Source organism: Piliocolobus tephrosceles, chromosome 14 (assembly GCF_002776525.5).
Source record: "Piliocolobus tephrosceles isolate RC106 chromosome 14, ASM277652v3, whole genome shotgun sequence".
Lineage (NCBI taxonomy): Eukaryota > Metazoa > Chordata > Mammalia > Primates > Cercopithecidae > Piliocolobus > Piliocolobus tephrosceles.
Genome location: NC_045447.1, coordinates 27,341,896 through 27,413,984, shown reverse-complemented (window position 1 = coordinate 27,413,984; position 72,089 = coordinate 27,341,896). Strand labels below are relative to the sequence as shown.

The following is a 72,089-nucleotide window of genomic DNA, read 5'->3' as shown; positions in this document are numbered from 1 at the left end:
CCATTTAATTCCTTTTTAAGGGTGAATAATATTCCATTGTACGTGTATACCACATTTTGTTTATCCTTTTATCTGCCAGTGGACATTTAAGTTGTTTCCACCATTTTGGCTATCAAGAATAACATTGCTATAATCAGTGGTGCTTTCTGTTCTTTTAAGTATACACCTAGAAATGGAGTTGCTTTATCTTATGATGACTCTATGTTTAACTTCCTGAGGAAATGAAACTACACTATTCTAAATTCCCACCAGCTATGTGCAAGGGTTTTTTCAATATCCCCGGCCTTGCTAACACTTATTTTCTATTTCTTTTTTATAACAAACATCCTAATGGGTTTGAAGTGGTATCTTATTCTAGTTTTGTTTTGCGATTCCCTAGTGATTAGTGATGTTGACTGTCTTTTTATGTGCTTATTGACCATTTGTATCTCTTTGGAGAAATGTTGATTGAAGTCCTTTGCCCATTTTTTTAATTGGTTTTGTTGCCGTTATTGTTTAGATGTAGAAGTGCTTTGTATATCCAGAATATATAAAGAACTTTTCAGGTAAATGATTTGCAAATACTTTCTTCCACTCTGTGTGAGTTGCCTTTTCATTCTATTCCTAATGCTCTTTGAAAAAAGGTTTTAATTTTGGTGAAGTTCGATTTTTCTATTTTTTCTTTCGTTCCCTATGCTTTTGTTGTCATGCCCGAGAAACCATTGCCAAATCCAATGTCATGAAGCTTTTCTCCTGTTCTAAGAGTTTTGTAGTTTCAGGTCTTATGTTTAAGTCTTTTAACCATTTTGATTTTTATGTATAGCGAAGGGCCCATCTTCCTTCTTTTGCATGCGAATATCCAGTTTTCCCAGCCCCATCTGTTGAAGAGACTATCCTTTCTGTATCATGCATTCTTTGCACTCTCGTCAAAGATCATTTGACCATACACATGCGTGTTTATTTCTGACTGTCTACTCTGTTCCTTTGGTCTGTATGTTTGTCTTTATGCCAGTACCATGCTATTTTGATTACTCCAGTAATGTTTTGTAATCAGGATTACACTATGTTTTCCTGTAGTATGTTTTTGAAATGAGGAAGTGTGAGGCCTCCAGCTTTGTTCTTTCCCAAATTGTTTTGGCTATTTGGGGGTCCTTAAGATTTCAAATGAATTTTAGGATGGTTGGTTGGTTTTTGTGGAAATTGGCATGGAGATTGGGCTTGCATTGAATTTGTAGATCGCTTTGGGTAATGTGGACATATTAATAATATCAAACATTACAGTCTGTAAACCCAAGGTGTCTTTCCGTGTATTTGTGCCATCTTTAATTTTTTCAGCAATGTGTTATAGTTGTCATTGTACAAGCCTTTTGCCTCCTTGGTCAAGTTTATTCTTGAGTATTTTATTGTTTTTGATGCTGTCGTAAATGGGTCTTTGTTAGTAAAGCATAACTGAGTTTTGAGTGTTGATTTTGTATCTTGCAACTTTGCTGAATTTATTAGTCATAACAGTTTCTTGTGAAATTTTTGGGATTTTTAAATGTAAGATTATGGCATCTGCAAATAGATAATTTTTCCTTCTTCCCAATTTGGATGGCTTTAACTTGCCAATTGCTCTGGCTAGGACTTCCATTACTGTGTTGAATAGAAGCAGCACTAGCAGGCATCTGTGCCATTTCCTGAGATGCTTTCAATTTTGTATCATTCCATATGATGTTAGCTGTGGTTTTTTTCATATTTGACCTTTATTATGTTAAGGTAATTTCCTTTTATTGATAAATTCTTGTTTGAAGGACAGTTTTGCTGGATATAGAATTCTCAGTTGACGGTTTTGTTTTGTTTTGTTTTTTCCTTTCTGCGCTATGAGTATAACAACACCACAGGCTTCTCTAGCTTCTAAGGTTTCTGATGAGCAATCAACAGTCTCACTGAGGATCCCTTTTATGTGATGATTTGCTTATCTTTTGCCACTTTTGAGAGTCTCCTTTTCTCTTTGGATTTCAACAGCTTGATTATAACTTGTCTTCGTGTCTCTGTGGGGTGAGGGTAGGAGTCAGTTGCAGTGCTTGTTACCATAGTTCAGAACCTGCACCACAAAGACCTTTCCAGTTCTGTAGAGTGGTTTATTGCTTTATTAGTGCAATAGAGAGTCTCTGGAGGTTCTCTGTGTGTGTGAGTATATGAATAAATATTTAATTTTGTTTTGCTCTTGTTTTGTTTTCACCTCAGAATAGTTTTATCAGATGTGGAATTTCTTGATCATTGGGGAGAAATATCTTATGATTCTGAAAAGCACACCGTCAAAATGCTTTTCATAAAATGTAGCACATTTTAGGGTTTCTCCCTGGTGTGGAAATGTTAGTGCCTATAGAGGTCTGAACTGAAAAAACTTCTCTCAAGCCAGAACACATGTGAGGTTCCTCTGCTGAGTGAATCCTTTGGTGCTCAGTAAGTTGCAACTTCCAATCAAAGTGTTTTTCACCCTGAGAAATTGGTGAGATACCTCTCTGGGAGTCTTTTTTATGAAGTCTGTTGTAGAGAGGTTCTTCCAGGTTGGAGTTCTTAGGTCTCTCTCCCTTGTAGATGATCAGAGCAGGTCTGATCATCTACAAGCTTTGCTAAACCTACCTGTAGCTCTTCTGGGGTGGTGGTGGTGGTGGTGGCGGCAGTGTTCCCCATTGATTTTCTAAATGTTTGTGGTTCTTTTGTAAAGTGGACCCTTGCCTTCTAAGTTAATGGTGAATGATACATATTCCCTTCATTTTTCTGCTTTGAAGCTTCAGTCTTCTTCATTTTCTCTTCTGATCTGTCAACACAGTCAGAACTTTCACTTAGCTCTTTGAGCATCTTTAAGGCAGTTGGTTTAAAGTCTGTCTAGCAAGTCAATGTTTGGTCTTCCTCGTGTCCATTTTTTGTTGGTTTATTTTGTGCCTTTGAATGGTCCATACTTTCTTGTTTCTTTGTATGCATTGTGATTGTTTTTGTTGACAGCTAGACATTTGAATCTTATAATATGGCAGCTCTGGAAATCAGATTATTCCTTTTCCCCCAGGGTTTTGTGTGTGTGTGTGTGTGTGTGTGTGTGTATGTGTGTGTGTGTATTGTGTGTTTTTTTGTTTTCATTTTTGTTTTATTGTCATAGACTGTCTCTGTGCTAGGGATCAGCCTGTGTTGAATGCCTAAAGTTTTCTCAGTTCTTTTCAGAGCCTGTGTTTTTCCCTGGGCAGGGGCAATGGCTTTCTAAATTCTCCTAGATACACAGTTTTTTGAATGTCCAGAAAAACAGGGGTCATCCCTTTTTTCTCCTGGAAGCCACTTTAGCCAGTTGGGGGTTGGGAGAATGGTAGCTTGCTTCTGTGTCTGCTCTTCCTCTGTGATCAGAAGTAGATATCTACAATCAGAACCCTGATATTTGGAGGAAGTGGCATTTATTGTCCACCCTGGCAGCAGCAAGCTGAACCAGAAATGCGGGATTGTGTCTCCACAGCTGCCTTCCATGGAGTGGGTGGGGGATGGGTAGCTGCTACTTCAGTGAAGGCTGAAATCCACCAATGTTAACTGCAATTTACCAGTCAGGATTTCCCCTAGAAGCTACAAGTGTTCAGATGGACTCAATGTGCTCCCAAAATAATCACTTTAGGAACTTTCTGCCGATGTAATTATCTAGGTGGAGAGGTGGATTCCTGGGCCACTCTCTCCATGTCTTTGATTTTTCCTACTTTCTTGAAGATTTCTTCAACTTTATCTTCCAGCTCTACTATTAAATGTTGTGAATGTTTTATCTCTGCTGTCATATTTTTATTTCCAAGTGCATTATGTGATTCTCTGTTCCTTTTTTCTAATTGGTTTTGTTTCATAGGTGAAGTATTTTTTCTCTGAGCATGTTAATTATAGTGTGTTTCTGTGTTATTCTGCTCCCTGCATTATCACTGTTTTCTTTGAGTTGTTTTTACCTGTTTTCTGTCTCTCACGTTGGAGGCTTTCCTGAAGCCTCTGGTGATCTTTGACTATTTATATTTAAGAGCAGGGCTCTACAAGCTGATTGGAAGGTGTTTTAGGTACTTCAGCACCATCCAGCAGTAATATAATGTGAGCCGCATATGTAATTTCAAATTTTGTAGTAGCCACTTTTAGAAAATAAAACAGGTAAAATTAAAAATGTATTTTACTTCACCCAGTATATCCATAATATTATTCCATCATGTAATCAATGTAAAAAATTATTGAGACGTTTTATATTATTTTTTGCACTATTTTTGAAATCTGGTATGTAATGTGTCACAGCACGTCTTAATCTACACACAAAATTTTCATTTGTAATACTTAACTCACATTTAGATTTATAAAACATAGAGTTGATAAGTAGATTCACATAGTTCTTCTAAACATATTTTGTTGTTCTAAATATGCTTGCTTCCAATAACTGAATCAAGTATCCAATTTTTTTTTTTTTTTTCTGAGATGGAGTCTCACTTTGTCGCCCAGGCTGGAGTGCAGTGGCGCGATCTCGGCTCACTGCAACCTCTGCCTCCTGGGTTCCAGCGATTCTCCTGCCTCAGCCTCCCCAGTAGCTGAGATTACAGGTGCATGCTGCCACGCCTGGCTAATTTTTTTATTTTAGTAGAGACGAGGTTTCACCGTGTTGCCCAGGCTGTTTTCCAACTCCTAAGTTCAGGCAGTCTGCCTGTCTCGGCCTCCCAAAGTGCCGGGATTACAGGTCTGAGCCACTGCACATAGCCCCAATTTTTTTTTATATTTGCATCCACATTAATAAAACTTATCTTTTATTAGAAAAATTCATTTAATATCTAGGCAAACGTATATCACTTTCAAAACTGTTTTTAAGCAAATTCAGTATCAATTCAGTTTATTAGCATCAAATTTGATGAGGCATTGTATAAATGGAAACAAAACAGTTTATCAGTACAACATACTGTTCTTCAGATTTTGCTTATTGCAGCCATTTATTACATTTAAAATTTTCTGCATATTGACTCATTTGAAAAATATGTGAGTTATTCTGTTTTATTTGTATTATGAAATGTTTCTATTGTAAATAAATTCTTTTACCTGTCTAGCCAGGTCACAAGTTTTTCCAATTTTAGGAGCTTCAAATTTAGCTTGTTCATATGCAGCGTGATATTAGGGAGAAAATGTGAATCACAGTGCTTTTTGTCTTTGATTGAATATTTGGTAAGCATTTCTTTTGTTTCAAGGAAATCTTGAATTGGATTTTCTAGTACAGGAAATCCTTATAAAATTCTTTTGTAAGTCATCCAAGTAACATTGGTAAGTAAATAAGATCATTGGTTACATTATCTTTTTTTTCCAGAAGTTTCATAAACTGTCAACATTCTATAGCTTTTGTGTGTATGTGCTGAAGAATTATAACACCTGTATCCATGACTCGTTTCTTGGAGTCTGCTTCAGGAAACTGAACACAAATATTTTCAATGTGTATCATGCAATAGAATAAAGCAATGAGGGAAAACTTACCCTCTTGCTTTAAAATTCCAACACGGATGGTCTTTTGACTTAACATAGCTGGAGTCCCATCCTTGTGATAGAAACTAACTTTTCTGTCTCTAACTGAAATTCTTTGACAGATGGAAGATTGTCAAAAATATCTGCCATGAGTTTGAGCCTTTAGGCAATGAATTCACTTTTCATTGCCTTTACATGAATCGACATTGTGAATTTGGAGGTTCTTTGAGACAGAATGTACCCAGAGTTTTCTTTGGACAGTGTCTTACATCAAACAGTTCATCTAAGGCTAAAGAAAAATACTTGAAATTTTTCCAATTTTGAATTAATTGGTCTTTATTAAAAATATATATATTCTATAAGCAAAAATATATTTTGTTCATGTATATCCAAGAGCAAAATTGTTTAATGGTTTCACTGAGATTTTCAATTTTTGTGAATGTCTTTAAGGTATTTTCCTCATAATTTTCTAAATATGATAAAGTGATAATTTCTTCATCTCTCCATCTAAGGTTCTTCTTTGTATATGCATGTGTCAGAAGCTATTTTACAGCTTGCCAGGTTTACAAACTCAGATCCTTTTAAAAGCTGTTTAAATTGTTTCGTTAGAAATTTAACTCAGTTCATATGACTAATTTTGTGTATTCTTTTTTGACCTAAACTCACTAAATGGTTGCTAAAAATTACATGTCTTAAATATTGTGTTAAGTATTATCTACTATATATCTTTAACACTTTTGAATACAACAGACAGCTTTTCCATTTTGCTCTGCTGCAGTAAATTGCAATTGCCATTCATCATTAAATGTGCACTATACTGTCTTCTAGTCATCTTTCTTGACTATGCCAGTTGTAGTACCAGCTTCTGTATCTGCACTGAATTCTGCCTCAGTAATATGCCTTTGTTTAAAATTTAAATATTTTTTCATATTTTTTAACCTAGAAAATAATTATAATGAAAATATTAAGTATCTCATTTTAGGATTCCGATTTACATAGGTATCACTGTAACTTCTGCTGTTTGCATAGGTATACTCTATCTTGTGCTATCTGCATAAAATATCCAAGTAAACACATTGTGATATTACATCTGTGCATAGAAAAAAGAATCTGAACTCAATCTATTAATACTGTCTAGATTGGTGACGTGTTTACATGTAACACTAGTGATAATGCACGTTCCTGTACAAGCATTATAGTACAACAGTGTCCTATGCGATGCAGTGGTTAAAGTGAATTGTAGTTCTATCAAAATAAAGATACATTTAGTGGAAACGTATTTGACTCTGCATCTGTTTTTAAAATTGTGAAATATGGCACTGTGTGCATTTCCATTTCTCACTCGCCTCAAGTGACTACCATATTGAGTTGCAGTAAGCAGTCCTAGCCTCAGAGAACCCAACAAATCGGAGTAGCTTAACTGAATCAAAGTTTATTCCCCAGGGGTCTTTCCAGTGTTTTGTTGCTTTCCCATAGTTTGTAGCCATGCTGTGTGGAGCACGTGATTTCCAACGTCCTGGAGGCAGGGAAAGGAAAAACTGGAGTATTGTGAATTGTTTTTAAGCACTAGCCTAGAAACAGCTGAGAACCACGGGTTTCAAACTAGGTGCCAAGGTTTCCCATGCCACTGTAGAGATCTCACACGGGCTTCCCAAGATATTTTAAAATCGTGAGATTATCACAACTACAACTATTGACATCACAAACTACTACCATTATGTTATTTGGAACTAACTACTTAGCAAATGGAATTGGTAGTTAACAGGTTTTTTGTTTGTTTGCCTGGGAGCATTGTGGAAAGATGGCCCTGGTACTACGGACACTGTAACTAAGAAAGTTTGTGAACCTCTGTCTTAGAAGTCACTTCTACTCTTCTGTTGCCCAGAGATCAGTCATATAACCCTAACCTAACTTAAAGAGAGACATGAAATACGACTTTCCCCTCGTTGTGGTGAGCACATAGATTATTTCTACCACAGTCTTTTCTTTTGGTCACCAATCTCTTCCCGCACGTAATGCATACAGTATCCCCCTTATCTATGGGGGATATGGTCCAAGACCCCGAGTGGATGTCTGCAACCTCAGATAGTACCAAACCCTGTATGTTGTATGTTTTGTCAGTCTGATAACCGAGAAGGCTACTAAGTGACTAACAGGCAGGTAGTGTAGATGACATGGATATGCTGGACAAAGGGATAATTTGTGCCCTAGGAGGCACGGAGCAGGATGGCAAGAGGTTTCATCAAGCTACTCAGAACACACAATTTAAAACTTATGAATTGTTTATATCTGGAATTTTCTATTTAATATTTTGGGGCCAAGATTGATTGAGGGTAACTGAAACCACGGAAAGTGAAACTTTAATTTTACCCAAGGGAGACAATCTGAAGTCTAATCTGCTCAGGGTTTACAACTAACGTCCAGGGTCTTTGAGTTAGAAACTTTGAGTGTCACCTACTTTTTGCCTTTGGGACCCTAAATATCAGTGCCTGTTAATTTTTCTTTGAGAGGTATAATTTCTCTAGAGGCTGCTCTTATAATTTCCCCAGAGAAGGATGTCCCAGTCAGCATGGGGGATATAAGCCTGGCTACCATTACTGTGGAGCAGGCAGAGGCATGCTGCATGGTGGGATAGGAGTTGGAGTTCATCCGCTTTTATTCAGACTTCCACTTAGTATCCTGTTTTTAGTCTTCTATCTTATTTCTATCCTCCTCCAGGCCCAGGGTACCCAAGTTAATAGCCTATCAAGTTCTATTTGGTAAAAGATAATGTCTCTCATTTCCTGTGGAATTGTGATGAATTGATAATCACCTGGCAAAATAAGCTCAAACTGGCAACTTGACTGGCAACTTGAGCTCAAACTGTTCTATGCACATTTTCAAACTCTTTTTAGCCTCTGATTTCCTCCCTACTTCCAGAAAACCTGATGCCTCCACCTCCTAAATCTTTCCAGATGCCATTAGTACCCCATCAGAAGGCAGTTGTGCTATATTCTACTGTGCTCTGTTAATGAAATTTTTCCTCTAAACAATATGTGTGTTCTGTTCTCACACTGCTATAAAGAACTACCTGAGACTGGGTAATTTATGAAGAAAAGAGGCTTAATTGACTCTCAGTTCTGAAGGCTATATAGGAAACATGGCTGGGAGGCCTCAGGAAATTATGGCAGAAGGGCAAAGGGGAAGCAAGCACATCTTCACATGGCGGCAGGGGAGAGCAAAAAGGGGGAAGTACTACACACTTTTAAACAGCCAGATCTCATGAGAACTCACTATCATGAGAACAACAGGAGGGAAATCTGCCACCATAATCCCATCACCTCCCACCAGGTCCCTCTCCCAACATTGTGGATTATAGTTCAACAGCAGATTTGGGTGGGGACACAGAGCCAAACTATATCATTCTACCCTGGCCCCTCCCAAATCTCATATACTTTCTCACATTTCAAAGCCAATCATGCCTTCCCAACAGTCCCTTAAAGTCTTAACTCATTCTAGCATTAACTCAAAAGTCCAAGTCCAAAGTCTCTTCTGATACAAGGCAAGTCCCTTCTGCCTATGAGCCTGTAAAATCACAAGTCAAAAACAAGTTCGTTACTTCCAAGATAGAACAGGGGTACAGACATTAGGTAAATTCTTCCATTCCAAGGGGGAGAGATTGACCAAGACAAGGGGGCTACAGGCCCCATGCAAGTCCAAAACCCAGCCGGGGCAGTCATTAAATCTTATAGTTCCATAATAATGTTTGACTCCATGTCTCACATCCAGGGCATGCTGATGCAAGGGGTAGGCTTCCAAGGTCTTGGGCACCTCCACCCCTGTTACTCTGCAGGGTACAGCTCTCGTGGCTGCTCTCAAGGGCTGTCGTTGAGTGCCTGTGACTTTTCCAGGTGCATGGTGCAAGTTGTTGGTGAATCTACCATTCTGGGGTATGTAGGATGGTGGCCATCTTCTCATGGCTCCACTTTGTCGGGGCTTCATCCCCTCATTATCTCTCTGCACTGCCCTAGTAGAGGTTTTCCACAAAGGCTGTGCTCCTGCAGCAGACTTCTGCCTGGACATCCAGGCATTTCCATACATTCTCTGAAATCTAGGCAGAGGCTCCCAGACCTCAACTCTTGTCTTCTGTGTACCTACAGGCCCAGCACCACATGGAAGTTGCCAAGGTTTAGGGCTTCTATCCTCTGAAGCAATGGTCCAAGCTATACCTTCGCCTGTGTTAGCCATGCCTGGAGCTGGAGCGGCCACAATGCATGGTTCCATGTCCTGATGCTGCACAGAGCAGTGCGGCCCTGGGCCTGGCCTGTGAAACCGTTTTTGTCTCCTAGGCCTCCAGGCTTTTGAAAGGGCTGCCGCAAAGATCTCTGAAATGCCCTGGAAGCATTTTCCCCATTGTCTTGGCTATTAACATTTGGCTCCTCATGCAAATTTCTGCAGTCTTCTTGAATTCCTCCCCAGAAAATGGGTTTTTCTTTTCTACCACATGGCCAGGCTGTAAATTTTCCAAACTTCTATGCTCTGCTTTCTTTTAAATATAAGTTCCAATTTCAGACCATCTCTTTCGAATGCATATGAGCATATGTGGTTAGAAGCAGCCAGGCCATGTCCCGAATACTTTGCTGCTTAGAAATTTCTTCTGCCATGTACCCTAAATCATCTCTCTCAAGTTCAAAGTTCTACAGACCCCTAAAGCAGAGCACAATGCCACCAGTCTCTGCTAAAACATAGTAAGTGAACTTTACTCCAGTTCCCAATAAGTTTCTCATCTCTATCTGAGACTTCCTTAGCATGGACTTTATATTACTATCAGCATTTTGTTAACCACCATTCAACAAGTCTTGAGGACATTCCAAACTTTCCCTCATCTTCTTGTCTCCTTCTGAACCCTCCAAATTGTTCCAACCTATGCCTATTACCCAGTTCCAAAGTTGCTTCTACATTTCCAGGTATCTTTATAGCAATGCCTCACCAATCTTCTATATTAGTCTGTTCCCACACCATTTTAAGGAACCACCTGACACTTGGTAATTTATAACTGAAAGAGGTTTAACTGACTTACAGTTCCACAGGCTGTACAGGAGGCATGGCTGGGGAGGCCTCAGGAAGCTTACAATCATGGCAGAAGAGTGAAGGGGAAGCAAGCACATCTTCACGTGGTAGAAGGAGACAGCACAAAAGGAGAAGTGCTACACACTTTTAAACAACCAGATCTCATGAGAAATCACTATCATGAGAACAGCAGGAGGGAAATCCACCACCATGATCCAATCACCTCCCACCAGGTCCCTCCCCAACGCTGGGGATTACAATTTAACATCAGATTTGGGTGGTGACACAGAGCCAAACCTTATCAGTGTCTTTATATATTATTGTTTAGGGTTAGATATGTCCCCCTTTTTTTTTTTTAACAGCTTTACTGAGATATAATTCAGATACCATACAATTCACCTCTTCAAAGTATACAATTCAATAGTTTTTAGTATAGTTGCAAAGCTGTACAATCATCACCACTAAGTAATTCAAGAACAATTTTTCACCACCCCAAAATAGAAACTTCATACCTATTAGCCATCACTAGCCTCCCTCCAGTCCCGGATAAGCACTAATCTACTTTCTATCTCTATAAATTTGCCTGTTCTGGACATTTCATGTAAATACAATATGTGGCCTTTTATGTCTGGCTTCTTTCACTTAGCTAACTGAACTTTTAATGAAGTAACTCATTGCCAGAAGAAAAATGTTTCATCCAGCATGTGGTAGTCTACAGTTCAGGGAATATTCTGACAATATTTTCAAGGTCTATTAACATCGTAGCAGGTATCAGTACTTAAGTCTTCTTGGCTTAGACTAGGATGGAATAATATTCTATTGTATGAGTAGATCACATTTTGTTCATTTGATGGACATATGCGTTGTTCCTTCTTTTGGCTGTTATGGATAATGGTGCTATGAACATTTACATAAACGTTTTTGTGTGGATGTATATTGTTGGTTCTCTTGGGTGTATACCTATGAGTGAAATTGCTGGTCCATATGGTAACTTTAGCTTAACATTTTGAGGAACTGCCAAACTGCTTTGCAAAGTGAGTGTACTATTTTACATTCCCATCAGTAATGTGTGAGTAAATCAGGTAAAAAAAAAGAAAAAAAAAACAATTTTTCACTTCTGCCATTAATCATTATTGTCTATCTTTTTTATGACAGCCACCTTGCTGGTGCCTATAGATTTGCCTTAAAATGGAGTTTGTATTCCAGTTTCTTATGCTCTTTGTCATTCTGGGTGATTTTCCAGAGAACAGGACAGAGTTTTTACCAGAAGTTGGTAATCCTATAGATCTTGTTTAACGTTTTAAATTTGGCTAATAATATGTTGTCAGTGGTGATATCCTTCCTGGTTCTTCATCTTGGAGCATTTATGGGATGTTGACTGTCACCTTACTATCAAGATTTCACTGAAAAAAAAGTTAAATACCTGGGACATGCACAAGTTAACAAAACATAGACTCAAAATGCCTGAAGCAATAGTCTATGACATGCTGGCAGAAATAATTTTTTTTTTTTTTTTCTGGCAGTGAATTGTATAATAAAAAGTTCAATTAGCTACCTGGCAGCAGTTCTAAAGTATGCTGTAAGCATCAGGCTAAAACATTGTGTGAAGTGTTTTAAATGACTTCATCTAGAATACTGTATTAAAAAGAGCACTGTTTTCTGGCTGGGCGCAGTGGCTCATGCCTATAATCCCAGCACTTTGGGAGGCAAAGGTGGGCGAATCATTTGCGGTCAGGAGTTCGAGACCAGCTTGGCCAACATGGTGAGACCTCGTCTCTACTAAAAATACAAAAACTAGCCAGACGTGGTGGTATACGCCTGTAATCCCAGCTACTCAGGAGGCTGAGGTAGGAGAATCACTTGAACCCAGGAGGCAGATGTTGCATTGACTCAAGATCATACCACTGCACTCTAGCCTGGGTGACAGAGTAAGACTTTGTCTCAAAAAAAAAAGCACTGTTTTCTTTAGTATTTTATTCCAAAAATTCATAAATTAATTGTGCATAGATTGAGAGTCAGGTGTACTTAAAAGCTTTCTAAAACTCCAACAGTAACTAATTAAAAAATGTAATATGAACAATCCTGTTAACATTAGTGGCAAAAGAAGAAAACAGAAAGATCAGTTTAACAAGTGAGTCTAGCTATGGAACTAAGTATCTATATATAGAAAACGTATTAGTCAATTCTCAGGCTGCTGATAAAGGCATACCTGAGATTGGGTAATTTATAAAGAAAAAGAGGTTGGCTGGGTGTGGTGGCTCATGCCTGTAATCCCAGCACTTTGGGAGGCTGAGGTGGGCAGATCACCTGAGGTCAGGAGTTAGAGATCAGCCTGACTAACCTGGTGAAACCCTGTCTCTACTAAAAATATAGTTAGCTGGGCATGGTGGTGCATGCCTGTAATCCGAGCTACTTGGGAGGCTGAGGCAGGAGAATCGCTTGAACCCAAGGGGCGGAGGTTGCAGTGAGCCGAGATCATGCCATTGCGATCCAGCCTGAGCAACAGGAGTGGAACTCGGCCTTAAGAAAAAAGAAAAACAGGTTTAATGGACTCACAGTTTCACAACACTGGAGAAGTCTCACAATCCTGGTGGAAGATGAAGGAGGAGCAAAGGCATGTCTTACATGGCAGCAAGCAAGAGAGAGTGTGCAGGGGAACTGCCCTTTATAAAACTATTGGATCTCATGAGAATTATTCACTATCACTAGAACAGCATGGGAAAACCCCACCCCCATGATTCAATTACCTTTCACCGGGTCCCTCTCATGACATGTGGGGATTATGGGAGCTACAATTCAAGATGAGATTTGGGTGGGGACACAAGCCAAACCATATCAATACATATTAAAGATGTATTTCACATCAATGAAGAAAAGATTGGTCATTGTTGGGAGTAAGTAAAGATGGGTACCTATCTTATTATTGGGACCAAAATAAATTCCAGAAAGAGATGTAGAAGGGAGTAGGAGGGCCATGAAGATCTGTGTATGTCTTGCCTCCTTTCAAGTTGGAAAAGCATATTACTGCCTGCTCGGAAGCCTTTCTCACAAAGTACCTAGTACCTTGTGGCTGTGGGTCCTCCAGACATTGACCTTACTTTGGCTGTTTATTGTACTTCTTTCTCCCTTGGACTAAGCCAGGAGTCCACAGCAGTTTGGTGGCAAGCAAGTGCCTGTCTTTTACAGGACACACACACACACACACACACACACACACACACACACATATGTAAATCATATATATATGTAAATCAACTTTATTGATTTACCTCAGAAGATACACACATTTTAAAAGTACCATGTTATGAGTTTTGACAAATATCTACCCTTACATAATTCCCATTCCAACAGAACACTGGGATCACCTCAGAAAATTCTCTCTTGCTCATTTGCAGTCAATTGCAATCCCACTCCCTGCTTCATCACAGATCTAACATAACAACTAAAGCTGTACCTGAGGCTGAGGCAGGAGAACTGCTTGAACCTGGGAGGCAGAGGAAAGATGTAGTAAGAAATCAACTAAATGAAGGCCCAGCACGACAGCTCACACCTGTAATCCCAGCACTTTGGGAGGCTGAGGCAGGCGAATCACCTGAGGTCAAGAGTTTGGGACCAGCTTGGCCAACATGGCAAAACCTGTCTCTACAAAAATACAAAACTTAGCACGTATAGTGGCAAGTGCCTGTAATCTTGGGAGGCTGAGGCAGGAGAATCACTTGAGTCCAGGAGGTGGAGGTTGCAGTTAGCCAAGATCGTGCCACCGCACTCCAGCCTGGACAATAGAGTGAGACTCCATCTCAAAAAGAAAAAAAAAAGAAAAAGAAAAGAAAACAAACAAACAAGAACTAAACCTGTAAAACGTATAGAATAAAATTTGTGAGAAAAATTTCATTACCTTGAGATAGGCAAGGATTCTTTTGTTGAGAAACAGAAAGCACTATCCATCAAATAAAGACAAATATTACCAAAACTAAAAATATATGCTATCGCCAGTCTCAGTGGCTCATGACTGTGGATCCCAATGCTTTGGAAGGCTGAGGCAGGAGGATGGCTTGAGCCTAGGAGTTCAAAACGAGCCTGGGCAACAGAGTGAGACCTTGTCTCAACTAGAAATAATAAAATTGACTGAGCATGGTGGTGTGCGCCTGTACTCCCAGCTACTTGGGAGGCTGACGTGGGAGGATCGCTTGACCCCAGGAGTTCAAGGTTGCAGTGAGTTGTGATGGCACCACTGCACTCCAGCCTTGGTGACAGAGTGAGACCTGTCTCAAATACATATGTATGTAAATGCATATGTATGTATATGTATATATGTGTGTGTGTGTGTATATATGTATGTAAGTACGCTCAACTTCCAGTTTCTGTTCAGCATGAAAGGTGCTTGGTCATTGTCACCCCACTCTAACAACAAGAAAAATGTCAAATTAACTGAAACATCAACAACTTTTTTTAGATCCAGCAGAGAACTGAGGGCACAAAGTGGGGAGACAGACAGGCAGATACAGAGAATTACAACTTACTGGAATAAAAACCCAAGAGCAAAATTCCACAGGAACCAGGCGGGCATGGTAGCTCACGCCTGTAATCCCAGCACTTTGGGAGGACGAGGCAGGCGGATCACCTGAGGTCAGGAGTTCAAGACCAGCCTAGCCAACATAATGAAACTCTGTCTCTACTAAAAATACAAAAATTAGCCAGGCATGGTGGCATATGCCTGTAATCCCAGCTACTCAGGAGGCTGAGGCAGGAGAATCGCTTGAACCCAGGAGGTGGAGGTTGCAGTGAGCTGAGATCGCACCATTGTACTCCAGCCTGGCGACCACGTCTCTACTAAAGAGATTGTCTCGATCTCTTGACCTTATGATCTGCTCGCCACAGCCTCCCAAAGTGCTGGAATTACAGGCGTGAGCCACTGCACCCGGCCTATTTATTTATTATTTTACATGGCATCTCACACTGTCATCCAGGCTGGAATGCAATGGCTCAATCTCGGCTCACTGCATCTCCCCCTCCCAGGTTCAAGTGATTCTCCTGCCTCAGCCTCCCAAGTAGCTGGGATTACAAGCACCTGACATCATGCCCAGTTAAATTTTGTATTTTTGTAGAGATGGGGTTTCACCATGTTGGCCAGGCTGGTCTTGAACTCCTGACCTCGGATGACCTTCCCACCTCAGATGACCTTCCCGCCTCGGCCTCCCAAAGTGCTGGAATTACAGTCGTGAGCCACTGCGGCCGGCCTGCACTTTTTATTAAGGCTTTCCCTCAAGAGAAACTATTTTACTAGAGCCTAACCAAGCTAGGAGAAGGGAAATACCCAATGGCAGCCTTCTTGGGTCTTCCTGTACCACATAAAGGTGGGGAGTGACAGAGAAGCCTTTGTAAAGGTCATCACACAGGGACATGGCCCACTGAAAGGCTGAGACCTTATCATAGAGAACACCTCCTCTGCCAACACTGCATCTATAGGGCTCCTGTACAACAGGGGAAACCACATCTACAGGGCTACTGAACAACAGAGGAAACACGACCAAACCCTCCAGAGGAAATTTTTACCCCTGACAACTACAGCTAGAACAAACCAGGAGCATTAGCCTTCTATCAGGTGCCATGCAAATTTGATTTGTCTCATTATTATTATTATTCTTTGGAGACAGAGTCTTGCTCTGTCTTTTGCAGATACAAGCAAGAACCCGCAGATATGGGCAAGAAGCCGTATCTGCAAAAAAATTAAAAATTAGCTAGGGGTGGTATGTGCCTGTAGTTTCATCTACTTGGGAGGCTGAGGCAGGAGGATCACTTGAGATCAGGAGTCCGAGGTTGCAGTGAGCTGTGATTGATACCTTGTCTCTAAAAAAAAAAAAGAAAAACAAAACAACAACAAAAACAATATTACTGATGAACACAAAAGAAGCCTTGAGGCCGGGTGCAGTGGCTCATGCCTGTAATTCTAGCACTTTGGGAAGCCTGGGCGGGCAGATCACAAGGTCAATAGATCGAGACCAGCCTGGCCAACATGGTGAAACCCCATCTCTACTTTAAAAATACAAAAATTAGCTGGGCCTGATGGTGCACGCCTTTAGTTCCAGCAACTTGGGAGGCTGTGGCAAGAGAATTGCTTGAACCCGGGAGGCAGAGGTTATAGCGAGCCGAGATTGCGCCACTGCACTCCAACCTGGGAGACAGCGCGAGACTCCATCTCAAAAAAAGGAAAAAAAGAAAAAAGAGGCCGGGCACTGTGGCTCGCACCTGTAATCCAAGCACTTTGGGAAGCTGAGGTGGGTGGATCATGAGGTCAGGAAATCAAGACCATCCTGGCTAATGGGGTGAAACCACATCTCTACTAAAAATCAAAAAATTAGCCGGGCATGGTGGCACACACCTGTAATCCCAGCTGCCTGGGAGGCTGAGGCGGGAGAATTGCTTGAACCCAGGAGGCAGAAGTTGTAGTGAGCTGAGATGGCACCACTGCACTGCAGCCTGGGTGACAGAGCAAGACTCTGTCTCCAATAAAAAAAAGACGAACATATGGAAAGGTACCGTGCTCTTGGACAGGAAGATTCAATATCTTTTTATTGTATGAGTGTATTTTCTTGGAGACAGAGGCTCCTCTGTCTCTCAGGCTGGAGTGCAATGGCATGATCTCAGCTCTCTGCAACCTCTGCCTCCCGGGTTCAAGTGATTCTCATGCCGAGTGGCTGGGATTACAGGCTTGTGCCACCATGCCCTGCTAATTTTTGTATTTTAGTAGAGATGGGGTTTCACTGTGTTGGACAGGCTGGTCTTGAACTCCTGGCCTCAAGTGATCTGCCCGCCTTGGCCTCCCAAAGTGCTGGAATTACAGGTGTGAGACACCACACCCAGCTGATTTGTCTCATTATTGATGACGTTAACCTTGACCACTTGATTAAGTGATGGTAGGCTTCTTCACTTTAAACTTCTCCTTTACTCTTGGTAATTAAAAAGTATTCTCTGGAGAAGTAATTTAAAACTATGAAAGTAGGGCTGGGAGTGGTGGCTTGTAATCACAGTGCTTTGGGAGGCCGAGGCAGGCGGATCACTAGGTCAGGAGTTCAAGGCCAACCTGGCCAACATAGTGAAACTCTGTCTCTACTAAAAATACCAAAATTAGCCAGGTGTGGTGATGCACCTCTGTAGTCCCAGCTATTCAGAAGGCTGAGGCAGGAGAATTGCTTGAAACCGGGAGGCAAAGTTTGCAGTGAGCCAAGATCGTACCATGGCACACCAGCCTGAGTGACAGAGAAAGACTCCATCTTGGAAAAAACAAAAACAAACTGTGGAAGCACTCCATTCCTCATCAAGCTTTCAGCGTATTCAGGTACAGTACAGACTGTATCTCAGTACAGACTCATGGTTTCCCTTTTTAATTCAATGGTATATAATCTGTAATTATCATTGTCTACATGGAGCTCAAATTTTCCATGATTTGTCTAGTGGGAGCCCTTTCAAACTGGTTGTGTTCTTTTGACATGACCTCATTATTCTTTGAGCACTTCTTTGATTTATGGTATAAGATGCTCCAGGCTGGGCATGGTGGCACATGCCTGTTGTCTCAGCCAACTGGGAGGTTGAGGCAGGAGGATCACTGTACCCTGGGAGTTTGAAGCCAGCCTGGACAACATAGCAAGACTCCTCTTAAGAAAAGAAAACTGAAAATGTTGCAAGTTCATCTTGTATCTTCCCTACCCCAGTCCCAGAACAAGCCATTTCTGGTTCCTTTTAGTAGAGAATAACATATAAAAGCCACAATCTAGAATTTAGGTATGCTCATTGCTATTGGAGTGTCACTACTTTCAGGCCCTCTTAGTGGGCAGAGTTTTATATATATACACACACACACACACACACACACACACTTTCATTTATATGTGTGTCTATGTACATATGATATATACACACACATCTATTTTTTTGTCTCATATACATTGAAATTCATGAGTTCATACCAATACCTTCAATTCCAATCTAACGCCACAAGGTTCTTCCCATGTTTGTAACTCCCTTCTCTGACAGTGAGAAACTCTGGCTTCCCTTATCTTTAATTTACTTGTTTGATCAAACCTTCTGTATGTAACCATCTTCTATCGCCACGACTACCCCCTCTCCTGCAGATGCTCCTCCATTCCTCTCAAGCTCTGACATCCTGCAGCTCCCAGCCCCTACTCTTGCCTCCCCATGTGGTTAGTCTTTCCTTGCCAAAGCTCTGTCCACTCATGCTGCGCCATGCTGCCAGGTAGAGGCTCCCCTCAGGTTCTGCCCTCCGTGCCAAGCTATCCAGGCATCAGCACCTCCTCAGCCTCCTTGGGATCCAGTCGCCTATACCAGGTCACTCACTCCCAAGTAATGCCTTCCTACTGCTGCTAGGGATCACATACTCCACATCAGGCCACCCCTTCACATGCACACCTTTCTTATTCTGGGCCCTTACACTCCATGCTGAGCTGCCCTCAGGAGCGATGCCCTCCATACTCTGTGTGGACTTTGGCTCCTCACACCAGGCAGCCCTGCGATTCCAATGCCCTTCTCACCCTGCTTGGATTCTGACACCCTCAATCAGGCCCTGCTGTCCCTCCCCTACCCACACTGATGACTTCACTGATCTTGGGCTCTGATACACCATCTGGGAAGCCCCGCTATGACTCGAGCCATGTTCATTTTGCTTAGGCTACAACTCCCCTCATCAGGCCACAACACACTGCCCAACCCCTCCTTCCTGCTCACCAGTGTCCACACACACACTCACACACACATATACAACACACACACATATATAACACATGCACACATACAACACACACACACACACACAGCGTTGGGCTATGACTCCCTGTGCCAAGCAGCCAGCCTCAGTGCATGACCTCTTTGTTCTGCTCTGGGCTGTAGAGGCTCTCCCACCCTAAACCCCAGCAGAGAGTCACCTTCTTGGCTCCATCTAATGTCTTTAGGATTGAATAGTTGGATAAGAAAAGAGGACATGGGCAGAGATTTTTTTCTGTTATCCCTGTCCTTCAGGCATTCCTCAGTTATCTTCCTTGAAGACAAACCATATTAGAAGTTTATTACATCTTTCCAGAGTTTTTGTACAGATACTCTTTTCTCCATTGTTTCATTGTACTACAATTTATCTAACCCCTTATCTCTATGATGGCAGAATTGATCAATAGAATTGACATCTTCCTGACTGATACTGAATCTTCTGGCCGGGCGCGGTGGCTCATGCCTCCCAAAGTGCCTCATCCCAGCACTTCGGGAGGCCGAGGTGGGTGGATCACCTGAGGTCAGGACGTTGAGATCAGCCTGGCCAACATGGCGAAATCCCATCACTACTAAAAATACAAAAATTAGGCTGGGCGCAGTGGCTCATGCCTGCAGTCCCAGCATTTTGGGAGGCCGAGGCAAGTGGGTCACGAAGTCAGGAGATCAAGACCATCCTGGCTAACACGGTGAAACCCCGTCTCTACTAAAAATACAAAAAATTAGCTGGCCATGGTGGCGGGTGCCTGTAGTCCCGTGTACTCTGGAGGCTGAGGCAGGAGAATGGCTTGAACCTGGGAGGCGGAGGTTGCAGTGAGCTGAGATCGGGCCACTGCACTCCAGCCTGGGTGACAGAGCGAGATTTCATCTCAAAAAATAAAAAAAATAAAAAATAAAAAAATTAGCCGGGCGTGATGGCAGGTGCCTGTAATCCCAGCTACTTGGGAGGCTGAGGCAGGAGAATCACTTGAACCCAGGAGGCAGAGGTGGCAGTGAGCAGAGATTGTGCCACTGCACTTCAGCCTGGGAGACAGAGAGAGAGACCGTCTTAAAAAAAAAAAAAAAGGACCGTGTGCAGTGGCTAACACCTGTAATCCAAGCACTTTGGGAAGCTGAGGTGGGCAGATCACAAGGTCAAGAGTTCGAGACCAGCCTGACCAACATGGTGAAACCCCGTCTCTACTAAAAATACAAAAAATTAGCCAGGCGTGGTGGCTCATGCCTGTAATCCCAGCTACGCAGGAGGCTGAGGCAGGAGAATCGCTTGAACCTGGGTGGCAGAGGTTGCAGTGAGTGGAGATCGCACCACTGCAATCCAGCCTGGGTGACAGAGTGAGACTCCATCTCAAAAAAAAATTTAAAAAAAAGATATTGACTCTTCCTGTCCAAGAGCATGGTACCTTTTATGTTCAAGTCTTCTTTCATGTTCATCAATAGTGTTGCTTTCGTTGTTTCGTTTTTAGTTTTCTTTGGACACAGGGTCTTACACTGCTGCCCACACTGGAGTGCAGCAGTATAGTCACAGCTCACTGCAACCTCAGACTCCTGGTCTCAAGTGATGCTCCTGCCTCAGCCTCCCAAGTAGCTGGGACTAGAGGCACACACCACCACGCCCAGCTAATTTTAAAATTTTTTGCAGATATGGGGTCTGGTTCAGTCTGGTCTCAAATTCCTGAACTCAAATGATCTTCTCACCTTGGCCTCCCAAACAGCTGAGATTACAGGTATGAGCCACCATACTTGGCCCCTCAGTAATGTTTTAAATTTTTCTTCATATAAATCATGCACATTTTTGTAGATGTATAGACATTCCCATGTGTTATCTTTTGTGCAGCTCTTGTGAATGACAGATTCCTTCTTTGATCTGTTGTATAATTAGACTCATCTGTAGAGGACCAGTATGGACTGGCCCTAAGACCCTTGTACACCTACGATGATTATTTCTTCTGGCATGATCACAAGCAATAGGGGTGGTAATCTTAAGACTTCAAAATCACTGATATTGGCAGGGAGGTAGCTAACACTTACCTAATATATGCCAGGCATTACGCTGGTGTTTTTTGTTTTGTTTTGTTTTGCTTTTTTCTGAGACAGAGTTTTGCTCTTGTTGCCCAGGCTGGAGTGCAATGGCACGATATCGGCTCACCGCAACCTCCGTCTCCTGGGTTCAAGTGATTCTCCTGCCTCAGCCTCCTGAGTAGCTGGGATTACAGGCACCTGTTACCATGCCCAGCTAGTTTTTGTATTTTTAGTAGAGACAGGGTCTCGCCATGTTGGCCAGGCTGGTCTTGAACTCCTGACCTTGGGTGATTCATTAGCCTCCGCCTCCAAAAGTGCTGGGATTACAGGCGTGAGCCAACGCTCCCAGCCTATGCTGGTGTTTTAAATATATGTATAACATGTATATGAAACAGATGTTATTATTCTCACTTTAAAGATGAAAAATCAGAAGTCTAAGGTCACAGAAGCAGTCAACTTAGTCAACTTTTTTTTTTTTTTTTTTTTGAGATGGAGTCTCACTCTGTCGTCCAGGCTGCAGGAGAGTGGTGCACTCTTGGCTCACTGTAACATCCACCTCGCAGGTTCAAGTGAGTCTCTTGCCTCAGCCTCCCAAGAGGCTGGGATTACAGGCATGTGCCACCACGCCCAGCTAGGTTTTGTATTTTTAGTAGAGATGGTGTTTCACCATGTTGGTCAGGCTGGTCTTGAACTGCTGACCTCATGATCCGCCCGCCTCAGCCTCCCAAAGTGCTGGAATTACAGGCATGAGCCACCATGCCTGGTTAACTGTTTTTAAATTTAATTTAATTTAATTTTAAGTTCTGGGATAATTGTGTGGGACGTGCAGGCTTCTTACATAGGTAAACGTGTGCCATGGTGGTTTGCTGCACCTATCAACCCATCACCTAGGTATTAACACCGCATGCATTAGCTATTTATCCTGATGCTCTCCCTCCCCTACCCATGCTTCCACAGGCCCCGGTGTGTGTTGTTCCCCTCCCTGTGTCCATGTGTTCTCATCGTTCAGCTCCCACTTATGAATGAAAATATGCAGCGTTTGGAAAACTTTCACACTTCAAAGCCATTATTTTCTACCACAACTCAGAAGAAGCTGTAGTGAACAGTGAGGTGAGTGGTGGTTGTTGACTGTGAAACTTCCATCCTCCATCACTAATTACATACCACTTAAATGTATTTTATTAAGTAGATCAAACTCATTACAAGTACTGTTTCTTAGACATTTAAGGTAGTATACATTTTTGCTAAATGGTGAAACACAAATTAAGTAATCATCTAAATGGCCTTCAGATTCCATGTGTCCTTTTTTTCATACTTTCACTATTGTTTTCCCCAAATTATCTCCTTTCAGCATTCCCATAAATGCAGCTGGCATGTTTTCAAATCCTTCGATGATATATTCCTTGTACTGGATTTTACCCTGTATCAAAGCAATAACAAATTTCAAAACTTAATATAATATTCTCAGTGATATACTGTTCTCATCCTAGCAACAAATGTATCAGGTACATCATTGGAAACCTTGAAAATAAGAGATGGGGCCGGGCGCAGTGGCGCAAGCCTGTAATCCCAGCACTTTGGGAGGCCGAGACAGGTTGATCACGAGGTCAGGAGATCGAGACCATCCTGGCTAACACGGTGAAACCCCGTCTCTACTAAAAACTACAAAAAACTAGCCGGGCAAGGTGGCGGCGCCTGTAGTCCCAGCTACCTGGGAGGCTGAGGCAGGAGAATGGCATGAACCCGGGAGGCGGAGCTTGCAGTGAGCTGAGATCCGGCCACAGCACTCCAGCCAGGGTGACAGAGCGAGACTCCGTCTCAAAAAAAAAAAAAAAAAGAAAAAGAAAATAAGAGATGGAGGTCCTGTCCTCCATGAACTTGAAGTCAAGGTGGGACAAGATCCACTTACGCAGCACATGTAAAAGATTACAAAGTACACCTAAGAAGAACTTAATAATAGATGTCAGATCATAGTGTGAAGTGTCATAAGGCAGCGATTAAGCAATTTCTTTTTCTTTTTTTTTTTCTTCCTTTCTTTTTTTTGAGACGAGGTCTCACTCTGTCGCCCAGGCTGGAGTGCAGTGCCGCGATTTTGGCTCACTGCAAGCTCCGCCTCCCGGGTTCACACCATTCTCCTGACTCAGCCTCCCAAGTAGCTGGGACTACAGGCCCTTGCCACCATGCCCCGGCTAATTGTTTTGTACTTTCAGTAGAGATGGGGCTTCACCGTTTAGCCAGGATGGTCTCAATCTCCTGACCTCGTGATCTGCCTGCCTTGGCCTCCCGAAGTGCTAGGATTACAGGCGTGAGCCTCCGTGCCCAGCACGATTAAGCAATTTCTAAGTAAGATGCATAGTAAAGTTTAATAACACAATGATCTCAGAGGAGGTGGAAATAGACAGAGAAAGGAACACCCTTCATTACCTCTGGCCCCTGAAGAGGCAGGTCCTATTCAGAAAATATAAATGGCAGGACAGTCTAATAATCTGTCTCCCCTTTAAGCCAAGGTTCTTTCAACATGTGTTTAACCTTTTTCTGGGAGTGTGAGAAGGAAGGGTTCATGTTAGTGAGGAAGGTTTTTCATGTCTCTTTCTACTACAAGGCACAGCCTACTAATGGGAACTAATTTACATTTTCAGATCTTTTGAAGGGGTCTTATATAGAGACCTGAGTTACCTGGTACAAGCTTTTCCCTAATGCATTCCAGTGATGGCTTAGCACTCTGTATGGATTAACAGACAAGATTATTTGCTTGAAGTCAGTCAATTACAAAGTAGGGAAACTGAGATTTAAACTTTTATTATTATTATTATTATTATTATTCTGAGACAGGGTCTCACTCTGTCACCTAGGTTTGAGTACAGTGGCACAATCACAGCTCACTGCAGTCTCAACCTCCTGGGCTCCAGTGATCCTTCCACCTCAGTCTCCTGAGTAGCTGGGACTACAGGGATGTGCCACAATGCCCAGCTAACTTTTTTAGTTTTTGTAGAGACGGGGTCTTGCTAGGTTCACCCAGGTTGGTATCAAACACCTCGGCTCAAGTGATCCGCCCACCTCAGCCTCCCAAAATGCTAGGATTACAGGAGTGACTTGAAAGCCCCAACTCATTCTTGTTCTTGAAGAAGAAAGGAATCTGGATAGGGTGGAAAGGCAGAATCCAGTTCAGAGGTTAAAAATAGAGAACGAATACTGTTATGGACTGAACTGTTTGCCCCCAATCCAAATCCACACGTTTAAGTCATAATCACCAGTGCCTGACAATGGGACTGTATTTGGAGATAGGGCTTTAAGAAAAGGTAATTAACAGGCTGGGCACAGTGGTTCAGGATGTAATCCCAGCACTTTGGGAGGCTGAGGCAGGTGGATCACCTGAGGTCAGGAGTTCAAGACCAGCCTGGCCAACATGGCCAAACCCCATCTCTACTAAAAATACGAAAATTAGCCAGGCGTGGTGGCGCATGCCTGTAATCCCAGCTAGTCCGGAGGCTGAGGCAGGAGAATTGCTTGAACCTGGGAGGCAGAGGTTGCAGTGAATGGAGATCGCACCATGGCACCCCAGCCTGGGCAACAAGAATGCAACACCAACAAACAAAAAAAAAAAAAAAAAAAAAAGGTAATTACAGTAAAACGAGGTCATATAGGTGGACCTTAATCAGTATGACTGGTGCGCTTATAAGGAGGCTAGGATACAGACACACAGAGAGAAGGCCACGAGAAGATGCGGGGAAAGGAAGCCATCTACAAGTCGAAAAGAGAGAGGCCTCCAAAGAAACAACCCTGCGGACACTTGATCTTGGACTTCTAGCCTCCAGAACTGAGAAAATAAATTTGTTGTGTAAGCCACCCAGTCTGTGGTACTTTATTTTGGCAGACCTACCAAACTAATACAAATACTAATGGAAAATATTAATAGGGGAAATTAGGGTATAGGATGCAGGGTATATGGGAGCTCTCTGTACTATCTTCCCAATTTTCCTATAAATCTAACACTTCCATTTTTATTTTTGTTTTTGAGACAGGGTCTTGCTCTATTGCCAAGGCTGGAGGACAGTGGCACATTCAGAGTTCACTGCAGCCCTAGAACTCTTGGACTCAAGTGATCCTCCCACCTCAGCCTCTGGAGTAGCTGGGACTACAGGTGTGCACCACTGTACCGAGCTAATTTTTTTACTGTTTGTTTTTCGTAGAGTCTCATTGTGTTGCCAGGGCTGGTCTCGGACTCCTGAGCTCAACCAATCCTCCTTCCTCACCCTCCCAAAGTGCTGGGATTATAGGTATGAGCCACCACACCCAGCCTAAAACTTTTCTAAAATAAAAAGTGAATTTTAACAAATAGGCAATGAGATTAAAAAGGGAGGATGAGAAAGAAATTAGGCCAACTCACAACTTAAAACCCAATTAGGGCCAGGTGCCATGGCTCACGCATGTAATTCCAGCACTTTGGGAGGCCGAGGCAGGAGAATCACTTGAGGTCAGGAGTTTGAGATGAGCCTGGCCAACATGGTGAAACCCCATCTCTACTAAAAATACAAAAAGGTAGCCGGGAGTGGTGGCGGGTGGCTGTAGTCCCAGCTACTCGGGAGGCTGAGGCGGGAGAATCACTCGAACCCAGGAAGTAGAGGTTGCAGTGAGCCAAGATCGTGCCACTGCACTCCAGCCTGGGTGACAGAGTGAGACTCCATCTCAAAAAAAAAAAAAAAAAAAACCCACAACTAACTATGATCAGCTTCACTTTGTTAGAGGGAAGCACTGGGGACACCAGCACAGTGGTTTCCTGTTGTCAACTGTGATCACGGATGGGCTCCATTAGGTTTCACCAACTGGGACAACTTAGATTCAGCTCTTTCCAGCTCCCTGGAGAGAACCCAGCCTGGCACTCCAAGTGCTAGACTGGGAAGAGCGCCAAGCTCCAGTGGCTGCCAAAGGAGCAGTCTATTCCTTTGAATTGGGAAATGATCATTGGCCAGGGATTAGGAAGCATGGTATCATTTTTCCCCTGTAAAACTAAAATAATGCAACTTGATTATTCAGATTTCTGTTGACTAAAACTTTACATGGTGTAATGTTTGAAAATTATCATGGAACAGGACTAAGGGATTGTCTTCTTTGCTACTTAGGAAGAGCCGTGGCACATGTATGCACCCCTCTAACATTCATTTATTCAGCAATATTTATCCAGTGCCTACATCGCTTCTGGGGGCTGGAGATACACCAGAAAGCAAAATGTATGAACGTGCTGCCTTCATGGAGGTTACATCCTCAAGAAGGGAGATGGGCGAGAAATATAAATGAATAAGTGAATTATAGTATATATTATGTAAAAGATGATTAATTGCTATGGATAAAAGTAGGATAGGAGCCTGCACAACATGGTGAAAGCCCATCTCTATGAAAAATACAAATAATTAGCCAGGTGTGGTGGCACATGACTGTTGTCCCAGCTACTTAGGAGGTTGAAGTGGGAGAATCACCTGAGCCTGGGTGAAGGCTGCGGTGGGCCATGATCGCACCACTGCACTCCAGTCTGGGTGTCTGAGTGAGACCCTGACTCAAAAAAAAAAACAAAAAAACAACAAAAAAAGCGGGGGTTGTGGGATATGGAGGATCAAGAATGAAGTGGGAATGCAACTTATGATAGGGCCATTTAAAAAGTTGTCCCCCCCAGAAGGCACTTCTTTTTTTTTTTTTTCTTTTTGCGACAGAGTTGCACTCTGTCACTGGGCTGGAGTGCAGTGGCACGATCTCGATTCACTGCAACCTCTGCCTCCCAGGTTCAAGTGATTCTCCTGCCTCAGCCTCCTGAGTAGCTGGGACTATAGGTGCATGCCACCATGCCCGGCTAATTTGTGTATTTTTAGGAGAGACAGGGTTTCACCACGTTGGTCAGGATGGTCTTGATCTCTTGACCTTGTGATCCACCTGCTTCGGCCTCCCAAAATGCTTGGATTACAGGTGTGAGCCACCGTGCTGGTCCAGAAGGCACTTTTTAGCAAAGACTTGCAGGATGTGAGAGAGTTCAGCAAGCAGTTACAGAGCGGTGGAGTGGTGGAGGAGACTGGGAGAAGTAAACAAGGCGGTGAATACTAAGAAATGAAATCAGAGAGATATCAGGGGTCAGATTTTGTGTAAGCTTGCTGAATATTCGCACTTTGGTTTACTCTAAGTGAAATGCAGAGCTTTGCATGGTTTGGATCATAAGAACGGCAGGATTTGATTTGTGCCTTAACAGATCGCTATGGCCACCACACTGGGAATTATCTATAGGGGTGTGAAGATGGGAGGCCAGATAGAATCCACTACTGCTGTCGGAAGTCAGGGACCCCAAAATGAGGGACTGGCTGGAGCTGTGGCAGAGGAACATAAATTGTGAAGATTTCATTTTAATATGGACATTTATCAGTTCCCAAATTAATACTTTTATAATTTCTTACGCCTGTCTTATTTTAATCTCTTAATCCTGTTATCTTTGTAAGCTGAGGATGTACATCACCTCAGGACTACTGTGATAATTGTGTTAACTGTATAAATTGATTGCAAAACATGTGTGTTTGAACAATATGAAACCAGTGCACCTTGAAAAAGTACAGACTAACAGTGATTTTCAGGGAACAAAGGAAGACAACCATAAGGTCTGACTGCCTGTGGGGTTGGGCAAAAGAGAGCCATACTTTTCTTCTTGCAGAGAGCCTATAAACGGATGTGCAAATAGGGAAGATATCACTACATTGTTTTCCTAGCAAGGAATATTAATAATTAATACTCTGGGGAAGGAATGCATTACTGAGGGGAGGTCTATAAACGGCCACTCTGGAGTGTTTGTCTTATGCAGTTGAGACAAGGACTGAAATATGCCCTGGTCTCCTGCAGTACGCTCAGGCTTATTAGGGTGGGGAAAAACTCTGCCTTGGTAAAGTTGTGGTCATACCGGTTCTCTGCTCTTGAACCCTGTTTTCTGTTGTTTAAGATGTTTATCAAGACAATACGTGCACAGCTGAACATAGACCCTTATCAGTAGTTCTGATTTTATCCTTGTCCTGTATCCTCAGAAGCACGTGATCTTTGTTCTGCCTTTTGCACTTTGAAGCATGTAATCTTTGTGACCTACTCCCTGTTCATACACTCCCGCCCCTTTTAAAATCCTTAATAAAAACTTGCAGGTTTTGCAGCTCAGGTGGGCATCACAGTCCTACCCATATGTGATGTCACCCCCAGCGGCCCAGCTGTAAAATTCCTCCTTTGTCCCAGCAGCCCAGTTGTAAAACTCCTCTCTTTGTACTCTTTCTCTTTATTTCTCAGCCAGCCAACACTTACGAAAAATAGAAAGAACCTACGTTGAAATATTGGGGGCGGGTTCCCCCGATACACTACAAACATCCAGGCTAGATGGCACGGTTCCTGGACCAGGGTTGTAGCAGGGAGGTGGGAGAAGTGTTCAGATTCTGTATATATTTTGAAGATAGAACCACCAGAATCTCCTTAGAGATTAGACATGGTTATGAGAGAAAGACATCAAAGATGACTCCAAGGTTTTTGGATTGAGAAACTAGAAGTATAGAATTGTTATAACTGAGATAGTAAAGTCTGAATATGGAGCATGTTGAGTAGGAAAGATCAAAACATATTTAGCTTTCAAGATGTTATGTCAGAGATGTGTATCAGGCATCCCGGTGGACATACTAATCTAGAGTTAAGAGGAGAGCCAGGCTAGAGATAGAGCTGGGAGCTCCCAGCACACTGAGCCCAGATGAGCTAACTAAGGGACAGCTCGAGTGTGGATAGACAAGAGAAAAGGCCCAATGACCATGACCTGGGGCACTCTAATATTAATTTGGAGAAAAGAAAAGCTAGCAGGAGTCTGAGGAGGACCAATCAGTGAGGAAAACCAAGAGTTAAGGGATGCCAAGGGAAGAAAGCATATCAAGGAGAGAATGATCACTATTAAATATTTCCTATAGCCAAGTGAGGCTAAGAATCAACCAGTGGACTTCACTATGTAAGGGTCCCCTGTGACCTTGACAAAAGTTAATTTTGGCCAGGTGTGGTGGCTCACATCTGTAATTCCAGCACTTTGGTAGGCTGAGGAAGGCGCATCACTTGAGACCAGCCTGGCCAACATGACGAAAACCTGTCTCTACTAAAAATACAGTAAGTTAGCTGGGTGTGGTGGTACACACCTGTAGTCCCAGCTACTCGGGAGGCTGAGGCATGAGAATTGCTGGAAACCCCGAGGCAGAGGTTGCAGTGAGCCAAGATTACGCCACTGCACACCAGCCTGGGCAACAGAGTGAGACTCTGAAAAGCCTGATATGTGGGTTTCAGGAAGAATGGAAAGAGAGGAACGGCAGACAGTGAGTGTAGACAGCACTTCCAGGTATTTTGTTATAAAAGGGAGAGAAGGGAAATGGACCTGCATTTGCAGTGGAAATGAACTTTAGAGTGGGTTGTTTTGTTTCCCTTTCAAAGATGGGAAAAGTAAGAATATTTATATTCTAAGCACAATGACCCAATAGGGAAAAACTCATGATGCGGCACAGAGAGGGAAGAATTGCTGGAACAAAAGCCTTGAGATGCAAAAGGGAATGGGACCTAGTGTACAATGGGAAGGGGTGGCTCTGGAGCTCCTTACCTCTGAGACCCATTTCAGCAAGTCCTTCAGAGCTTTTTGTCGGGCATCTCCTTGCCAGCGGTAGACGACAAAGCCTTGTATGTGAAGCTCCTGAAAGATAACAATCTCTGGGGGTGGACCTGTGAAGAGAAGGGCACATTTAGGCAGCAGGATCCAGGGAGGTGGCCACGGTGAAACAAGTAATACAGGCCACTGTCACTATACTTGGTGCTTGGAGTTTCTTGGTGCTTCTCCCCTTCCGTTTCCTCACTCCTTTCTGATCCACGGGACTGCCGACCCATCAACATGCACTCTGCAGCAGGCGGAATAATGGCTCCAAAGATGTTCATATCAAAAAACCCCAGAACCTGTTACCTTACATGGTAAAAAGGACTTTGCAGATATGATTAAGAACCTTAGAGGGGACGTGGTGGCTGTAATCCCAGCACTTTAGGAGGCCAAGGTGGGCAGATCCACAAGGTTAGGAGTTCGAGACCAGCCTGGCCAACATAGTGAAACCCCCATCTCTACTTAAAAAAACAAAAACAAAAAAAATATATATATATATATTCGGGCATGGTGGTGGGTGCCTATAGTCCCAGCTACTTGGGAGGCTGAGGCAGGAGAACTGCTTGAACCTGATAGGTGGAGGTTGCAGTGAGCCAAGATTGTGCCACTGCACTCCAGGCTGGGTGACTGCATGAGACTCTGCCTCAAAAAAATAAAAATAAAAAAAGAACCTTGAGATGGGAAGATTATTCTCCACTATAAAGATGGACCCAACACAATAGCAAAGGTCTTCGTAAGGGAATGAGGGACACAGGAAAGTTATAGTTAGGAACGGAATATGGGATGATAGAAGCAGAGATGAGAGACAGGAGAAGGAGGAAGATCCTATGCCACTGGCTTTGAAGACAGAGGAAGGGGCCATGTGCCAAGAAATATAGGCAGCTGCTAGAAGCTTGAAAAGGCAAGGAAGCATTCTCCTCTAGCGTCTCAGAAGGCACGCAGCGCTGCCAACCCATTTCACTTTTAACCTCCAGACCTCTAAGAATAAGTGTGTGGGGTCGGGTGCATGGCTCATGCCTATAATCCAGCATTTTGGGAGGCTGAGGCAGGCAGATCACTTGAGGTCAGGAGTTTGAGACCAGCCTGGCCAACATGGTGAAACTGTGTCTCTACTAAAATACAAAAATTAGCTGGGCATGGTGGCACATGCCTGTAATCCCAGCTACTCAGGAGGCTGAGGCAGGAGAATCACTTGAAGTTGGGAGGGGACTGCAGTGAGCTGAGATTGTACCACTGCACTCTAGCCTGGGTGACGGAGCGAGACTCAGTTTGAAAAAGAAAAAAAAAATTTTTTAGGTTTTTTTTTTTTTGGTCGGAGATGAAGTCTCACTCTATTTCCCTGGTTTGAAACTCCTGGGCCAAGCAATCCTCCTGCCTCGGCCTCCCAAAGTATTGGGATTACAGGCATGAGCCACTGCACCTGGCTAAGAATTGGTATTTCTAATAAGCTCCCAGGAGATGGTGATGCTGCTGGTCCTTGGCCCACAGTTTGAGAACCAGCACCCCAGACAAAGCACACAGCTCTCCTGCTGCCTGTAAAGAAGGTACTCCCCTTCTGTGTGTGAGGAAGAAAAAGTTTTTTGGTTGCCTGGTTGATTTTCCCAAGTGTCCTAATTGACTAGTAACTGAGAGAATGACACCTGAGCATAGGCTTTCAAGTTCAGGAAGTCAGGCGAAGATGCCTAGGGAATATCAGAGCCAGTTGTGCTAAGACTAGTGGTGGAATCTAGCTTCAGCATCTTTGACCACTGGCACCACTCAGCCTAAAGTTCCCACTCACTACTTTGAGGAAAGTAACATTAGCAGTTGGAAATATGAAGCTTTGTCCTGAACCAAAAGAAACTAATGCAAGAGAATGAGACAGAAAGAGTGTTTCCTCAGAAGACCCCCATCAACTATTCTTTGTGAGTGAGCGATTGGAACTCTCACTTCCTCATCTTAAATGAAAGTGGGCTGGGCATGGTGGCTCATGCCTGTAATACCAGCACTTTGGGAGGCAAAGTGGGAGGATCACTTGAGTTCGGGTGTTCAAGACCACCTTGGGCAACACAGAAAGACCTCATCGCTTCTAACAAAAATAGCGATTGGCCAGAAGCGGCGGCTCACGCCTGTAATCCCAGCACTGAGGGAGACCTAAGGGAGTGGATCACGATGTCAAGAGATCAAGACCATCCTGGCTAACACGGTGAAACCCCGTCTCTACTAAAACTTATAGCCCCACTAGTTAACCACATCACAACCGTATGGAGATGGGGGGGCTACAAAGGAAGGGGCTGACAAAGGGCAACTTGTTGACTCCCTCTTAGGTTGTGAAAAATCAAAACCATTACCCCGTCTCTACTAAAAATACAAAAAATTATTCAGGCGTGGTGATGTATGCCTGTAATCCCCGCTAGTCGGGAGGCTGAGGCAGGAGAATCGCTTGAACGCAGGAGGCAGAGGTTGCAGTGAGCTGAGATCACGCCATTGCACTCCAGCCTGGGCGACAGAGTGAGACTCTGTTTCAAAACAAAACAAAAAACAATTATCCAGGTATGGTGGCACATGTCTGTAGTCTCAGCTACTTGGGAGGCTGAGGTGGGAGGATCACTTGAGCCTGGGAGGTGGAGGCTGCAGTGAGTCATGTTTGTGCCACTGCACTCCAGGCTGGGTAACAAAGCAAGACCTTGTCTCAAAAAACAAACAAACAAACAAAAACTCCAGTCTGGAAACAGAGTGAGACCTTGTCTCAAAACAAACAAACCAATAAACGAAACAGCAAAATGAAAGTGAAATGCTGTTTCTGAGTTTGTGCGTGTTGATGAGAATGTCGGTTTTTGTTTTTTTACTGAGAGCAAAAAAGCAAATGTGGCATTAAACATGGAGGAAATAGTTGCTTGCCTCTCAGCTATCCTAACACTGGAATATGTTAGAATTTCTGGGAATCTGTGGCAGGGCAGAATTCCATCTGATTAAAATGGAATGGACAAGGCCAGCTGACATCTCAAAGTCCTGTCTGAGCAGCTGAGCTTCCAAAGACTAATTGCTAAAAAGACTAGGTGGAGTTACTGTATTCAAAATAGTTGGCTACTCCTAATTGGACTGTGGTTAAGAAAAGGCCTTCTGCAGCTTTGCTCAGTTGGCAGGCAGACAGTTTCCCATGATTCCAGCTTAGCACCAGTTAGAAAATTATAGGGGGAAAAAAAGTCCCTAACAATAAGATTGCCAAATAAATCTGGAGTTTCCTGCTTGGTAATGGTTTTGATTTTTCACAACCTAAGAGGGAGTCAACAAGTTGCCCTTTGTCAGCCCCTTCCTTTGTAGCCCCCCCATCTCCATACGGTTGTGGTGTGGTTAACTAGTGGGACTATAAGTTTTCATTCCCATTAGTCAAGCTCATCATAGAATAAATAACCAATTGATTTATGGTTGCCTGGATTCTGGTTAGAGTCTGGAAGATTCCTTTTTTCCTACTTTCTCCTTTTTTGGGGGAGATCACAGGTAATTTGTGATCTCTTGTAATAGCACAGGATCATTGTAGCAGAAACAGACTCTAAATGAGGCGCTTAGAAGACTGGTCTTTGTTTTGACTCTGTTGTCAATAGGATTTAAAGAGTCTCTGGTCCTCTCGGCCATTCATCTCCCCACCTGTAAAACGAGAGGCCTGTACAAGGCATCTCACAGGACAGGGATTTAATGAATATGGTTCTCTGGTTGATACTGCGTTTGGACCTCAGAGTGTGGAGTGGGAGGGGTGTGGTTTCAGCATAAGAGAGTAGGAAGTGGGGAATGGAGTACATGGCAGGACACCAGAGAAATAAAACAAGGACACTCGAGCAACAGAGGGAAGCTGCTGCTGCCTTCCTGTTCAGTGGCAATTGTCAGCCTGCTGAGGCCAAGGTGCCCTACTGCTCCAAGAAGCACTGCCAAAAATTTCTGAAGGACATGGCAGCCTGCCCTTCCCTTCACCCACAGCAAGTCACCCTTTATTCCTCTCGCACCTCCAGCAATGTCTCTGATATCCAGAGGAACCTGAATATTTTACCAGCCAGACCAAGGTGTTCTGTTTCTAAATCAAATCATCACTGTCTTTTTACAACTTTGCATTAAATGATAGGTAAAAATTAAAACTTTTAATAACTGTTTCTTCTATATTTGTAGATCCTGCTATTTCTCTATATAAAAATCTGATACAAGCTGATTTAGCCCAAAATACATGAAATTGTTGTTATTACTATTATTTTGAGACAGGCTCTCTGTCACCCAGGCTGGAGTGCTGAGGCACAGCTCATTGCAGCCTCAGCCTCCCAGGCTCAAGCAATCCTGCCACTTCAGCCTCCTGAGTAGCTGGGACTACAGGTGCGCACCACCACGCCCGGCTTATTTTTCTATTTTTTGTAGAGACAGCATTTTGCCACGTTGCCCAGGATGGTCCCAAACTCCTGAGCTCTCACAAAGTAAGAATCTATCTTAAAAAAAAAAAAAAAAAAAAGAATATATGAAAATCTTTCTAATAATTTCAGAGTCACTGGCCTATGGCATATCTGTGAATTTTCTCCTTGTCCAGCCTTGTGACATATGGGATCAGTGCATGTGCTCACTACCTGGGGGAAGTGGGCCAGTTCTGTTATATGTAGAGATGGCTCCACATATGGCAATCCTTCCAAATTTCTTCATCTGGCCAATAACAGTGTTTGAAAACTCTCCACCTACCTAAACAGACAGGAAATACAAAACCAAAGACAAAATGTTAAATCGTCTAAATACTAGAGATTCAGGAAAATCATTGAGTCACAATCATTATTTTACAATACTCGTTTTAGCAGCAACAAAACTGATTGAATGAGCCCAACTGTGCAGAAGGTTGCAATGAGAAAAAGACATTAGAAACAGGCATTTTCGGCCAGGCATGGTGGCTCACACTTGTAATCCCAACATTTTGGGAGGCTGAGGCGGGTGGATCACCTGAGGTCAGGAGTTCAAGACCAGCCTGGCCAACATGGTAAAACCCTGTCTCTACTGAAGATACAAAAAATTAGAAGGGCATGGTTGCGGGCTACCCTTAATCACAGCTGCTTTGGAGGCTAAGGCAGGAGAATTGCTTGAACCCGGGAGGTGGAGGTTGCCGTGAGCTGAGATCACACTACTGTACTCCAGCCTGGGCAACAGAGCAAGATTCCGTCTCAAGAAAAAAAGAAAAAATAAACAGGCATTTTCATTTGACTCTAAGACCATACCTTTTATAACTTATACATTTTACTTTATTATATATTGAGGTTCTCTAATCAGTCCAATAACCTCATTGTCTTATAATTTAAAGGTATGGAAAAATACTCAAAAGGTGTATAAAGAACAAAGTTGGAAGACTGGCACTTTTCAATTTCAAAACTTAATACAAAGCTAAATTAATTAAGATAGGGTGAGAATAGAAATATAGATCAATGCAACTGAATCACGAGTCCAAAAATGAACCCTTATATTTATAATCAATTGGTTTTCTACAGAAGTACTAAAGCAGTTCAATAGAGGAAAAACAGTCCTTGCAACAAATGGTGCCCAACAACTGGATTTCCACATGGAAAATAATGCAGTTGGGCCTCTTCCTTATGCTACACACAAAAATTAACTTAAAATGCATGGTAGACCTGAATATAAGGCTATAACTATAAAACTCTGAGAAGAAAGCAGGAATAAATCTTCATGACTCTGAGAAAGGAAAAGCCTTCTTAGACATGACACCAAAAGCTCAAGGAACAAAAGAAAAATAGATTAATTGGGCCTCATCAAAATTTAAAACTTTTCATAGTTCAAAGAATACCATCAAGAAAATGAAAGTTAGCCTGGGCAACATAGTGAGATTCCATCTCTACAAAAAAAAAAAAAAAATTAAAAATTAGCTGGGTATGATGGTGCATATCTGTGGTCCCAGCTACTTGGGAGGCTGAGGCAGGAGGATCGCTTGAACCTGGGAGGTCAAGGCTGCAGTAAACTGTGATCACACACTGCAGCTTGGGAGACAGAATGAGACCTAGTCTCAAAACAAACAAACAAACAAACAAAAAAAGGGCAAAAACAAAAACAGAAAGGTCAAAGACAATTCACTGAATAGGAGAAAATATTTGCAAGCCATATAGAGTTGGTCCTCATTATTAGTGGATTTCATATTTGCATATTGTGAATCACTTGCTAAAATTGTATTTGTAACCTCAAAACAGTACTCACTAAGCTTTCCCTGGTCACTTGTAGGCATACACGGAGCAGTAAAAAAGATGCAGATATTCTCTGAGGCTGAATAAGGCCATGCTCTGCCTTCTTGTTTCAACTGTTATACAGAGAAGACCAGAGGATGAGGCCACTGCAGCGTAGTTCAAGAGGCTCTGGTTCTGGGAAGAGTTGGATGGGGTATGAATCCCAACTCTGGGGGTATTAGCTAGTGGGGCGGCCACAGGCCTTTGTCTTTCATAAAATAAAACTGTAAAATAAAATTGAACCTCCTTTTGTCTTGCATAAAATAAAAGCTACTAGGATGAGTTGTTTTAAGGATTTAAGATTATAGTCTATGTGAGATATGTACATACATGTACATATTTCCCCTAGGAGCAATGGTTCAGCCTTGGTGGTGACCTTATAGAACATAAATATTGTGAACAATGAAAATCCACTGAATCTAATAAGGGACTTGTATTGGTGAGATGTACAGAACTCTTGGCCAGGCGTGGTGGCTCATGCCTGTAATCCCAGCACTTTGGGAGGCCAAGGCAGGTGGATCACCTGAGGTCAGGAGTTCGAGACCAGCCTGGCTAACATGACGAAACTCCATCTCTACTGAAAATACAAAAATGAGCCAGGCGTGGTGGCTCATGCATGTAATCCCAGCTACTCAGGAGGCTGAGGCAGGAGAATCACTTGAACCCAGGTGGCAGAGGTTGCAGTGAGCCAAGATCGCGCCACTGCACTCCAGCCTGGGTGACAGAGCAAAACCTTTGTCTCAAAAACAAACACACACACACAAAAACAAAACTCTTACATCATCACAAATAACCTAACTGAAAAATGGGCAAAGATTTTGAACAGACATTTCTCCAAAGAAGATATACAAATGGCAAATACATACATTGAAAGATCCTTAATATTGTTAGCCATAGGGAAATGCAAGTCAAAATCAAATCACAATGAAATATCACTTTGAACCCACTAGGATGGTTATAATAAAAAAGACAGAAAATAGCAAGTGTTGGTGAGTATGTAGAGAAACTGGAACCCTCATACACTGCTTGTGGTAATGTAAAGTAGTGTAGCCACCTTGCAAAACAGTTTGACAGCTCCTCAAAATGTTAAACATGAAGTTATCATATGACCCAGCAATTTTACTCATAGGTATATACTTAAAAGAAAGGAAAACATCCACACAAAAACCTCTACGTGAATTTTCATAGTAACATTATACATCATAGCCAGAAAGTACAAGCTAATACCCATCAGGCTGGGTGTGGTGGCTCACGCCTGTAATCCCAGCACTTTGGGAGGCCGAGGTGGGAGGATCGCTTGAGCCCAGGAGCTCCAGACCAGCCTGGGCAACATGGAGAAACCCCATCTCTACTAAAAATATATAAATTAGTTGGGTGTGGTGGCACATCCCTATAGTCCCAGCTACTTGGGAGGCTGAGGTGAAAGGATTGCTTGAGTCAGGGAGGTTGAGGCTGTAGTGAGCCATGATCACACCACTGCACTCCAGCCTAGGTGACAGAGTGAGACCCTGTCTCAAAAAACAAAAAAAAAAAAGGAATAAAGCACTGATAAATTCTACAATATGGATGAAACTTGAAAACATTTTGCTAAGTGAAAGAAGCCAGTCATAAGAGACCACTTTTAGTGGGGAGGATGACGGGTAATGGAGAGTGACTGCTAATGAGTAGTGTTTTTTTGAGGGGGTGATGAAAATATTCTTAAACTGGTTGTACAATTTTGCCTATATAGTAAAAATCATTGACTTCTACACATTAAATAAGTGAATTACATGGTACATGAATGATATCTTAATAAAGCTGTTTTTTAAAAAAGGCATATATACTTTCTTCATGTATCCCAAATGGAAACTCTGGGAATATATTTCCTTGTGTCAGCGATCCTCAACCTTTTTGGCGCCAGGAACCAGTTTCATTGGAAGAGAATTTTTCCACCAACTCTTGGGGGCATGGTTTTGAGGATGATTCAAATACATTGTGTTTATTGTGCACTTTATTTCTATTATTATTACAATGTAATATATAATGAAATAATTATACAACTCACCATAACATAGAATCAGTGGGTGAGTTTTCCTGCAACTAGACAGTCCCATCTCGGGGTGATGGGAGACAGTGACAGATCATCAGGCATCAGGCATCATCAGGCACCTGAGTAGTGCGATCCCCATAAGGAACGCACAACCTAGTTCCCTCACATGCGTAGTTCACAACGGGGTTTACGCTCTTATGGGAATCTAATGCCGCCACTGGTCTGACAGGAGGCGGAGCTCAGGCAGTAATGGGAGTGAGGAGAGGGGCTGTAAATACAGATGAAGCTTTGCTTGCTCACCTGCCCCTCACCTCCTGCTGTGCATCCCAGTTCCTGATAGGCTATGGACCACTAACCATCCATGGCCCAGGGGTAGGAGACTCCTGCCTTATATAGTACTTCATTAATAAATCAGATATTAAGTCCAGTTTGTACTTACATTATCAAAATAACAATCGTAACCATCAGGAGAGGCTTTCTTCAAGGTTTCTTCCAACGACTCTACTGTCTTGTAGTTAAAGACAACATCAAATCCAAGCTTTTGAAGGTAGGCAACCTTTTCATCAGACCCTGCTGCTGCAACAACTTTGCAGCCCTAAATAGAAAAAAACAAAAAAGCAAAAAAAAGAGGAAACCATGAATAAGTCAGAAGCATGGACCATGGACCAACACTACTCTCCTGGTCCAGCATGCCTAGGTTCCCTAAGACACTCTCTTAGGTGCTGAGCCACATATATAAGGAATACCATAATGGGCCAAAAGATCCCATAGGTGAAATTCGTCCCTGGACCATCCTACAACTCAGCTTCAGCTTGCTTCTGACCACCCAGCAGGTCTCTTCTGCATTTATTTGGTTCATAGTTCCACCAGCTGGTTTAACAACCGATCCATTTGACTTCCTTGGTTCTTTGTTTCTGGGCTTCTCTTCCTGCAATGCAGTGTATGCCATCTCTTGGTGCGGTCATTCTTCAGACTATTATTTTGTCTCAGCTCTGTGACTCCCACGTCACAAATAGTCCTCCTGGTAACTGCCCCCTTATCCTTTCTTGATTTTTTAGATGTTCATAGTTTTTTGAGACATGGTCTTACTCTGTTTCCCGGGCTGGAGTGCAGTGGCACAAACATGGCTCACTATAACCCTGACCTCTTAAGCTCAAGTGATCCTCCCACCTCAGCCTCCTGAGTAGCTGGGAGCACAGGTGCATGCCACTACATCTGGCTTATATTGTTTTAAATTTTCATAGAGACAGGGTCTCCCTATGTTGCCCAGGCTGATCTTGAACTCCTGGGTTCAAATGATCCTCCTGCCTTGGCCTCCTAAAGTGCTGGGATTACAGGCATAAGCCACTGCACCAGGCCCTTTGATTTAGTCCAAAGCACCAGACTAGATGCTTCCTAATCACAGAGCAGCTAGGAAGCATTCTGAAAAGCACTTTCAGGATGAGACTATAGATTATATTGGCTCATAGAAACTATTGCAAGAGAGCCATCCTTGGTCCTTTTTCCTTCTAAGACTATGGACTATCACAGGATGATCTCTTGTACTCTTATGACCTCCTTTATGGAGATTATTCATTATCTATTAATTCTATCTATTAATTCTAACCCATTGTTCTCTCCTGAGTTCCAAATCAGTATTTCCAACAACCTATAGATGTCCTCACACTTGGATGTCCTATAGGTCCCTCATAATTAGTGTGTTCAAAAGGGAATATACTTTTTTCCTTGCTTCTTACTTGTTTATTTTCTCTCCATTATTGTAGAGAATGATACCACCCAGTTATCCAAACCTGAAGCATGGCTCAAAGGAGAAGCTTTCCTTTGTCTTATGATCCACATCCAGTCACCTGGTTTTCTTCCTCTTTTTTAACCAAACACCCTTAAAAGCTGACCTGGGCCAGGCGCGGTGGCTCATGCCTGTAATCCCAGCACTTTGGGAGGCTGAGGCGGGCGGATCACCAGAGGTTGGGGGTTCTAGACCAGCCTGACCAACTTGGAGAAACCCTGTTTCTACTAAAAATACAAAAGTAACCAGGTGTGGTGGTGCATGCCTGTAATCCCAGCTACTTGTGAGGCTGAGGCAGGAGAATCGCTTGAACCCAGAAAGAAATAACCAATAAATGAAAAACAAAGTAAGATAATATAAATATGACCAAACATTCCAGTTATGAAAATTAATATGAATGGCTTAAATATAACTATTACAACACTGAGACTTTCAGATGGGTTAAGAATTAAATGCAAATAGTTGCGTTTTACAGAAACATACATAAAATGGACAGAAAGGTTGAATATAAAAGAATAGGTTGAAGCGCAAGTTCTATCAAACTTATGGGATAAAAGCCCCTTATAGCTTTAATAGGATATTTGAAATTGGAATATTTAGAAATAATCCTAATTCATTTTGTAATTTTAGCATTATCCAAGGTTAGCTAAATTCCAGAACAAAAAGTAAACTTTAAATCAAATTCACTTGTGAATATAGATGCAAAAATTCTATTTTAAATGTTGTTAAGTCAATTCCAAAAGTATAAGCCCATAATATAGCATACACAGATAAAGCTTATTCTGGAAATGTTAGAATGGTTCCACATTGGAAAACTAATGTAATTCATTCACTGAAATGTGAACCTGATAAATGTTGCAATGGCATTTGATAAAATTTAATATCTATTCCTATTGAATTACTTACTTAAACAAATTATTCTACAACTTCTATGGTAGCCTCATATTTGTATTCCAAGCTCCCATTAGCACTGGAGACCAGTCCAAACCCTTGGCCATTGGTTGTAGCCCTGTACTCATCTGTACTCCATCTAACTTGTCCCCTAGGACCTAGGTCCTGAATCCTGCATCCCAGCCTTGGGCAAAGGATCAGTCAAGCCACATCGCCTTCCCACTATGTAATAACAAATCCCTACTGTGTCTGAGTTGTCGCCTACTCTATACACTCACCATCAGATTGGATCCCTTGAGCAGACATCTGCCTAAATTAGAGCCAATGTTTCCTTGTCCTAGGTACTGCCAGGAGTTAGTTCCCAAGCCATGGCCCCACTGCTCTGGGCTTAATGCCCATTTCTTTCTAGTACAACAGCCTTTGCAGTGGGGCCACGTAGCTGATGACTCTCAGTTGGCTGATCTCAAGTCCCTTCTTCTATTGCTAAGGACAATCATGAAGAAAGAAGATTAAACTGTAGCGACAGAATGTTCAGTAGAAAATATGAAAATGATTAATGCTGATAAACTCACTACTCTAGACAGAGGCCATTTCTGACTTGATTGTCTGCAATGTTATCAAATTAAAATGTTCAGCTTATCTTTGGTCTAGTTTTCCTCATTCTTCCAATTTCTCAATCTCCAACTTCTAAAGAAGACCACTGGTCTATAAATTCCCTGAGGCCAAGGAAGATCTGCTGCATTCACTGTTGCATTCCCAGTGGGTTTAGAAGAAAGGCTTGTTACTGGAGAAAGGCACTTACCTTGAGCTTTGCAATCTGCCCCACAACAGAGCCCACAGCTCCAGCTGCTGCATTAACCATCACTGTTTCTCCACCCTTCACACCACAGATTTCAAGTAGGCCAAAGTAGGCAGTCAGGCTAAAGGAAGAAAATTAAGGATATATGAATAGAGTGGTTTCTTTCCTCTATAACTCATTTATATGTATCTTGAAGGCCTTCTCAATGGCCCAGTGTCATAGGTCCGAGTAAAAGACAAAAATATAGGAAATAAATATTGCCAGTCACTGTTGCTTTACTTCTTCCATCTCTACTCTCAGATAGGAATAAAGATGATGTGAACTAGGGAGGGAAGGGAGAGTTGGCTAGAAAGGAGCTGTATCCTGTGCATTCACAGGCCAAATTTCAGGGACAAAAGATAGATCATTTTTCTCAAACTTTGGGGATTCAAGAAGAGAGAGCTATGCGTCATTCCCATATAAGTTCTATGGAGATGTTGAGCTTCATGGGAGAAGCTCCCATATAATCAGGGTGACATTACCATAGATAGCTACAATGTGTGATATTAGGAATGAGAGGGTCACAGGGAGCATCTGGAGCTTTCCATGACTCCAAAGTGGTATAGAAGACCTTCCAGAATTTCTCCAGAAATTAATCTTACTTATTACCCTAAGTAAGAGGTCAAATTTAGCTTGCAGGAAAAGAGCTACTGGATATACAAAGATGCAGCACTGGCAGTACTGATGCGGACTGGATGAAGACACCACCACACCTCTTTGGATTATGAGTTTGGAAGGTGATAGGATTGAAGACTTTCTTCACCACCAAAGTTTCCTCGTGTCTCCCTTCACCTCTTCTCCCCTACACCTGGCTCACAGTCCAGAGGGAATGATGCATAACAGAGGAGAACAGAGAGGAAAAGCTCTTACCCGTAGAGGGTACAGGGCAGGCAGGAAAGACCAGGAAGTGCTGGAATTGTTTATTGCCCACTAATTTCATGTAAGATGGTATTAAGCATCCTCTACTTTCACAATGATGTCCTTGGCAGTGGCAATTTTGAGGAGTTCAAATTCTGAATGAAATATGAATTTGGGGTACCTAGGAGTTGTTTTTGTTTAGAGGCTGATCATTTGACGGTATATATGTATTTCCATTTCATTCCTCAGAAAATCTTCAAAGTGTAAAAAAGGAAGGGGAAGGAAGGGTGGGAAGAAGAAAGGGGGAAAAAGATCTCAAAACTTAGAGAAGGAAGTAACTTTGAGCAGGAGACCAGCTTAAGACCAGTACAGATCAAGATCAAGAAGTTGTTGTGGTCCCTCTTCTACTGACACTGAACTTGTATTATCCTTGGAGCTTTGCAACAACCCCAAGGAGAAGAAAAAAGAAATTCTGAGTTTTATATTTGAAATGATGTGAGAAATCACTGAATTTAACTGAGGTTTTCTCTTATGACACCAGCCAAAAGGAGGGGTTGAGATAGAAATGAAGTTCAGTAGTGGAAAATTTTAAGCTATATTGTTGCAGCTCTGCATCTGAGCCAATAAAATCCGGACCCATTATAGTGATTGTTAAGGCACTTGCAGAATTTCAGACAAATTCATGTAAAGTTATTTGTGCATTAAAAAAAAAAAAAAAAACAACAACTACATGTTGACATTACTTAGCTTACACAGCCTCTGACTATATTTGGGGCCCATGAGAGGTTGGCATTGAATAGAATGCAGTGACAGGCACAGGCACAGGCAGCACTTTTTCTGAGAATCCAAGTATCTCCCTTAACACAATGTTATTCAAAAGGGCAGGGCAGCACCAGGTGTCTCAGAATCACCTGAATTTTTTTTTAGACAAAAGTCTCGCCCTGTTGCCCAGGCTGGAGTGCAATGGCGTAATCTCGGCTCACTGCAACCTCTGACTCCCAGGTTCAAACGATTCTCCTGCCTCAGCCTCCCCAGTAGCTGGGATTGCAGGCATGTACCACCATGCTCAGCTAATTTTTTGTGTCTTTAGTAGAGACGGCGTTTCACCATGTTAGCCAAGCTAGTCTCGAACTCCTGACCTTGTGATCTGCCTGCCTGTGCCTCCCAAAGTGCTGGAATTACTGGTGTAGGCCACCGTACCCGGCTGAAATGTTTGTTTAACATTTAGATTCTCAGGCCTCACCCTAGACCCACTGATTCAGAAATAATCCAAATGTTACTAAGACTCTAGGTGATTCTTATGAATGCTAGCAATTGAGAACTACTCCCCTTACAAAAAAAAAAATGTTTGAGACAGGGTCTTGTGCTATTGCCCAGGCTGGAGTGCAGTGGCAAAATCACAGCTCACTGCAGCCTAAACCTCTAGGGCTCAATCTATCCTCCCACCTCAACCTTCCAAGTAGCTGGGACTACAGGCACATACCACCACACCCAGCCAATTTCTGGATTTTTTTTGTAGAGACAAGGTCTCACTATGTTGCCCAGACTGGTTTCCAACTCCTTACCTAAGACGATCCTCCTGCTCAGCCTCCCAAAGTGCTTGAATTACCAGCATGAGCCACCATACCTGGCTGGGATGGGTCAACTTTCAAGAATGCTAGCACTTCTGATATAGATTAAAAGAGAAGTTGAATTTTGAAATCTAGGGTGTCTTTTAGCTGTCCAGACTCCACAGATTTAACATTCCCCCAAAGTTTTGCATCTTTTCCTTCAATTAAGTTGGAAGAGCACATGTATTCATGTATTTGCTCTCCAAACCACTGATTCTGTTAAGTCCTTCTTAATCCAAAGTACAACATTCATTTTCCCTCAAGGATTTCTTTACTTTTGGCTTCTTCATCTTATCTCCATTTTACTTTATTTTATTTATATATATATTTTTTATTATTTTTTGAGATGGAATCTCGCTCTGTCACCCAGGCTGGAGTGCAGTGGTGCGATCTTGGCCCACTGCAATCTCCGCCTCCTGGGTTCAAGTGATTCTCCTGCCTCAGCCTCCTTAGTAGCAGAGATTACAGGTACATGCCACCATGCCTGGCTAATTTTTGTATTTTTAGTAGAGACATGTTGGTCTCTACATGTTGGTCAGGCTGGACTCGAACTCCTGACCTCGTGATCTGCCTGCCTCGGCTTCCGAAAGTGCTGGGCTTGCACGCATGAGCCACCATGCCCAGCCTCCATTTTATTTTAAAAGGAGATAATGTTTGGGAAAGGCTCTGAGTATCTTAGATCAGAATATCTAATTGAAAGCCAACTCTGGAAATATCTAGAAGGTATATTGGGAGAGGGGATGCTGGTTGTCACAGGAGGAATAACTCAATCAGAAAGTATAACCTCTGCTTCTCTTTTGGGGTTAAGTGAACTGGCCCAGAAAACTCTGGCATTAGCAAAGAAGACCCATCCCATTGGTCAGTGACTCATAATGACAGGAAGTCTCATTGAAAGGGTGATGTGTTGCCAGAGGATTCTTAGAAACGGGCATGTATGACTCCCCACCTCGGTCACTGAGAACCACTGGTTGATTGTTTAGAGTAAACGTACATTAACATGCACTCCTTAGTGGCTTAGATCAGATGAATAAGAAATACACACGAGTGAATAAATCACCTTCTCTTTTAGGAGTCAGGATCTCCTAATATATTACAAATTACCTTCTCAACAACCAAAGTTTCCTCATGTCTGCCTTCACCTCTCCTCCCCTACACCTCGTTCACAGTGCAGAGGGAATGATGGGTGGGATAACAAAGGAAGAGGAAGAGCTCTCACCCGTAGAGGGTACAGGGAAGGCAGAAAAGAACAAGAAGTGCTGCAATTGTTTAGTGTCCACTAATTGAATGTAAGAAGGTATTAATTTTAGTAAATATTAATTATTAAAATATTTATTCATGCCAGGCATGGTGGGTCTAACTGAAATTTTGTATCCTTTGACCAACATCTCCCTAACCCTTCACCCTCCCGGCCCCTGGTAACCATCATTCTACTCTCTAATTCTATGAGTTCAACTTTTTTAGATTCCACATTTAAGTGAAATAATGTGGTATTTGCCCTTCTGTGCCTGGCTTATTTCACTTCACATAAAGTCCTCCAATGTTGTCACAAATGACAAGATTTGCTTCTTTTTTAAGGCTGAATAGTATTCCACTGTGTATATAGACCATGTTTTCTTTATCCATTCACCCATTGATGGACACTTAGGTTGATCTTCCTGCTTAGTCCTGCCATCTTCTCTAATCAGCCCCTGAGCCTATCATGCATCAAATATCTTCCTGTTGACCAAGTTCTGAACAAACCATTTTGGAAAACCAGAGTGTCAGACATTCAAACAAATGAAATATATCCATGAAACTCACCCTGGCATGCCAACTGTCCCCAGAGCCAAAGACACTGGTATTGTGTCTGGCCACTCTGTCAGCAGCTTTTCCAGATCTTTCCCATCAGAAATGGAGTGTGTTGTCCAGCCTGGAGAAGTCAGTACAATAGTTCCTTTTGGTAGGTCTGCATTTTTACTTTCCACAATTCTGAAAGATAAAGCACATTAAGACATTAAGGCATGGGACATGTCTTCCCTTTCAAGGGAGTCAGGATGCTGTGGGGTTAGTGTTGACAAAAGGGCACTGAGGTTGATATTCCACAACTGATAGTCCACCACCCCCTCCATCTTAATTCTTAGCCTTCGGCATAGGGATCATCAGATAACTCTCAACTGGCCCAGCCACTTGAGGAGTGGATCATGGGGTGAGGAGCGCCTCACGGGGTGAGGAGCACCTGTTCTCACCCACTTCTCTTCCTTTTAAGCAAGAGGCCTCTGTCCTCTGGCTCAAGGTGATCTGGACACTAGCCTTCTCTTCTTCAGGTGTCGCTCTCTTTCCCTTGGCCTTCTACTCTCCAGAATCTTTGAGATTTTCCTCTCTACTCTCCCTTTCACTCAACATATAAGTATGCTCAACTCTGCCGTCTTATCATCCCATCCCTCCCCTATCTCCTTGCTCCTTCATCTTCCTTTTTCAGCCCAACTTCTTCACTTTCCATTCATGTGCTAACCCACTGCAACCTGCCTTCCACCCCTACTACTCCACTAAGGTCACAACAACCTCCTGAGCACAAAATCTAGTGGATATTCCTTAATCATTGTCTGATTTTACTTTTCCACTCTCTCCACCCCCGTCTCTCTCTCTCTGTCTTCGTCTCTCTCTCTCTCTCTCTATATATATATATTATATATATATTTTACATATATATTTTATATGTAAATTTTTTTTTTTTTTTTTAAGATGGAGTCTTGCTCTTGTTGCCCAGGCTGAAGTGCAATGGTGTGATCTCGGCTCACTGCAACCTTCACCTCCTGGGTTCAAGCAATTCTCCTGCCTCAGCCTCCTGAGTAGCTGGGATTATAGGCACCTAACACCACACTAGGCTAATTTTTGTCGTTTTAGTAGGGACGGGGTTTCATCATGTTGGCCAGGCTGGTCTCGAACTCCTGACCTCTGGTGATCCACCTGCCTTGGCCTCCAAAAGTGCTGGGATTACAGGTGTGAGCCACTGTGCCCGGCCTACCCTTTTCCACTCTATTAACACAGGGTCACCCAAAAGTCTTCCCTCATTGGTTCCCAGGATACTAATGATCTCTGCTGGCTTTCTGCCTTCTCCTCTAAGCTGCACCCTTTCTGTCTCATTTACTGATTCCCTTTTCTTCATCCAACTCTTTATCCTTCTTTACCATCTTTCGTCCCCAGATCATAAAGTTATATAACACATATTTATTCTAGAAAACTTTAAACATATAAAATAAAAATATCAGTTCTAATCTCACAGCACAAAGACAACTGCTAACATTTGGGTGTATTTTATGTCAATCTTAATGGTGTATTTTAAAATGTGTACTATACGTATTTTTTTATTTTTTATGTTTATTGTTTGAGACAGAGTCTTGCTCTGTCACCTGGCTGGAGTGCAATGATGCCTTCTCGGCATACTGCAACTTCTGACTCCTGAGTTCAAGCAACTTCTCCTGCCTCAGCCTCCCGAATAGCTGGGACTACAGGCACGTGCCACCATGTCCACCTAATTTTTGTATTTTCAGTAGAGACAGGGCATGTTGGGCAGGATGGTCTTGATCTCTTGACCTCGTGATCTGTCTGCCTCAGCCTCACAAAGTGCTGGGATTACAGGTGTGAGCCACCGTGCCTGGCTGCATTATACATATTTACATAATTGAAGTAATTGTATGTGTTTTATAACCTATAATTTATCTGTTAACATTACATTGGTCCATATAATTTATACTTTTTTCCATGTCAGTAAGAATCCTTCAAAAAATGTAATGAATTTAATTATGCCCCCATTATTAGGATACTTTCAGTATTTTTCCTAATATTAATTATTTTTTTCCTTTTTTCTTTGAGTCTGCTTGCTAGGAAATATATTTTAATTAATATTCATAAACATTATTATTGTTTGGACGAAGGGAGGCAAGATGGCGCAGTTCCGGGTTCTTCACCGTCAACTTTCCCGCGCCCGGGAAAGACGCCCTCGACTGCGCAGGAGCAACCCGACCTCCGACGGAGAAAAACCAGAACCCGCCTAACCACGCCTACCTCCCCGCCCCTGACCCGCCTATGTCCCGCCCACTGCCCGCCCACTCCCAGGCCCAGGACATAAAAGCCGCTCCCCGCGGTAGCGCGGTGTGAAGTTCCTTGGCCCCTGCTCCTGTGCGGAACTAGGAACCTTGCTGGAGAACACCGGAGCGACTTCGTCGGCCTCCACAGCCGGAGACCGGTGAACCTCGCCCTTCCTTCACATTGGCAAGTTAATAAAGTTTTCTTTTACCCTGCTTACTTGCCTATTCTCTGGCACTTACTCTGGTGGTCGTCTGGAGTACTCTGGTGGTCGTTTTGGAGCAAATCAATTATCTTTTTCTTTTTTCTTTTTTTTTTTTTTGAGAGACAGTCTCCCACTGTTGCTCAGGCTGGAGTGTTGTGGGGCAATCATGGTTCACCACAACCTCAACCTCCCCTGAGCTCAAATGATCCTCCCACCTTGGCCTCCTGAGTAGCTGAGACTGAGTAGCTGGGACCACAGTAGCATACTACCACATTCATCTAATTTTCCTTTTTTTTTTTTTTTTTTTTGAGATGGAGTCTCGCTCTGTTACCCAGGCTGAGTGCAGTGGCGCGATCTTGGCTCATTGCAAGCTCCACCTCCTGGGTTCACGCCATTCTCCTGCCTCAGCCTCCCAAGTATCTGGGAATACAGGCGCCCGACACCACGCCCAGCTAATATTTTGTATTTTTAGTAGACACGGGGTTTCACCATGTTAGCCAGGATGGTCTTGGTCCCCTGACCTTGTGATCCACCCGCCTTGGCCTCCCAAAGTGCTGGGATTACAGGGGTGAGCCACCGCGGCCCTCCAATTTTTTTTCTTTTTTTTGAGACAAGAGTTTCAATCTATTGCCAGGCTGGAGTGCAATGGTGTGATCTCAGCTCACTGCAACCTCCGCCTCCCAGGTTCAAGCAATTCTCCTGCCTTGGCCTCCTGAATAGCTGGGATTACAGGCGACCACCACCACGCCCAGCTAGTTTTTGTATTTTTAGTAGAGAGGAGGTTTCGGCCGGGCGCGGTGGCTCAAGCCTGTAATCCCAGCACTTTGGGAGGCCGAGACGGGCGGATCACGAGGTCAGGAGATCGAGACCATCCTGGCTAACACGGTGAAACCCCGTCTCTACTAAAAAAATACAAAAAACTAGCCGGGCGAGGTGGCGGGCGCCTGTAGTCCCAGCTCCTCGGGACGCTGAGGCAGGAGAATGGTGTAAACCCGGGAGGCGGAGCTTGCAGTGAGCCGAGATCGCGCCACTGCACTCCAGCCTGGGCGACAGAGCGAGACTTCGTCTCAAAAAAAAAAAAAAAAAAAGAGAGGAGGTTTCACCATGTTGCCCAGGCTGGAGTGCAATGGTGTGATCTCAGCTCACTGCAACCTCCGCCTCCCAGGTTCAAGCAATTCTCCTGCCTTGGCCTCCTGAATAGCTGGGATTACAGGCGACCACCCACTACGCCCAGCTAATTTTTGTATTTTTAGTACAGACAAGGTTTCACCATGTTGCCCAGGCTAATCTAGAACTCCTGAGCTAAGGTGATCCACCCACCTCAGCCTCCCAAAGTACTGAGATTACAGGCATGAGCCACTGTGCCCAGACTTTTTTGTATTTTTTTGTAGAGATGGGGTTTACCATGTTGCCCAGGGTGGTCTCAAACTCCTAGATTCACCCACCTCGGCCTCCTGAAGTGCTGGGATTATAGGAATGAGCCACTGCACTTGGCTCAATACTGTTTCCTTAGGATTTCTATAAATGGTATTACTAGGTCAAAGAGTATTAAAACGTTTGTAACTCTTGCTGCATATTGCCAAATTTCCAAATTCCTTTCTAGAAGGTTGTGCCAACTTCCCCTTCCACCATCTATGTATGAGTGTATCATCTCCATTACTATAATATTTTTAAAAATAGTTTGCCAATCCAGCAAGCTCAAATACGTGTTCATTTCTTTAATTGTTAGCAAGAAACGTATAAGACCTACATGAAGAAAATTTAATGGGATATAAGACAAAATGAGTAAATGGAGAAGCGTACCTTGTGTTTGGAGAAAGAAATTGTAAAGATGTCAGTTTCCTCTAAATAAATCTGTAAGGTCATTGAAATCCCAGGAAGGATCCATATAAGATTTCTACAAATGGTATTATAATAACTGGCTAGTCATTGAGACACACAATTTAAAAAAATAAAGAATGAGATGTTTGCTTTTTTTTAGAGACAGGGTTTTGCCATGTTTCCCAGGCTGGTCTCGAACTCTTGAATTCAAGCATTCCATCCACCTTGACCTCCCAAAGTGTTAGAATTACAGGCGTGAGCCACTGAACCTGGCCCCACTCATTATTCCAATATAAAAACTAAATGACTCAAAATTTTTGTCGTAAAAGATTAAACTATAAAATACAGAAAACATGAATAATTTTTTTTTTTTTTTTTTGAGACAGAGTCTCGCTCTGTCGCCCAAGGCTGGAGTGCAATGTGCGATCTCTGCTCACTGCAACCTCCACCTCCTAGGTTCAAGAGATTCTTCTGCCTCAGCTTCCCAAGTAGCTGGGATTACAAGTGCCTACCACTGTGCCCAGCTAATTTTTGTATTTTTAGTGGAGACGGGGTTTCGCCATGTTAGCCAGGCTGGTTTTGAACTCCCGACCTCAGGTGATCCACCCGCCTTGGCCTCCCAAAGTGCTGGGATTACAAGCGTGAGCCACTGTGCTGGCCAACAATTTTTGAAATAATAATATATTAACAATAGTTGTCCTTAAGGTTCAGATGATGGGGGAACTTTCAATTTCCAAGATAAAAATTTTTGTTTTATTTGAATTTTTACAATAATCATGACCTGGATGATTTTTTTTTTTTTAGTGATTAAAAGTAAGGATGGCAAAGTGAAGCTGAAAAAATGACAATTTCACATCCTTCCCTCCTTTCCAGCTAGTCCATAAGGGAACAGGATTTCCCAAGTTGATTCCAAGATCACACAGTAAGTGAACCACACAGGCTGAAGAAATTGTAGGAGTGATGGACAGAGACAGGACCCAGCAGGAGGTAAAGAAGAGACATATTTTCCAAGCATTGAGACAAATGAAAATAATTACCTGGCCACTTGCTGCCCCATCATTGTATCACCTTCTTTCAATGTTTTGGCTAAAATTCTGAAAAAAAAAAATTCCATTCTTAACACATAAGAGCATCGGGGGGCTGTTTTGAGTTTCAAGCTAATGGAAAACTGCTGGGTAAGTGTATGCGGCGATAAAACCCAGACAGATGAAGGGCTACAACTAGGTGAGATGCAGGAGGAAAGCTGTTAGAGGAAGTTCTGCTCTGTGATCTCAGATAAGCACTCCGATTGGATTCTTTTATGAGTGAACACAAAAGTCTTACCTCCATGTTCAAGTAAACATGAATTTCTACCAATGACTTAAAAAATATAACCCAGGCACCACTGGGTAGTTATTACCCAAAACACTAGCTACACAAAAAGATGCCAATTAACAGTTTTAAACTGTATTTTCCACTTCAGATTTGAATCTTTATCAATGAGCTATGAAAAAAAGTAAAAGAATGATGGCTATGTTATTTACCTGGGCAAAAAAATACTGAGGACTTAGTGGTCAATAAAGCCTTTAGATTTCCTCCCCTCCTTGAGTTGTTTGCTGAGTATATAAGTTTGAGTCAACTGCAGATTTACCTACATTAAAAGAATACAGGTAAATGGAAGGCCAGAAAAGCTGATTTTAGTCTTAGCATCTTCCTCTATCCAAATTAGTGGCCAGTAGTGAAATAGACAAATTTGGGTTTGGCTTCTTTTTTCTTTATGAGACGGGGTCTTACTCCGTTAACTAGGCTGGAGTACAGTGGCACAATCTCGGCTCACTGCAACCTCTGCCTCCCAGGCTCAAGTGATCTTTCTGCCTCATCCTCCTGAGTCGCTGGGACCACAGGCATGCGCCACCACGCCCGGCTAATTTTTTTGTATTTTTAGTAGAGACAGGGTTTTGCCATGTTGCCCAGACTTTATTTTTTAATTTTTTTTGTTTTAAGCTTTTTCTTTCTTTCTTTCTTTTTCTTTTTTTTTCTGGAAGTAATTCTGTTGAGCAGTAAAAGGCGAATTGTGCAGGGCAGATAGGAGATGGTTGGGACAAAGGAACCGAGGTGATCCCTCACTAAGCTACTTAGACCTTTGCCTGCAAAAGGTGAACGTGCATGAATCCCATCAATGATACTAGCTGGGAGAAACAGGGAAAGTGACAATGTTTTAAGTCAGTTGGATATTTTAAAAGATGGACTACTTCCAAATAGCATGTAACACAGCATTAGCGTTTTGAGGGGGGAAATAAATAATACCTCATGTAAGGATCCACGGTGAGGAACAAAGCTTCAAGCAGGACCTCTACAAAATAAAGCATTCCATAGGCAATTAGAAACTCAAGGCCTAAGAGGAACAATAGACACTGAGCACCACTAGACAGGGGACGGTGAGACCGGGACGAAGGTTGAGAGACTACCTATGAGGTACCATGCTCTCTACCTGGGCGACAGGATCATTCGTACACCAAACCTCAGCCACGTGTGATTTACCCGTATAACAAGCCTGCATATGTATCCCTAACACTAAAATAAAAGTTGAAGGAAAAAAACAGAACTCAAGGCCTGATGCCTTTGCTTGGCTTTTTTTTGTTTTGAGACGGAGTCTTGCTCTGTTGCCCAGGCTGGAGTGCAGTGGCTTGATCTCTGCACACTGCAACCTCTATCTCCCAGGTTCAAGTGATTCTCCTGTCTCAGTCTCCTGAGAAGCTGGGATTACAGACGCCCGCCACCACACCTGGCTAATTTTTGTATTTTTAGTGGAGATGGGGTTTCACCGTGTTGGCCAGGCTGGTCTTGAACTTCTAATCTCAAGAGATCTGCCCGCCTTGGCCTCCCAAAGCGCTGGGATTACAGGCACGAGCCACCATGCCCAACCTGTTTTTGGTATTCTAAAAAAAACACAGATAATACTTGTGCTTCAGGAATGTCTTCCTATCTGTGCTTCTATAGCAGAGACAAGAAGGGGTTCTCGTTTTTGGCCCAGCCCAGTTAATAATAATAATAATAATACTATTTACTCAGCACTCATTCCATGCTTTACATGAATTATGTCATTTGATATTCAACAAATACTGTTTCCATTTTATTTAAGGTTAGGTTAAGTAACTTGGCCAAGGTCACATTTAAACCATTATGTTGCAGTGCTCACCCTATGGTTTCACCACCAGCCCCAGTTAGTGTTAGAGAACATGCATTTTGCTGGAGTGACTCTCATGTACACATTCTTTGGAATTTTGAATTTGAGTCATGGCCCTCACAGCTTAGATGGGACTGATCACTTTGCCATGCTACTTGATTGCATCCCCTTTTCTCAAAAGCTTACCTACCTGTAAACACTCCTCAGAGACTCCTCTTATAGTCTGAACTCTTCATATAGCTACTGGGCAGTGCTTACCTCACTGCCATCATCAGGCTCATGAGGATACAGAGGACATCCTCCCCACAGTCTGGTCTAAGCCATGAAGAGTAATGCGCTCAAGCATGAATTTCAATTATCAGTGAAAGCAGCGGCTTCCTGCCACGTGACATCCAGGCTTCACACAGAAAACCCTGGAAAGGTCTATGTGGCATTTGGAAAATGGCCACAAATAACTCCCACCCTTGTGTGCTGGTCTCCTTGCCATTTTTCCCATGGAGAAATCTATTTTCTGCCTCTCAAACCTGAGCTTGGTTTTGTGATTTGTTTTGACCGTGGGATACTAGCAAACGTGGCACAAGTAGAGGCTTGAAAAGCGCTTGCACAGCGGGGCGTGGTAGCTCACACCTTTAATCCCAGCACTTTGGGAGGTCAAGGTGGGCTGTTCAACTGAGGTCAGGAGTTCAAGACCAGCCTGGCAAAGATGGGGAAACACCGTCTCTACTAAAAATACAAACATTAAGGCCGGGCACTGTGGCTCACACCTGTAATCCCAGCGCTTTGGGAGGCCAAGGCGGGTGGATCACCTGAAGTCAGGAGTTTGAGATCAGCCTAGCCAACATGGTGAAACTCTGTCTCTACTAAAAATACAAAAAAAAAAAAAAACAAAAATTAGCAGGGTGTGTTGATGGGTGCCTGTAGTCCCAGCTACTCAGGAGGCTGAGGCAGGAGAATCACTTGGACCTGGGAGGCAGAGGTTGCAATGAGCCAAGATCATGCCAATGTACTCCGACCTGGGCAACAGAGCAAGACTCTGTCTCAAAAAAAAAAAAGTGCTTGCACATTGGAGCTTGGCAACTCCTGCTGCTCTAGATCTATGGGACCACTATAAGAACAGAGCTCAAACCAGCCTGCTAGAAAGGCCACATAGATGAGAACTAAGTCATGCACCCCAACAGAAAGTCTGCTAACCAGCAGACATGTGAGCAGACTCATCCTAAATTCACCATTTACCCCAGATGAGACCTAAGAAGAACCACCCAGCTTAACTCAGCCCAGATTGCCAACCCAAAGAATTGTGAACTAATAAACCATTGTTGCTTAAAGTCACTAGACTTTGGGGTAGTTTGTTATGCAGCAAAAGCTAACTGATACAGTCCCTTCCATCTCTGAAATATTTTTAGTATGACTTACCTCCATTTTTTAAGGGTGGTAGCTCAGCTGTCTTCAACTCAAAGTCACTGTTAGTAGGATGGCCAACAAAGTGCTTCTTCAGGGTCCATATCTTAGTACGAACCATCCTGAAGCTCCTAGAACTCGGTAAATACGTAGTCAACTGCCATGCATTCTAACAGTTCCCTCCCCATCAAACTGAGCCCAGATAGCACAACTACAATATCCTCAAATCCCATCATTATCAGATAACACCAACCACATTCATTTAATATTTACTACGTTTCTGGTGCTGTGCTAAGCACTTCATACAGATTACCTCATTTTATCCTTATAACTTCCCTATAAGATAGACATTAGTATCGTTGCCAGTGTACGGATGAGGAAACTGAGGTTTAAAGAATCTTCAAGAAAAGGAAAAAATATAAATCAACAAAGAAATTCTTCCCAGCCACTGCTAGGCTAGAGTTTCTTTATGGCACTGAACAGTTACGGGGAGTGCGAATATTCCATTCCGTTTGTCATCTCACATGGAATGAATTCTAAGAAAAAGCATCAAACACAAAGAACCCAATAGAAAGAAGTCCATGCACCTCTTTCAGAAGGAAAGAGCCAAGCATTTCAAGGCAATCTCAGAACTCCTGAAAACCACCGGGGGGCGCCGCTGCTCCGCCCCATTTTCAGGTGCGTTTTTTTTTTTTTTTTTTTTAAATACTTTTTTCTCTTTTTCCTGTAGAGAGGAGCCTCAATGTGTTCCCTAGGCGATCCGCCCGCTTCGGCCTCCCAAAGTGCTGGGATTCCAGGTGTGAACCACTGGCGCTCAGCCATCGGGTGCGAGTTTTCTTTGGCCCAGCAGGGATTTGAGTTTAAACTCCACACCAAACCGATTTTGAGCTTAAACGCTACACCAAAGCAAGGGAAGATGATGAAGTGTGCCCTGAGCTGGGGGTTCAGGACGTTCTGCTTGGACTGAACTCGGCCAAATCACTTGGGAACCGCGCCTTCCCGCGTGTGCATCCGCTACAAACGATCCAGTTACAAAAAGTTCTGGAGCTGCCGCTGACCTCCCCAGCTCCCCACCGGTGCGGCGGGGAGGGGACAAGCGTGGCCGGGAGCCCGGGGGGCGGTCAGATCTGCAGCCCGGGGTTGTTCCTTCTTGTTTTTTCTTTTTTAATAAAGACTTTTTTTTTTTTTTTTGGTGACGGAGTCTCGCTCTGTCGCCCAGGCTGGAGTGCAATGGCGCCATCTCAGCTCAGTGCAACCTCCGCCTCCCGAGTTCAAGGGATTCTCCTGTCTCAGCCTCCTGAGTAGCTGGGATTACAGGCGCCCGCCACCAGGCCTGGCTAATTTTTGTATTTTTAGTAGAGACGGGGTTTCCCCATGTTGGCCAGACTGGTCTAGAGCCCCTGAGCTCTAATGATCCACCCGCCTCGACCTCCTAAAGTGCTGGGATTACAGGCGTGAGCCACTGCGCCCGTCCCTAAGTATCATTTTTATGGTGAGACATTTGAAGTTTGCTTTTGCTTATTTTGAAATACACATTATTGGCTCTAGTCACCCTGCAGTGCAACAGATCTCAGAACCTACTCCTCTCGTCTCTGAACTTTGTACCCTTTGGCCAACAAGCCCCCATTCACCCCCGAACCCGCTCCCAGCCTCTGGCAACCATCATTCTAGTCGTTATTTCTATGAGTTCAACTTTTTAAGTGTCCACACATCTTTGTCCCTTTTCCCTAGAAAGCAACTGCTGGGCATTCCAAACTCGCTACAAGTCCAGAAGCCCTTCTGGAAAGGGTCTGGACCCAGAGGGGCGAGGTCCCGGGAAGGTCTCGCCCGCCCGAGGAGGGGGCCTGGCGGGGCGACCGGCCTTTGCCCGCTCGCCCTTTGCTCCCACCCCCGCCGCCCGCCACCCGCCACCCACCGCCCGCGTGCCCATTCCCAAACCCCCACCCCCATCTTTCTTCTTCTACCTTCCCCTAGTTGTGCAGTCCCGCAAGTTCCCTGGCCTGCCCCTTCCCGAGTGCAGGCAGCTACCGGGTGTCCCGGATTGTAACCAAGCTTTCCTATTCCCTCCTGCGCGCGTCTCCAAGCTCTCCAAAAACTGCAGGGCCGGGAGGCGTCGGGACACGGGCTCCCAAGATCCTCCGAGTGCAAGACCCAGCGGTCATTTCGGCGTAAGGGGAGGAGGGCGAAGCGCAAACTTCCTCCACTGCGGCGTCTAGAAACTTGGCAGGAAGAAAGCAAGGGGGTTAAGGGAGGGAGAAAAGTGAAGGAAAGAAAGCAGGAGGTCTCCTTACAGGAGCCCGAGGTTTCCACTGCCTGGGGAAGGCGGCTGGGACTGCGCGGCCGGGCGCCAGAGGACCGCTTTATGACAGGTCCCAGGAGAGGGTGGGGCCACTCCAAGGCGGGGCTGCTTCTGGAGGGTAAGAGCGCCGTCCCTGAGAAGGTCTCAGGAGGAAATCCAGGGTCCCGGGAATCTGAGTGCGTTTGTGTGTGTGTGTGTGTGTGCGCTTATCTGTGTGTGCCTATGTGCATGTGCGCGCGCGCGTGTGCATATGTATATGTGTTTCTGTGTGTAGGGGCGTTGGGGACTTCAGATATTAAAACCCCTAACAGAGGTTTGTCCAGGTGACACTGGACCTGCGCCTGGGGTCCTAATTCGGAGCCCTGCGGAAATATGCCCCGTGGGGGAACGAGCCGAAACGGCTGCAGGGCAGGCCAGGAGGGGCCAAAGGCAGGGCCTGGGGCGGCCGCAGCCCTAATCAGCCCCCGGTGCTGGTTCCGATTCCTGGGCTCCTGGTCAGTCTGGCCGTTTTCCCGCAGGGCAAGCTTTCGCCCAGGGCTGGGGTGCAGACACTCTGCCTGTCCGTCCCCAGTACGCCTGCTGAACACCTACTCGCCTTCCAGGAGCCAATTCAAGGTCACCTCTAGGAACGCTTGCCAGACGCCCCCAGGCAGGAGTAAGCGCTCTTGCCACTGAGGCACCCCACATATCACACCCTAGCAGACATCAGGCCTTGATCCGGCCTCTGCAAGGAGAGGTGGTATCAGGCAGCGGTTGAACCTGAAGCTAAGTGGTTGGTATTAGAAGGCTGCAGGTTCGAAGCCTGCGCCTACCACTTACTAGTTGTGTCGCTTTCAAAGACTTACTTACCTTCTCTTTGCCTCAATCAGTTCAGCCATCAGCAAGATGGGGATAAGAACAATGCCTAACTCCCAGTCATTATGAAGATTCAATGTCTTTATTTACTTAATTTTAATTATTTTGAGATGGGGATAAGAACAATGCCTAACTCCCAGTCATTATGAAGATTCAATGTCTTTATTTACTTAATTTTAATTATTTTGAGGTCTCGCTCTGTCACCCAGGCTGGAGTGCAGTGGTGGGTATCACAGCTCATTGCAGCCTTGAACTCCTGGGCTCAAGTGATCCTCCTTCAGCCTCCCTAGAAGCTGGGATTCCAGGCCCACCACCACACCCGGCTCATTGTCTATCCTTGTGAGGGTACCTGTCATATTGGATTAGAACCCCACTTGTCAGCCTCAGTTTAGCTTAATCACGTCTTCCAAGGCCTTGTCTTCAAATGCTGTCAGATGGATTAGGGCTCACTAATATGGCCTCATTTAACCTTAATTACCTCTTGAAAGGCCCTATCTCCAAATACGGTTACATTCTGAGTACTGGGACTTGGGGACTTTAACACATGAAATTGGGGAAGACACAGTCCAGCCCATAACAGAGTGTGTGGACCAAGTGTGGTGGATGCATACCATGGGATATATGCAGCATCAGAAGCACTGGGATCGATGTACATAAAGTGACTTGGATGCACCCTAAAAACAAAATACTGAGAGTTGAATTCTTCATACTCATCAGAGTTTGTGGCACTTTATCCCCACTGGGCTGCCAAATTCTTCCTTTCTCACTCACTCTCTCTCTCATTAATTTATGTAACTTAAAATAAAACAAAACAAAATTCCATTCCCAGTCTGGGTTCTTTGGCTCATGCCTGTAATCCTAGCACTTTGGGAATCCAAGGCAAAAGGACCACTTGAGGCCAAGCATTCAAGACTTGCCTGGGCAGCATAGCTTTAACCTGGGAGGTGGAGGCTGCAGAGAGCTTCGGTTGTGGCACTGCACTCTAGCCTGGGTATCTAAGTGAGATCCAGTCTCCAAAAAAATAAAAATAAAATAACAAAATAACTCCATTCCCTACTTTTCTTCTCCTACTATAAGTAACTACTGTGATTTGTTTGATGTGCATAGAGTTGTTTTTTTTTTCCCCATGTTCTTATATAATGTGCACTGTGGGCATATACTTTTAATTTATAGAAACAGTATTGGGTTACATATCTCATTCTGCTTGTCTTTTTTTTTTTTCTTTTAAAATATCTTGTTATAGAATCACTCTGTTTCTTTTGGATATTAGAAGTGTTAATAAAATTGCAGGCATAAAAAGTCTTTGCAAAGTCAGAATAACGGAAAAAAGTGCCAGAAACACAGAGTGGCTCACATATTTACTCACTTGTCATGAAATAGAAGATGTCGATAATATTTGGCAGCACCAGGACAAATAAAATCTGTTTCCAAATCATTGACTCAGTCAGTCTTAAAGGCTGCAGTTTGTCAAGTCATGGTGATCAAGTTAATCATGACTGTTACCTAATCACACACAGAGTCAGAATATGGAATAAAGGATCAAGGAAAAAGATTTTTCTTTACTTTTCCCTAAGACAAAACTCTATTCAATTCAGTTCTCTGATCTTAGGTTTCAATGAGTTCTCATCTAACTGTGGAGGGAAACAGTTCACTTAAAACAATAAAGTAATAACAAACAAGTAATTTAAAAATGCTTTTTCTCAAATAATTCAGACAATACAGATGTGTACAATATAAAAAGCAAAAGTAATTGTTATCCATTTGGTGGAAATTTCTTCTGGATCTTTCTTGTACTTTAAAAACAGACAGACTTAGTCGGGGATGGTTGCTCACGCCTATAACCCCAGCACTTTGGGAGGCCGAGGCAGGCGGATCACTTGATGTCAGGAGTTCTAGACCAGCCTGGCCAACATGGTGAAACCCCATCTTGACTAAAAATACAAAAATTAGTTGGGCATGGTGGCACGCACCTGTAATCCCAGCTCCTCAGGAGGCTGAGGCTGGAGAATCGCTTGAACACAGGAGGTATAAGTTGCAGTGAGGCAAGATCATGCCACTGCACTCCAGCTTGGGCAACAGAGCAAGACTCTGTCTCAAAAACGAACAAACAAACAAAAACAGACTTGTCTCCCACTTTCTTCTCTACAACTTCCATTTCATTGGTCAGGTGGGATAATGCTTGAGAAATAATGATAGCAACAAAGAGTAATATTTTTCTCATAATTGCAGGAATTCCTGAATACAGATGGGACACTGCGTTTGGAGAGAGATTGATTATCCTCTCTGCACAGCACAGAGGAGATGCAACCTTGCACTAGGGTAGCACTTGGTATCCAGTATGTCTAGTCCTCATGATGACCCAAGGAAGGGTTATGTTATGGGACCAACAGGTTCGTATGCCCACTGCATAGTAATAGACCAATTACACTAAGACAGCAGGGATGCAGCAAAGAAAGAGTTTAATGATCACAGGGCACCCAGCAAGGAAGTGGAAGGAAACCCTCAAATCCATCTCCCAAGAAGTTCTGGCCTGGGGCTTTAAGAGGATTGTGGAGAGTGAGGGGCTGGAAAACTGGGGTTGCTGGTTGGCTGGGGCAAGGGGAATAAAATCATCACAAAGTGGAAACTATACGTTGGTGAGGTAGCCCCTTGGGGAGTCCTTCAGGTCAGCTGCATCAGTGGTTTCATCTGTATGCAGGACCTGAAGGAATATCTCAAAGTGAAAACAACATTTCATAATGTTCAAGTTGTTATTTAAAGAGCAGTTAAGGGGAACTATAATCTTGTATCTGGGTCTAGTGATTCTAGGACAATAGGCAGCAAACTGTGAGGAAGCAGTTCGGACAGTGTGCCGACTTAATGATGAATGCTGAACATGCTGCCAGCTTGGTTTGTTTTTGTTTCTCCTTCCCTCCTTCCCTGATTAATTTTCTGTATTTTTTGAGATGGAGTCTTGCTCTGTCTCCCAGGCTGGGATGCAGTGTCATGATCTCAGCTCACTGCAACCTCTACATCCTGGGTTCAAGCAATTCTCCTGTCTCAGCATCCCGAGTAGCTGGAACTACTGGCACACGCCACCACGCCTGGCTAATTTTTGTATTTTTAGTAGAGACAAAGTTTCACCAATTGGTCAGGCTGGTTGTGAACTCCTGACCTTAGGTGATCTACCAGCCTCAGCCTCCCAAAGTGCTGGGATTACAGGCGTGAGCCACTGTGCCTGGCCTAAATTTATAAAGTTTATAGGGGCAGTTTCAGAAGCATGTATTACCATTGTCTTCCTTGCAGCCTCAGGAAACTGAAATTCTGAGAAGTAAAACAACATAGACAAGATTGCATAGGTAGTCAGTAGCAGGGTTGAGATTTGAATCTTATTCCATGTCAAAGTCCTACACTTTTCTCTGTTGCCTTCATGTTGATTGCCCAATTCTGTTGCTGTTGGGGTTGCCACTATGCCGCAGACCCATTGGACTGAACAAAGGGGGCAAAAGCGGTAATAAAATACAAGAGACAAAAGAGTATATTTGGAAGAAGGGGTCAGGGGGCACCTTGCCTCTACTGAACAAGGGCCCTGAGCTTTACACAGCCCTCCGTATTTATTAGACAAAAGAGATAGTGAGAAGTGGACGTGATTGTCAGGTAATTGTCAGTCGGCCATTTGGTTCACTGCAGGCTTGCAGAGACTGCATCCTTTGAACAACAGGCGTTAATTTTCTCAGTAGATAATTTCAAGGAGCCTGGAGCCAGGGAGTGATGGCCCTCAGCAAACATTTTGGTGTCAGGGGAGTGTGAGTTTTCTAACAGCCTACATTCATGATAAACAGTTTGCTGTTTGCTCATATAGCCTGCAGCAGAATGCTGAGTTGGTCACCTCCCATGGGCCTTCTGTTCCCTGCACATCCACCTTTTTGTTTATGTATTAATTGAAAGAATGTAAGGCCAGGCTGGGCAGCTCTCATTCTCCAAATGGCAGTTAATCCGATTTTGCAGAAAACATAGCATTAGAACTGTGTCATGACTCTGGTCAGCCTTCTCTCTGTCTTTGCATTCAGGCTCAGCTGGTTCATAGGTCGTACTGGAGGGACCGCGCCCATGGTTGGTCACTCTGGGTTCCTCCAATCTCCTGTTCCCGTTCCATAGTCGTATGCACCTTGAGGGCACCCACGCGGTTTGTCCATCTCCTATAAACACACAAGCACACCCTCTTCCCCTGTCAGTAAATCCACTGGACCTTCCACTGTCCTTCTTCTGGGGATTACCATAACACTTTCGGATTAAATTTCCTCTTTTCCTCTAACACTTGCCAATGTCTTCCTGCTGGAGTCTTACCATCCATGCTGTAATGTCTAAGGTTCTTGCCTAGCCACACCAAAGAATTGTGTGACAGCTGACCACGGCAAGTGATAGAGACACGGACCTAGAGAGAGAAAACGCTGTAGGCTTTATTGAGCAGAGTGAAAGTACAAAGCTTCCACAGCGTGGAAAGGGTCCCAAATGGGTATCCAGAGTTAGATTATGTAATTGCCTTTTAAACTCTTTAAGGCGGGAAATACGTGTGGCGAGAAGATGTTACCAGAGCGAGAAACAAAGGCAATTAGCCATTTGTGACATGTCTTAGATCTTGAGGAAAACCGGACTTGCAAATTAAGTTTTATCTATTTCATGACCTTGCAGCAGCATGGCAAAAGAGACAGGATCTTATAGGACTTCACAAAGTATGTTCAGAAGGAATTGGAATTGGGAGGATAGATAAGGTCTGCTGGTCACAGGAAAACGGGCAGTTAACATTCTTTTTAACTTTAATTTCGAGGGATGGGGAAGGGAGAGAGGGAGTGATGTTGCGGGAAGTCAGGGACCCTGAATGGAGATACTGGCTGGAGCCGTGGCAGACGAACAAAAATTGTGAAGATTTCTTTTTACTATGGACATTTATCAGTTCCCAGATAATACTTTTATGATTTCTTATGCCTGTCTTAGTTTAATCTCTTAATCCTGTTACCTTCATAAGCTGAGAATGTACGTCACCTCAGGACCACTGTCATAATTGTGTTAACTGTACAAATTGATTGTAAAACATGCGTATTTGAACAATATGAAACCAGTGCACCTTGAAAAAGAACAGAATAACAGTGAATTTTAGGGAACAAGGGAAGACAACCATAAGGCCTGCAGGGTCAGGCAAAAAGAGCCATATTTTTCTTCTTGCAGAGAGCCTAGAAACAGACGTGCAAGTAGGGAAGATATCACTAAATTCTTTTCCTAGCAAGGAATATTAATATTAATACCCTGGGAAAGGAATGCATTCCTGTGGGGAGGTCTATAAATGGCCCCTCTGGGAATGTCTGTCTGATGCGGTTGAGATAAGGACTGAGATGTGCCCTGGTCTCCTGCAGTACCCTCAGGCTTACTAGGGTGGGGAAAAACCCCACCCTGGTAAATTTGTGGTCAGGCCAGTTCTCTACTCTTGAACCCTGTTTTCTGTTGTTTAACATGTTTATTATGACAATATGTGCACCGCTGAACAAACACCCTTATCAGGAGTTCTGCTTTTTGCCCTTTGAAGCATGTGATCTACTCCCTGTTCTTACAGCTCCTCCTGTTTTGAAACCCTTAATAAAAAACTTGCTGGTTTGAGGCTCAGGTGGGCATCACGGTCCTACTGATATGTGATGTCACCCCCGGCGGCCCAGCTGAAAAATTCCTGTCTTTGCACTCTTTCTCTTTATTTCTCAGCTGGCCGACACTTACGGAAAATAGAAACAACCTACAATGAAATATTGGGGGAGGGTTCCTCTGATAGAGAGAGGGAGAGAACAATACAGGGAAACTTCCAGTAAAATGTTTGCTGTTTATAGCTTTCTTGGGGAAGAAAACACATGCACAAATCCTGGTGCTAGGAATATTTTAAGCATATACCTTCAATATTATTCATCCAGGACCGAAGTAAGTGCTGATGCAGGAAATGAGTGAGTTTCACAGCTTTCTGAGTCCCTACTCCACCCAGGAAGCCCAGTTGGCACCTCCTCTCTGTCCCCCTTTTAAACAAGACACCCCAACTGCTGTTGGGACCTGGGCAGCGGTTGTTCTGGCTACTTCCTGCTGGTTAGGGGTGAAGAAGGGGCTCTGCAGTTGTGGTGTCCTCCAGAGGGGAACTTTCCAGGCCAGTCAAGGGACCAGCAGGTTGACCTAGGGGTCCTCGGTAGAAGCCATGAGTTGAGCTCATTTGAGGTTCTATTTGTAAGACTATTTGTAGCTTGATGGCCTCAATTCTGGAGGAAACAAATTTGACAAGGAGGTTAAAAATGCAAGGCTCAAAGGTGAGTAATAGTAGGATGGCTGTCACAGGGCCTAGAAAGGGGAGGAGCTAAGGTATCCATTGGTTAAACTTATTTCAGGGTCTGGAGTGTTCAAGTTGCTTTTTCCTACTTTTTTATCTTTTTTTTTTTTTTTTTTTTCATGTCTTTGACCTTTTTAGTAATGATTCTTGACTGGTTAACAAAATAGCAACATTCTTATCTTAAGAGGCAGATTCCTCCTTTTTCAGCTGTGAATACGTCTAGGGCTCTTCAGTTTTGGAGAACTACTGCAGCTAGAGAATTAAGCTGGCTTTGTAGGGTCCATAGGGAGTCAGCAACTCATTCTATATCACCATTTAATTTTTGTGATAATTTATAATAGCACTGGGTGGAGGAGGTTATACCTCCAATTCTAGTCCTAAGCCCGCATAGTAATCTGGTTCCTACAATAAAAGGGACAATAAGGGCTCGAGTGTGGTGGGAGTGGTGTATAAGGAAACTTTGTAACTCTTGTTCAGTATATATGGACATGGGAGGTGCCAGAAAGGAGAGAAAGATAGTTCTTTTGGAGTGCCATTTAGGCATTGATAGACTGTGCTATCACAGATGAAAATGATGCCTGAAGTTAGACAGGTGAAACCTGAGGTTACTGATATCCAGGACTGACATCGGGAGGTGTTCTTATTGAGAGTCAGGCTGAAGTTTATGCACATGAGATTTGAGGCCTGTGTGGCTGGTACACTGGGGGACTAATTAATCTGGGGGTGTTTAGGAGTGGGGTGGATAAGTTCTACTGTCTGGGGACAGGGACTGGGACATATGGTTGAAAACGCAAGGGGAGACACATCTAAGAGTTGGTTGGGTTCCTAGGAGAGGCCTCTTTTATTCCTCTGAGGGTGGTGTTAAACAGCCTCTAGAGACGAGAATGAGAGTTAAGGGTTTCTTGTACCCTGTAAAGGTCTAATTTCTTGTATGGACTGGGAGTACTGGAGAGCTGGACTAAGTTTTTAATCACCTGTTTGATATGCCATTCTTTAGCCTCATCTTGGATGCCTCTTCTGTCAGCCATACCGACATGGGTATGATATGTTTAACAAGCGCTGGCCCCTGATTTCTCAGGGCAGTCAGCTCAGATCATTTTTCCTTGGTGGTATGTACGGTTATTGTGAGAGCAGAGAGAAGCAGTTTTATAACACTTTCTTCTCATGTAAGTGTATGCGGGTGCTCAGAAGGGGCTACCTAATCTCTAAGAGTTTCTGAGAGAATGCCAGTTGACTCCTACAGGGGAGGCACACGGACATGGGGTGTGTGTTGTAGTTGGAGAAAGGCACATAAGTAGGAAAGGGTGGCCGAAACCTGAGAGGAGTCATGGCATGTTTTAGGTGGAATGGTTGTAGGAAAGAGGAGGGAAAAAGGAGTAAATTGCTGTTAGAAGGAAGGACGATAGAAGAAAGGTTGATGTGAGTGAGATTTTTATCCCAGCTAGAGCTACAGTATATAATCCTACTGCAATTAATATAGTTAGTATACTGCTTAATAATGTAACGAAACAGTAGAAGGATTCTATTAAAGAGAGCAAGGAGAAATGTCAAAGATCATGTCGGTTTTCTATTTATCCTCCTTTAGGTAGGGAGAAATTTCTCTTCAGGATTAACTGCAAGGAGTCTTTTTGGTCTGAGGTGTTTTCTTCTAAAATAGGAGACGCTGGTCCTCTGGTGGCTGACAGGTGTATTGAGGCTGGTCTGGCTGACCTTGTGTCTCTTGAGTTGATGATCCTGTAAGTACTTCGGGAGGTGTCCAAGGTTTAACTCGGGTGTGGTGAATCCAGGATTCCACTCCTGCCACTTTAACTGCAGTGGGCGTAGAGAGGACTACTGAGTATGGTCCTTCCCCTAAGGGATCCATAGATGGAGAGGTAAAGGGGACCGATTGACTAATACTAGATCTGGTTGAACAGCTCTATTCCTTCTTCCTTGTCACACTTTTCAGGTAAAGTTTTCAGGTTTTGTTGATTTTTTGCTAGAGATGTTATAGCTTTGACTAAATTGGGCATTTTCTAATCAAGTAGGAGGTCATTTGTGGGAAAAGGCCGTCCATACAGCATTTCATATGGAGTGAGCCTCATTCTGTAAGGGGAGTTTTGAATTCTTAATACGACCATGGACAAGCGATTGGGTCATGGGAGATGAGTTTTTTGCGCTAGCTCTAACAATATTCTGTAATCCTTTTTGAGCTTTAGACCTTAAGGGATATTGCCTTTGATAAGGAAAAATGGTGGGGTATTTTAACCTGATTTAAACTGGATGGGCATTTTTTGCTCTTCCAAATTGTCCTTCTAAGGCCTAGACTTCAGAGTTGATTCTTTAAGTAGGGGACAACAAATGGGTAATTTGTTTCCCATATTTATGTAGATAATAGCCCTAGCTTTGGCTAATATGTCTCTCCTTAATACGGGTGTGAGACTTTCGGGCATAACAAGAAAGGTGTGTGAAAAGAACAAAGTCTCCTAATTGCAGCTGAGGAGGTGAGAGAAATACCTGGTTACTGGCTGTCCTAAGACTCCTTGGATAGTAACAGACTTTGAGGACAGTCATCTGGGGTAGGAGATTAAAACTGAGAAGGTCATGCCAGTATCCAGAAGGAAGACCACTTCCTGGCCCTCAATGGTCAGACTTACCCAGGGCACTCTGAGGGTGATGGCATGAGCTGGTGCTTGCCCCAGGCACCCTCAGTCCTGTTGCTGAGTCATCTGGTTGGGTGCGTCTGGTCCAGAGGGCCTTTGTCCTCTAGGGCAGTGTGCCTTTCAGTGACTGCCTTGGCATATTGGACACGGGTGAGGAGGTGATTTGTTTCTTCTTGGAGAATCTTTCTTACAACATCCTTGCAAACCACACTGATAACAAGTCCTCATAGGCAATTGGCCTGCTCTTCTTTTGGTTGCTACTGAGCCACCAAGGTCTGCCATGACTAAGGCTGTAGCCTTTCTCTTTGTTGGGAACAGGCCCCCAAATCTGGCCAAAAACTGGCCCCAAAACTGGCCATAAACAAAATTTCTGCAGCACTGTGGCATGCTTTGATGGCCAAGACATGCACGCTGAATGTTGTTGGTTTACTGGAATGAGGGCAAGGAACACCTGGAGCACCCAGAGGGGAAAACCGCTTAAAGGCATTCCTGAACCACTAACAACAGCATGAGCCATCTGTGCCTTAAGGACATGTTCCTGCTGCAGATAACTAGCCAGATCCATCCCTTTATTTTGGCCCATCCCTTTATTTCCCATAAGGAATACGTTTAGTTAATCTACAATTTATAGAAACAATGCTTACCACTGGCTTGCTGTCAATAAATATGTGGGTAAATCTCTGTTCGAGGCTCTCAGCTCTGAAGGCTGTGAGACCCCTGATTTCCCACTCCACATGCTATATTTCTGTGTGTGTCTTTAATTCCTCTAGCGCCCTGGGTTAGTGTCTCCACGACCCAGCTGGTCTCAGCACTCTTATCTCGCTTTTCCCTTTTGGCCTGTTCTTCTTGGTCCGTGTTATAGAACACTGAGGTTGCTAGGTTTAATAATGTCTCCAAATTTTGTTTTGGGCCTAAGGCAGACTTTGGGAGTTTTCTCCTAATGTCAGCTGCTGATTGGATGATACATTTATCTTTTAAAATCAGTTAGCCTTTTACAGAATCTGGAGTTAGGGAGGTATGCTTTCTTAGAGCCTCCCTCAGCCTTTCTAGAAAAGTGGAGGGGTTTTCCTCTTTTCCTTGCATAATTGTAGATAGCATTGAGTAGTTCATAGGCTTTTTCCTAGTCTCCTTCAACTCTTCTAAAATGCAAGTTAGCAAATACCTGTGGCTTTAATCTCCATGATCTGAGTCAGTATCCCAATGAGGGTCTACAGTGGGGACTGCCTGTTGCCCTGTGGGAAATGTTTCCCTCTCCTCCAGGGCTATTTGATCGTTTACCTGGCTAAGGTACCAGGTAAATTGCCTGAATTGCCAGGCTGCTGCTAAAGCTGCTTCCTTATCAGTAGGACTTAAGGTCTGATCAAGAGGTAAAATGATATCTCTCCATGTAAGATTAAAGGATTGCCCCAATCCTTGCAGGACATTCATATAGTTATCAGGATCATGTGAGAATTTCCCTAAATGTGCCTTTATTTGTTTTAAATCTGAGAGTGAGCAGGGGGCATGCACATGAATGCGCCCAAATTCTCCTCCTACTGCTTGTAAGGGACATAGTTTGCGTGCCTGGCTCATGGAGTTTATGTTCTCTTTCTGGGGTGCCTTTAACACTTCAGTGGGGCTGGGAGGATAGTCAGTAGGAAAGGAGGGTGGGTCTGAGGGAAGAGGCACTGAGTATGGAGGCAATTGTGGGCCTCTGTCATTTGGGCAAAGCTTACAGGCTTGATACAGGGCAGTGTTGTCACGAAGGGCAAACAAAATCTGTACACAAGGGACTTCACTCCATTTACTTCCTTGTTTACAGAAAAGATTTAGTTGTGAAAGGGTGTTATAATTTGTCCTTCCCTCAGAGAGCCAAGTTTCTTTATTTTGTAAGGAATACTGTGACCAAGCAGTGGTACAGAAGAAAATTGGCCACTTCTTTTTTAAGGTTTCAGGGTCAAATTTGTCTCAGTTATTTAGGATACATCTTAGGGGAGTATCCGGTTTTGAAGGTGCGGTGGCCATCTGGAATTTTAAACACACGGATGCTTGCACCTCTGGCTCGTCCTGGGACGCATCTTCCCTTAGGGCATCTCCTAAGGCTCAGGTCCAATTGTACTCCAAGGTCATTGCCGCTTTTCCTGAGCTCCCCATCTACTGGATTTAACCATGCTTACCGGTGGGATGGAAATTTCTCTTCCCCTGTCATGCGCCCATTGACCACTAAATGGGGCACAAGGACTGTTGGATTTATTGTGGTACTTCTGCCAACACATCCTGCCTGTTCCAGGGTGGCAAGGCCTGGTTCAGGGGTACCACTGTTGCTTGCATGCTAAAGCCTACTTTATGTGGGACTGGCCATAAAACCGTCCTTCAAGGAGAAATCTCTAAATTAGCGACAGGAGGCTTTGTAAGCTTAAAGGGAATGGTGGATGTCCTCTAGGCCAGGGCTGAGAGAACAGCTGCTGTACTTTAGCCTTCTGTCACCACTTGCCATCAAAGGAGTAAGCCCCCCCTCAAGGTGGTACCAGTATCCTGTGTCCTAACTGGCTATATTTTCTTCCATCTAATACCAATAACTGAATAGTTGAAACAACAATTCAATGGCTCTAAGAGCCATGCCTATGCACCACAGATTGTACTTGAGAGGCCCTCAGGAAGGGGAAAGTCTATCTGGGGAGCAATGGAGGAAATGCCCTAAGGCTTCTACTATCCACATGAAAATTACAGACCTGCCTTTAAATTGTCCTGATGTGGGAGACTATACACTATGGTGTGAAACTGGCCTTTCAGAAGAACCATCAAATGGCAACACATGCCTAAACCCCGGAGGGCAACATGAACAGAGATCTTCTGGGTGACACCCCAAGAATTTAAGACTTCTCAATAGGGAATTTTGATCCTGCCTAGCAGGAAAAAGTTTGCTTATGAGATGAGGAAAGAAGTCTAACCAGTGCACATTTGGACCCAGGATGCAGGAGTCAGAAGACGTGACTGTCTCATGCTCAGTAACCTGTGCAGGGGGAGTCTCTGGCAGGGCCGTGGTCTCAACCAGGATATCTAGGAGACCAAAACGTCCACTGAGCACTCTTGGGTGTACTTCGGGACCACCACAGAAAGCGAAAGAATTACAACTGGTTCCAGGGAAACCAACGCTCCTGACTCCAAAGGGTTGGGGGTTGTTAGAGAGCCCTTTCCTAGAGATCCTGACACCCATGTCTTTATTCTGGTGGCCGTGTTAATTGCTTTTAAGTGGTCAAGAGGTGCCTGGTGTTTAGCTTCCGAAGTTTAAAGAAAGACAGGACAGAAAGCAAGTGAGAGAGGTCCATGCTACTCACTGCATACTCATAATTGCAGGAATTCCTGAGTACAGGTGGGACACTGAGTTTAGAGAGAGATTAATTATCCTCTCTGCACAGCACAGAGGAGATGCAAGCTTGCAGTAGAGTAGCCCTTGGTATCCAGTATGTCAAGTCCTCATGATAACCCAAAGAAGCATTATGTTGTGGGACCAACAAGTTTGCATGCCCACTGCATTGTCATAGACCAATTACACTAAGACAGCGGGATGCAGCAAAGAAAGAGTTTAATGATCACCGGGCACCCAGCAAGGAAATGGAAGGAAACCCTCAAGTCCATCTCCCAAGAAGTTCTGGCCTGGAGCTTTAAGAGGACTGTGGAGAGTGAGGGGCTGGATAAATGGGGTTGCTGGTTGGTTGAGGCAAGGGGAATAAAATCGTCAAGAAGTGGAAACTATTTGTTGGTGAGGTAGCTCCTCAGGGAGTCCTTCAGGTCAGTTGTATCAGTGGGGACTTTCAGCTGACATTAGTAGTTTCATCTGTATGCAGGACCTGAAGGAATATCTCGAAGTGAAAACAACATTTCATAATGTTCAAGTTGTCATTTAAAGAGCAATTAAGGGGAACTATAATCTTGTAACTGGATCTAGTGATTCTAGGACAATAGGCACCAAACTGTGAGGAAGCAGTTCGGAGAGCGTGCCGACTTAATGATAAATGCTGAACATGTTGCCAGCTGGTTTGTTTTTCTTTCTCCCTCCCTCCCTTCTTCCCTGATTAATTTTATGTATTTTTTTGAGATGGAGTCTTGCTCTGTCTCCCAGGCTGGGATACAGTGTCATGGTTTCAGCTCACTGCAACCTCCACCTCCCAGGTTCAAGCAATTCTCCTGTCTCAGCCTCCTGAGTAGCTGGACCTACAGGTACATGCCACCACCCTGGCTAATTTTTGTATTTTTAGTAGAGACAGAGTTTCACCAATTGGTCAGGCTGGTCGTGAACTCCTGACCTCATATGATCCACCCACTTCGGCCTCCCAAAGTGCTGGGATTACAGGCACGAACCACTGTGCCTGGCCTAAATTTATAAAGTTTATAGGGGCAGTTTCAGAAGCACATATTACCATCATCTTCCTTGGAGCCTCAGGAAACTGAAATTCTGAGAGGTAAAACAACATAGACAAGATCACATGGCTAGTCAGTGGCAGGGTTGAGATTAGAATCTTAGTCCATGTCAAAGTCCTACACTTTTCTCTGTTCCATTCACGTCGATCGCCCAATTCTGTTGCTGTTGGGGGTGCCACTATGCCGTGGACCTATTGGACTGAACAAAGGGGGCGAACGCGGGAATAAAAGACAAGAGACAAAAGAGTATATTTGGAAGGAGTCAGGGGGCACCTTGCCTCTAGTGGACAAGAGCCCTGAGCTTGACACAGCTCTTCATATTTATTAGGCAAAAGAGATAGCGAGATGGGGTGGGGGGGTGATTGTCACGTAATTGTCTGCCGACAGTTTGGTTCATAGCAGGCTTGCAAGACTGCATCCTTTGAGCAATAGGTGCTAATTTTCTCAGTAGATAACTTCAAGGAACCTGGGCGCTCCAGGGAGTGACGTCACTCCGCAAACCTTTTGGTGGCAGGGCAGTGTGAGTTTGCCCACATCCCACATTCATGATAAACAGTGTGTTGTTTGATCATATAGCCTCCAGCAGAATGCTGAGTTGGTCATGTCCCATGGGACTTCAGCTACCTGCACATTCAGCCTTCCAGTACAGGTGAGGTAGATTCCTTTTGTAGGTAAGAACAAACTTAG

The 72,089-nt window shown here is 43.6% G+C and overlaps 1 protein-coding gene across 2 annotated transcripts; it reads right to left on the bottom strand.

Annotated features, from left to right (window-relative positions):
• Nucleotides 1-22,461: 22,461 nt before the first annotated feature.
• On the bottom strand, nt 22,462-57,420 carry PTGR1 (prostaglandin reductase 1). 2 transcript variants are annotated; one of them, XM_023201944.1, is made up of 10 exons: nt 57,163-57,420; nt 54,887-55,002; nt 52,594-52,639; nt 51,345-51,401; nt 46,017-46,184; nt 41,713-41,830; nt 38,673-38,828; nt 34,561-34,669; nt 29,930-30,048; nt 22,462-22,720 (listed from the first exon to the last, which is right to left on the bottom strand). In XM_023201944.1, the coding sequence occupies exons 2-10, from the start codon at nt 54,990-54,992 to the stop codon at nt 22,610-22,612; spliced, it is 990 nt and encodes a 329-aa protein (XP_023057712.1). In that variant the 5' UTR covers nt 54,993-55,002; nt 57,163-57,420; the 3' UTR covers nt 22,462-22,609. The 2 variants fall into 2 exon arrangements, with proteins under 2 accessions (XP_023057712.1, XP_023057701.1); XM_023201933.1 differs by lacking the exon at nt 57,163-57,420 and adding an exon at nt 56,900-57,044.
• Nucleotides 57,421-72,089: the final 14,669 nt, after the last annotated feature.

Bases quoted from the DNA above. Each gene is read 5' to 3' on its own strand.
- PTGR1 (XM_023201944.1), bottom strand. From the start codon at position 54,992: ATGGTTCGTACTAAGATATGGACCCTGAAGAAGCACTTTGTTGGCCAT. The intron at 38,829-41,712 runs GTAAGTGCCTTT...TTTTCTATTTAG, and splicing joins GGCAGATTGCAAAGCTCAAG to GGCTGCAAAGTTGTTGCAGC. The intron at 34,670-38,672 runs GTAAGTACAAAC...CTGTCTGTTTAG, and splicing joins ACGATTGTTATTTTGATAAT to GTAGGTGGAGAGTTTTCAAA.